At 36.8% G+C, this 72,089-nt stretch overlaps 2 protein-coding genes across 2 annotated transcripts; one reads left to right on the top strand and one right to left on the bottom strand.

Annotated features, from left to right (window-relative positions):
* Positions 1-57,554: 57,554 nt before the first annotated feature.
* On the bottom strand, positions 57,555-59,075 carry LOC131072476 (mitogen-activated protein kinase kinase kinase 20). The gene has a single exon (XM_058008639.2). It carries the CDS (start codon positions 59,073-59,075, stop codon positions 57,555-57,557), a length of 1,521 nt encoding a protein of 506 aa, XP_057864622.2.
* Positions 59,076-70,416: 11,341 nt separating this feature from the next.
* Positions 70,417-70,812, top strand: LOC131858584 (ethylene-responsive transcription factor ERF088-like). Its single transcript, XM_059211874.1, has one exon. It carries the CDS (start codon positions 70,417-70,419, stop codon positions 70,810-70,812), a length of 396 nt encoding a protein of 131 aa, XP_059067857.1.
* The last annotated feature ends 1,277 nt before the right edge of the window (positions 70,813-72,089 follow it).

Here is a 72,089-nt window from a genome sequence, read left to right as displayed (position 1 = left end):
GGGTTGGGAATCTTCTTGAGGAAAGACATTAGTCTTATCTTTCAAAGGAAGAACTTCCTTCTCAAGAACGATAGGAATGTCAAGTTTGGGTGTTCTAGGTTCACTTAGAGAAAGGATCATATCTTTTTTCCACTTTTGATAAGATTTGAAAAGATGATCACTTCGCGGAGGAAGAGATTGGAATTGTTTGGGCCAAAAGTAATCAATAGGAACGCTAGGAGTTCTTTCAGCTGGTTTAAAGAGACTATGATTGGTAGTAACAACTTCACCATTATGGGGAAATTTCAAACACTTGTGAATAGGAGAAGCAATAGACTTCATGGAAGATAGCCAAGGATAGCCTAGCTTCACACGAAATTGTTCAGATGATGGAATAATAGCAAAGTCCACATCAAGGGATTTGTTATGGACCTCAATAGGTAATGTAATAGAACCAATTGCAGGAGAAGAAAATGCATCAAATAATTTCACAACCACATTTTTTTCATCATAGATCACTTGATTCAATTGCAAAGTAAAAAGAAATTCTTCAGTAATGACATTAACCATGCAAGAAGGATCAATAAGCACTCCACGGCAAGGTGTATTTTTGAATTTTGCAACTATATATAAAGGACCATCAGGTGCCCTGATAGTTTCACTGGAATCAAATGTGATGGAAGGTTCTTTAGGGATTTTCTGCTGCTCCACAAAGTTAATCACATTAGGAGTCATAGACACAAGATCATCAGGTGAGACAGAGGAATCAGTAGGATCAATCGCATTAGAGGTATGAGAAGGTAATGGATCAGTAAAAATATGAAGATTTTGGTTAGGAGGAGCTATAGATGTGTTGCCTTTATCATTCACACTAGAAACAGAGATAGTATTATTATCAATCAAATCTTGAATTCTACCCTTTAAAGCAAAACATTTTTCAGTATCATGCCCAGGATGACGATGAAACTGACAAAAAGATTTGTTATCAAAATAGGGTGAATTAATCTTTGCAAGATCTATTTTCCTTATAAGAGGGAGAGTGAGCACATTTTGTTCCAATAACTTATTCATAATACTATGCAATGATTCATTCAAAGGAGTAAACTTTCTTTCTTTCCTAAAAAACTTAGAAATAGGAGGCACACCTGATGCTGCATTCACATTGTTGTTGATGATGTTTTCACTGAATTTAATTGACTCTCTGTTCGGTTTAAACTTCCCAAATGGTTGTTGACAACTATCACCCTTATCACTCGGAGCCATAGGATTTGCTTGTTCCATTTGGCTCACAGTCAGTTGATAATTGTGAAGAGTTGCGCACAACTTTTGGAAAGAAGTAAACTCAGAAAGCAGGAGTTTTTCTCTAATATCTTTTTGTAAATTAGAAATAAAGATTCTTTGAATATCATTGTCAGGCACTGGAAAGGAAATTTGGGCATACAAATGCTTATATCTACCAATGAAATCAGTCACTTTTTCTTTAACACCTTGTTTACAATGCATTAAATCAATCAAAGTAACTTTAGGACTTATATTGTTTTGAAATTGTTGAATGAAAGCATTTGCAAGTTGTTCGAAAGAAGTAATAGAATAGGAAGGCAACGAGCAATACCATTGTAGGGCTTTATCTCTTAATGTTCTAGTAAACAGTTTTGCAAGCAATCTTTGGTCATAAGCAAAATCGGTACATATTGTTTGAAATGTCTTAACATGTGTTAGAGGATCACCCTTACCATTATAAAGCTCCAAATGCGGGATTTCAACATGTTTAGGGGGGATAGCTCAAACAATGTCAAGAGAAAGTGGGCTCGCAACATCAAATGTGGGCACACTAAACTTAGATTGATTCATAGAGGCAATTTGTTGCTGTAAGGAAGAGACAGTTTGTGCAAGATTGTTAATGGTCGCTTTAGTCGAAGAGTTCATATTAGATGTGTTAGATTGTGAGGGAGGTGTTATGTTATTGAAAGAAGGTAGAGAGTAAGGTGGCGGGACACTATGATAGTTAGTCATAGGAGATGATTGGAAAGGAGGAACACTACAAGGAGGAATGGAATGGTTAAATGAATTGCCCCCTTGTGTCATGTTCATTTGTGGAAATATGAGAGGAACACTCACTGAAGGAATGAATGAAGAAGTTGGATTGATTGAAGAAAGAGGGTTGATTGAAGAAGAGGGATTGCCCCCATGATTAGTGATCATAGGAGAAATGTCTTGTATTGAAGTAGTCATTATGTTTGATGTAAAAGTAGGTATACTAGCAATAGGAGTCGTCAAAGGAATAGAATGATTAACTTGAGTAGGAGGTTGTGTGTAACCTAAGGTTTCGGCACAACTCTTCATAGGCATCACATTCGAATCCACAATGTGTGCAATACCACGCAAAATATCAATTCCATTCTTATCACTTTGAACTATACGTTTTAGACCCTCAATTAAGGAAAGAGCTTCACTATCAGGGTATTCTTGAGACATCCATTGTCGAAAATCATCAAATTGGTTATCCAATTTTGAAAGTTGTTCTACAGAAACCTCATGGAGAGCTTCTTCATCATTAAGAGGATTAGAGGAATTACCCATGTCCTCGTTAAAAAGGCCATTCAAATTAGGTTCCATCTCCTCGGTAATTACACCTTGGAAAGACTTAATTCTAAGGCTTCGTCTAACGGGAATAGTGTAAGTAGGGCTTATTGTTGTAAAACTCATGCACTAAAGAGAGAGAGAAGATTTTGAATTTTAGAGGTAGCAAATTTCAATAAAATCAGCCAATCTCCTAGATTTAAGCTGTTAAATGCAATCACGACAATCTCCCGAAATTTCGGAAAAAATATACGGGACCATGGCGCTCGGAGTGCACACGGTCCTCGCAACTTTTTTCGAAATTTTTAGGGATGAAAGTTATGATGATTTTAAAGCTAATCTGAAAAAATTGAGTGATTTTACGATCTGTAGATAGGCCAAATTAAAGTTGCAATCTCAAAATTGAACCCTACCAAGATTGTTGAAAAATGTAAAATTTGAATTTTGAAAAAGAGAGGGAAACTCAAATTTTGAATTTTATGATTTTAGAGGGAATGCTAAAAGCAATGCATGTTTTGAAATTTAAAAGTTGACTCGATTTCATGCAAAATTCAAATTTGAAAGTGGAAATCAAAGTTGTTGCAATTAAACACTTAATTTCAAAAGTCACAAACTGCAAAAAATTGAATAAAACACTGAAATTTCGAATGAATGTTAACACACTTTTCAGATTTAGGACTGTAAGAAACACAATTTTAACACAGATTTCAATTTCAACAATTTTTGAATGATTAGAAGCCTTAATCCAAGCAATCACTAGACCAACTTTGACTTTAATTTTGAAGGTGTTAAAATTGATAAAATCAGCCAAAATTCTGGATTTTAGCAGAAAAATACAGTACGATCTAGCTCCCGAAATTTCAGAAAAAATGTCGGGGACAATGGCGCTCGGGGTGCACACGGTCCTCGCAACTTTTTTCCAAATTTTCAGGGATGAAAGATATTGTGATTTTATTGCGGAATCCAAAGTTACAGCCGATTTGGAGGTGTTTTGATCAGTCAAATTATCAGTCAAAGGTTGAATCAAGAAGGTTTTAAAAATTAGGGTTTTGACACTTAACCACTTAATTTTCAAAATTAAAGCACAAATATGAATTGACAATTTGCAATAGAAGGGTAGATCTGAAACAAGCATTAACAATTAAACATTTCACAAGTTTAATTACTAAAAAGAAAATTTTAGGGTTTTTATGCAATTAGCCTCTAAAATTTGCAAAAGATCAAACATGGAAATGTAATTAGGGAAGCAAAATTTTCAGATCTAACCATGAATAATCAGAATGAGGATGTTCACGTCGGGTTCACCAAAATGTAAAGCGGAAAAATCGAACCCTAGTCATTCTCCCCTCCCCAACTCCAAGGAGAGAGAAGGGAGAGTCACTAGGGTTGATGGTTTTCACTTAGGAGAGACTTTACATTCAAAAGAGGGGTTGAAACCCACAAGATCCAATCCCACGCAATGTAAGATTGGATTCTATATGAGTTTCAAGGGTTAAGATATCAAGGATACCCTCTTTTGTAAAGAAATGTAGATAGAAAGATTAAGCTAGGAATGCATGAAAAGTGAGAAAGATTCACTTATAAACAGAGATAAGAATATAGGATGAAGCTGCGGACCTGGAATTAGCAGTAAAATGTCGAGACAGTGCTGTTCTGCAAATTTGAGCGAAAGTTGACGGGACGATGGCGCCCGGCGTGCACACGGTCCTCCGAAAAATCCGCGAAACGAAGGTGGATCTGTTCGTCTCTGCACAAGGATTCTAGATCCTCAATTACAGCCGCGTACCTGCAACCTACACACAGAAAAGAGAGGACGATTGGGGGGTTAGGGATGAGGGGTTTGCCTTTAGGTCAAACCCCGGTTTTGGAATTAACCAAGAAATGAGAATGCTGTAAATGTAAATGTTTGTAATGTAAACAAGTACTGATACCTTGTTGTAAGAATGTTTGTATTCTTACATGCGAAGGTGTAATGTATATAGTATGTTGTATGTTGTAAGTGATCTCCTCTTCAATGGTTGAATCCTTGTCTTGAATGAAACGCTTAGCCTTGAATGGAGACTTAGAATGCTCAATTGCTTGAAGGAATGCTTGAATGCTTGAATGTTTGAATGCTTGAATATTGCTTTCGCGCCTTGCTCACATCTGTCCTCCTCCCTTTTTGAGAGAGGAAATGTAGTTTATATACTTGTCAATTAGGGTTAAAAGACTGATTTTCCCGACCTTAGGCCGACCAGGAAATGTTATTTTCCAATTTGCAATCATAAAGACCCGAGACCCAAAAGAGACCGGGCCCAAAAATAGGGCCAGGGACCAGGGCGTTGGGCGCCATGGTCCTGGGGGACCAGGGCATTGGGCGCCCTAGTCTTGAAGGACCAGGGTGCTGGGCACCATGGTCCCACCTCCAGGGATAGTGGGGTACAAGGAGGATCGGGCTAGGGTGCTGAGAAATGCAGTTTTTGATGTCATGAACAAGTTTCGGGGTCTCCATTCAGGTTCCGTGTTGCATCGCCATCGTGAAAACCCAGATGCGGTCGAAATTGCAAGTGTCGCAATTTTAGGATGATACAGTATGAAATGCTTATATGTGGTAATGCAGGTGCAACTACATGAGATGCAAATGTTTTTGGTGTGTCATTATACTCAGTCATGTTATAGTAGGCTACACGGACTCAAGAAGGACGATGAAAGTCAATCAAGAAAGGGGGATGGAAGACAGAAGATATGAAAGTGAAAGAGCTTCTTGTGCGTTATCATCATTGAGCTTTATTATTGCAAAATAGGTTATGACAATCGAGGCATATGTTCGACCCAGAAAGTCATTGTACCTGTTTGCATGGAGATAAGACAGTCACAAACAAGGAATGCCCCAATTCACACTAGACTCACAGTGTCCTCATATCCTTGGACAAGTCATAGCATTACTAAGAGACAATCCACAGACAGCAAATACAAATAGCTGACGATACCCCATCCTCGCCTTTCTAGTCAAAGACATCCTGGAGATAGAATCTCTAGTCAAAGACATCCCGGAAAAGCTAAAAGACATGTCACCAAAAAAGATGAAATCAAAAGAAAACCAAGACTCGACACCAACATCCACTGTAGTCCTCAAGTTTAGTGTCTCTTGTCACTTGTATAAGTCTTATTTGATTGTGGTCACAATGTTTACTTTCACAGAAAGGATAGATAGCACTGAACCATATGTTGTCTGAGTCTGTTGAAAGATTTGATTTGTTGAAGCCCATTGTTGTTGCTGTGTCTCATCTGAAACTGACTGAATCCATGAAACTGATACTTTATTGTGGAGAAGATGAAACTTTATTGCGGATCTGTGATGCAAATGTTTCTTTATTGCGAATTGTGCGCGGATAGACTAAAGAAAGCTGGAAGAAACTGTACTCATCAAAACATGTGACGTTCTCAGTTCCACCCCCATTACTAGACGTAGGATTTTCCTTAGCCACAGATAGGATCTGATTTATTATGGATGGAAAGGGATGAAAAGGAATGTTTATTATGAATGGCTAACCAATCTTGGGTAGATCAATAACAAGCCATGTTGGGAATGGGTAAGTTTATTATGAACGAATAGGTTGTGAGTGTGTGCCAAGTGAAAGGATGAAAGTGGATCCTAAAGGAGGGAGGAGCGATGTCTCTACGCATGGCGCTGGTGACCTAGTTTTCACCATGGTACTTTCCCAGGGCGCCACCGAAGTGGTTTTCACCGTTGGACGAAATTATTTCTCTTTACTTTTTTTATTTTTTCAATGTTTTTTGTGTCACAAGGCGCCTGTTTGCCAGGTTTTCACCAAGTAACGATTTTTTATGTTTTATAATTTTTTTGTATTTTTGAATTAGGATATTCTGAAGAGCTATGTGTAGAACCTGCGAAGGTGCATGCTGTTGATAGGATCCTCTAAAGGTTCACCTTCTGTAGTTGAGAGCCGATATGCCCCAGAGCCATATACTGCTGTGATGATGTAAGGACCAAGCCAGTTTGGTTCAAACTTGCCCTTCTTCTCTTTGTCTTGCTGATTCTTGGGGTTTTCTCGAAGAACCAAGTCACCTACCTCAAATGTGCGAGGCTTGACTTTATGATTGTATCTGCATTGTTCCTTGACTGAATGATGTGTAGCTTGAGTGACTGTCTTCCTTGATGAAGGAATTGAGATAGAATTACTAGTGTGTGGACTACACAGGCCCGTATGCATGTCACCTAAAGAAGTTTGGGCATCCCTGATAACAAAGTCCCTTGAGGTAGCTCCATTAAAGGTCCATGATGTATCACCAGAAGGGAAAGGATGCGTGGAACAAGTAGATGAGTGATGAAGGCTTATGATTGTGAAAAGAAGTGAAAGTAGGATAGCATGATGGAGACTTAGGATCAACAAGTAATCTTTTTGACTTGAAATTTTAGAACTTTTGCCCCCAGTTATTTTGATATTAGGGGAGATCAACTCTTTCTCTTTTTGCTTCATAGGATTTTTATCCTTGACTTTGATTTTTGTAGAGTCCAATAGCTTTTGATTTTGATTTAGACTAAAGGACTTTTCTTTATTATTGACTTTTAGATTTTTCTTTTCAAAGCTTGATTTTTGATCCCCAATGAGTAAGGGCTTTTGTAATTCTTGTTGATCCAAGTCTGGAAGTGGAGTGGAAATGGAATGAGTGGATGATATGGTAAGGCTATGTGAGTTATCAAGAGGGTTGGCGATACGCTCAATAGATTCTTCGTTGGAACCACTCTTAGGACTATTGATATCAAGAGATGCTTGTACCACTAGAGGAGATTTACATTCAGACTCAGTAGCCACAACACTAGGTGGTTCACACCCAATTCCTTGTAAATTGTTTATAGATTGTTCTTGTCGACTGAATACCTTAGGAGATAGTGGGAGTTGATCAACATGAAAGATATACTCACCACATCCCATGTCTTTAATCTTGAATTTTTCTTTGAGCTCTGCTTGCTTTGATGTAGAAGGTTTCAATGATTCTGGATCCACATATGCTGAAGATGGAACAACTTCTCGATTGAATGGTATTGTTATTTCTGATCTAGGTTGCAGATTGTTGCAATATATGAATGGATTTGGATCCGCTTTGACGGTCACTTCAACTCCATTGTGTGGAAACTTGATGCATCGATGATATGTAGATGGGACTGCGCTCATTTCATGAATCCAAGGACATCTTAGCAATATGTTGTATGTGAGATCAAGATCAAGTACTTGACAAACCACATCCTTTGTAACTGGCCTAGCTCTGAGAGGTAAAGTGACTGTACCCTTGGATGAATGCTCTTCATCATCATATGCCTTGATAGTAATTTTGTTTGTAGAATTCACAGCTTTGTTGGAATATCCCAATTGTTTAATAGTGCTCAATGTACAAATGTTTAGACCTGCTCCTCCATCTATCAAGACTCGTTTGATTCTATGTTTGTGTATGAAGGCTTCAATGTGTAAAGGTGCATTATGTGGCTGACTTACAGAGGCATCATCGGCTTCTATGAATGTAAGTGAATGTGGAACGGAAAGGTATCCCACCATGGCTTGAAACTGGTCCACGTTCAGATCAGTAGGAACAGCAGTATCTCTCAAGATTTTGTCAAGAATGGCTTTATGTGCAGGAGATATGCGTAATAGCTCAAGGATTGAAATGAGCGCGGGTGTCTTCCCTAACTGTTCTACAAGGTCATACTCAGGTTTGGTTGATGAAGAAGCGGTGTTTTTAGTTGGAGCACCTTGCAAAGTTATTTTACCTCAGCGGGTTGTAACATGACATTCAGAGGTAGGTTCAGAAGAAGATCCAACACCTCTTAGGACAATCTTGGGTCTCTGAGTAGAATTCTCAGATGCTTTGTCCTTGATGATAATAGTAGAGACGTAATTGTCCATCGAGATGTTATTGATAGTTGAATCATAGTTGTAAGGTGCTCTAGTATAGTTGGCTTGGTCATCTGTGGCTTTAGCTTTTCCCTTGTCATGTTTTGGGAATGGTTCCTTAAACATCTCATGTTCTTGATTAGACGAATGTCCCTCAATCTCAATGTCACCTCTATCAATGAGATCTTGTATGATGTTCTTCAGTCTATGACAATTTCCTGTCTTATGACTTTTGCTCTTATGAAATTCACAATATTCATCATCATTCCACCAATTTGGTGTGACCTTTGGTTCATATGGCGGGAAATCTGGAATTGTGATCACCTTGTTTGCCACTAACTTCTTGAAAACTGACTCAAGTGGTTCTCCCAATGGGGTGTACTTCCTTCGTGATCTGGAAGTTGTTTGAGTATTCACTTGATTGTTGGTAGAACTTGATCCAGAAAAAATGAATTTGGGTCGCACTGTGTTGGCATCCACAACACCATCAGTGACTGTGTTCTTGTTTTTATTCCAAAATCTTGGCTTGTCTTTTCCTTTAAAGTCATCTTTGTTTTCCTTGAATATTTTAATGACTCCTTGTTCAATTAGGACCTTTTCTATTGCTAAGCCTTTTTCAATGACGTCCTTGAAGGTGGACAAACAAGCTTTTCTTAGATCATAGCCAATGTCTTTGTTAACATTCTGGGTGAACATTTCTACCATTTGTTTTTGTGGAATTTCACAAGAGCATCTGCTGGCTAGATTTCTCCATCTTTGTAAAAATGATGCAAAAGACTCTCCCTCTTTTTGCTTGGTGTTGCACAAAGTAGTGACTGATATGTCTGTCTCTATATTGTAGGAGAAATGTTGAATAAATGTCTCTCCTAAGTCAACCCATGACTTAATACCAGGTGGAAGTTGGGAGAACCATTCCATAGCTTGATCACCTAAGCTTATCAAATTTAGGATCCCCTTTTCCTCTATACTTATCAAATTTAGGCGTCAGAAAATGTGTAGGAAATGGAGGCATTGGAATGCTCTTGTCAAATGGATAAGGACATATGTCTCTCATTGTGTATGTTGGCTTTGGTGCATTTATGTCCTCCATTTTCTTTTGTAAGTCCCTGATTTGTTGTTCCAAAGTGCTCTTAGGTGGAGATCGACTTCTTGGACCATATCCTATGTTTGAGGTACCCATTGGAGGAGGAACATGTTGCATATATGGATGATATTGATCATACACGTGTTGATATGGAGGAGGTCTGTAATGATGCTGCGTATATGGACCACTTGGTATAGATTCATGTTGAGGAACCCCATATCTATTTTGTGCATGTATACCATACTCTACAGGCATGTCATGTTCTAATGTGTTGCCCCCAAATTTGACATGAGGTTTCCTTGTGTCCAAATTTTGAGCATGCCTTTGAACATCCAATTGTTTTGGTGGTTGATCCTTAGCATTAGTATGTGATTGAGCATATTTGTCTGCATAAGACTTCCATAATGGTCTACGAAGGTAAGTATCATATGTTTGACCATGTGTATGTGGGACCTCTGGTTTTTGAAGCAAAGTTGATGGTGATTCAGGTACCATATGTGGTCCTCTACTTCCTCCACTATTAGGTCTCCTTTGATCCATGTTGGAGTGAGGTTGTTGCAAAGGTCTATGTTCCATTATTTGAGACATGTCAAAATCATGAGGTATCTTGGCTCCACTTTGTGCCATCATGTGTAAGAAGTATTGTCTATCTCTCCTCATTATTTCCTCAACCAAACGATTGAAATGGGGATTCATAATGGATTCCTCCACATCTGCTGAATGTACTAAAAAGTTGTCCACATTGTCATTTTGTGTAGCATTGTTGTTTATAGTGTCCATGTTCTCAACATTTGGATTGTTTCTATAGGTATCCATGTCAGGTAATGTAGTATGATCAGAATTGAAAAAGATCTCATTGTCATACTCATAAGAACTCATGTTTGCAGACTCTTGAGCCTCTTTAGTTTCTCTCCTAGATTTTTGAAGACGGATTTCAACCATGAACTAGGTATTGACCAAGATGTGAGAGACTAGATGAAAAATGGAAAGAGTATGGAAGACCAAGAGTTGGATGAAATGTAAATGAATCTGAAGTGTACTTGCAATGTCCAAAGTGTAAGACCAAGTATGTATGTATGTAGTAGAGTAGGTGTGACTTCCAAAGAGAGGATAGTTTCTCTTGATGAGGTAAGCTGACCTTGACCCTAAGTAAGACCAAATGAGACCCAAAGGTAAGAAACCTTGATGAGGGACCACCTAGCAAAGTGTTGTTGTATGTAGTGTGTTGACAAAGTATGATGAGGACAAGCAAGTGACCTTTTGACTCAAGTTTAGACAAATGTGAATGTAATGAGAGATGTAAAGCAATGATGGACTTTGTGAGACCCAAGGACAGGTTGAATGCTAAATGAAACCTTAGAGAGATGACCTAGGAAGCTCAAGATTTCTGAAACTGACTGTATTTGTTTGCTGGACTGTAACAGTTTTTCAATTCTGGACACAGACGCGCCTGTATACTTCACAGATGCGGTTTCCTGACACAGACGTTACTCTGTTTAACACAGATGTGCTTCTAAAATTTTCTTGTTTATGCTTGCTGGACTGTAACAGTTTTTCAATTCTGGACACAGACGCGACTGTATACTTCATAGACGCGTTTTCCTGACACAGACGTGTTTATATTCCACACAGACACTGTTATAAACACAGACGCTATTCTTCCCTTCACAGACGCGCCTAGACAACACAGACGTGGTTAAAACAGACACAGACGCGTTTCTGTAAAATTTGTGCAATTTTTTTTCCAATCTGTGAAGTCGTTTTGTTGTGACCAAATCTGACTGTTTGACTGTTTTTCGTGACAAGAGGACACAGTGTTGATGAAGACCCAATGTTTGCAAGTGTCTAGACTCAAAATGACTCCAAGAAAAGTGTGTTGTTTGATGTAAAATTGTTTTGCATACACTTGAAGACACAAAAGACACAATGTTTTGCTGTTTGGTCCTGAATGTTTGAATGTTTAAAATAAGTCAAGCACAATTCTTATGGCTTGCCAAGATAATAGTTGTTGATCCCACATAGGGTTTCACCCCCGAGGCTACGCTATTCAGAGTGGATACTTAGATGCTTGACCTCATTGGCTCCACCCTCAGCACTCACTTCTTGGGTCAGCCAAGCATCAGTCCCCATGAAAACTCCCCATGGCAAACTTTGTATCTCTACTAAGAACCGTATGTGTGTGGGCCGCTACCAGAGGTCCGACCTCCTGCCCCAACAACTAGAAGGATTTGAGCTTCTAAAACAAAAAGGTGCTAGTAAGGGCATCCGCTCGTGTGGCCATACATGCGGCACTTTCAGCTCTGTAAATATAGAAGGCTCTCAGCCGGTAGGGGTTACGCCCTACAACTGATCAAATAAATTTGATCAAACGGGTTTATGGGGAGACATAGTGTCGGTATGAACTAATCAACACACGTTATTCATAGTTTTCACCATGAATACATTTGATTATAGTGGTTCGGATGAGGTGGGTTTTCCTTGCTACCACTTGGGTCGTCCTCTTCTCACTAGTAGTCCTAATGACCACACGGGAAGACAGGCCCTCTAAAGATTAAACAAAAAGAGCCTATTGCTCAAGACACAAAAGACAATGATTCAATTTTAGTGCACCAATTGAAGTGTTTGCTAGTCTATGAAAACAAGGCACACAATAAAAATCCAAAAACCCTTGCCAAGGACCTGCAACAAAGATTTATTAGTAGTTTGGATTGTTTCAAATGATCACCCCTTCCTGCAAGCACACAAGTTAGGTAAATTTTAAAACCCAAAAGACTTTGTGAAAATAGGGGCCTTCAACCAAACGATTTTGCTTCCAAGACAAGCTGCACCAATTTTGTTAGCTAGATCTGAAAATGTTAGCTCAAAATAAACCAGATCTGAAACCCTACATGCAAAATCCGAAAACTGAATCAATAAAGTTTTAAAATTTTGAAACAGGCCACACACAGACGCGATTACCCCCGACGCAGACGTGGCTCTGATACGCAAACGCGGTTCTGTGAGACACATACGTGAGTAAAAATCACAGTTTCCAAACACAGACGCGGGTAGAAATGACACAGACGCACTTTTGTAACACAGACGCGCCTCCCTGGAACCTGCAAAATGAAATATTGACAAAACACAGACGCGGATCAAGTTGTCGCAGATGCGTCTGAAAATCAAAAACGCGATCCGAAAGTGCGCAGAAGCGAAAATACCGAAAATGCTTCCGAAAATGTCCGATCTGCAACTTCAAAAACACAAGATCTGCAACAAGGAGGTTAAATGCAAAGGGACAAGAGTCCCACCAGGCGTGCCAAAAGGTGTATGGTGAAAATGAATAACAATAATAACAATATTGAAAGGCTAAATGAATTCAACCACAAAACCCTAGCCTAACAATCAACAAAGATCCACCATAACATATGAAGATTACCTAAGACAAATGCAAATCACATGAAATCACAAAGATTATACCATCACATGTCCAATAGGGTTTTGATCTCCATTCTTCCTATCTCCATTGATCTTGCTTGATATATTTGCTCTCAGATTTTATATGCACAAGAGCTCAACAAAGAACGGAATGTGGTTGCAAGTAGGATCGTAGTGTAGTCAAGGCCTCCAAATTGTCGATTAGGGTTTGATAATGAAGAAGGCATCTCCTTAAATAGAAGACACAGTATGAAATGGAGGGATAAGATTGAGAGGTGTAAAAGGAGGTCGGCTATGATTAGAGGGTAGGTAGAAGAAATAATAAAATAATGAAAGAGGTAGATAGTGTAGGAATTAAGAGATGAGTGACATGTGTCATAGGTAGAAAAGGCTAATGAATTAATTAAATAAATAAAGATTTATTTAATTAACAGAAGAAGTGGGATAATTAAATAAATAAGAATATTTATTTAATTTAGGAAAAGGATAATTTAAATAAATAAATGTATTTATTTAAATGAGAAATAAGGCTAGAAGAGGATAAATGAATTAATTAAATAAATAAAGATTTATTTAATTAATAGAAGAATTAGGCTAAGATAATTAAATAAATAAAATATTTATTTAATTAGACATGACAATTTTGGGTGTCTACAGTGGGCACCAGAGATATGTGTGAAAAGTGGACCTGTATCTGTATCTGCAATACACAACACTTCAATCAAGTCATTACATGCATGGTTAATCAGATATAATCAATGAATAAATAAACCATAACAAATTGACCCATTGCCTTCTAAAAGTTGCGAGTATAAGATTGCTCTCAGATTATTTAGCAATACCAGTGACTAGACAACATCAAGACGAAAGATTTTATCTATATGAACATGATGAATGCTAGATGGATGCAATATTAATCTAACAATATTTTTGCAATATTAAACTAAATGATTTAATCAATATGAAATAATTAATATGCAATATTCAATGAGTCTAGAGCAAAAATAGTATAATAACAATATATTCTCCAGCCTCACTTTGAATGAGAGATGGGCCTGAATTTATAAAAAATTTAGAAAGAAACCAACGGTTGAGATCAAATGATGATGAGCGGTCAAGATTTTCCAAGAGGAAGCACAATCCAGGTGAATTGATGTGATTGGATGTTTTTCTCAGTTTTAAAGGAAATTGAACTAAAATTAAGATTAAGTCAAGAAAAACCTGATTTAAAGGAAATTGAACTAAAATTAAGATAAAATCAGGAAAAAACTGATTTATTATCTATTTCATTCAATTTTAATATTTAATTGTTTTAATTGCTTTCTTTGAGATTATTTATCAATTTTTAATTTGTTTTTTTCAAGATTATCTCCAATTGATTTCTTTTCTCAAATTTTAATTCTTTTTTGTCAATTAATTCCTTTTTTTATTTATTTCCATTTTTGAAGATTTGTGCTCATAATTTCCAATTCCTCTTTCTTGATTTGTTTCCTTTTTTGAAGATTTGTGCTCATAATTTCCAACTCCTCTTTCTTGATTTGTTTCCTTTTTTTTGAAGATTTGATGGCAAATTGATTTATTTAATTAAATTAATTCCTCTTTTTGATGATTTAATGGCAAATTGATTTATTTTATTAAATATGCTAGGATATTTAATAAAATAAATAAGATAATTGTTTTAAATGATTTACTTGGAATGATTTAATTAATTAAATAAATATTTAATTAATATTGATTGATTGATTTGCCATGTGACATTTGATGATTTTAGGAATTAATTGTGTGCTCAAGATTTATTTAATTGCCTTTGGTTAGGACCTTGGTGATGTTGTCGAGATTAGGGGCCCATGGTTTAGATGACCATTTTTAGGGTATTACAAATGGAACCATTCTCTCTCAACCTATTCACTCTAAGAGCTAAGGGTATGTATTGGGCATTATGCCATATTTCTAGAGAGGATGCTGAAAAGAATATGCCAACCCATTATATGTTAATGATTGCACAAATTCTAAACCCCTCCCTATCAATAACATTTGATTATGCCTCATACCTTGCTGATGCAATTCACAAAGGGCTAGTAGGAATCAAAAATGGTAAGGTGGATAGGTCATTTGGATGGTACTCCATGTTAATGCATATGTTTCTGTTCAAAGGGGCTGATTATTTTGGAAAGGAGATGGACTTGATTAAGGTCAAGGATAAAGAGGAGATGCCAGTGCAATTGTGGAGTACTGTTCTATCTTGGGATAGAGAAGATGCAATTTATTTAAAGTTTGATAGATGCTTTGCATCTAAAATTAGGATTCTTCTATGCAGAGAAAACCCTAGAATTCCTAAGGCTCTTTTGGAGTTTCTCATACCAAAGGAGTTTGCAGAGGATATCAAGATCATTCACAATTGGGGAGACATATATTTGTACCCTATGTCTACTATTTTTAGAGTGTTTGGATTTAGAGGCACCCCCTTTTTACTACCCTATCAGGTCCCATTAAAGATAGGGATTGCAGAAGTCCTGAGACAAATTGGGGGAGTACAAGATGCAGAGCTAACCAATAGAGGTAAAGGGACTATTTTCCCAACTATTACCATGACTCACCATTTTGTGATCACTAAGGGTGGATGGAGATTTTTTGAAGAATTCTTTAAGCCATATAGGCTGTCTACTGCAGTGTCAAGATGTGAAGACCTCGAGGATTTTTTCAATGGCATGTTCAGAAAAAGAGCAGTGTGCAGAGGTAGGCCACATAAATTTTAGTTCCCAGAAGATCTGATTAGAAATGAATTCATCTTAGATGAGCAAGAACTGAGGAAGGAGAAGTGGGTGGCATATAAGAAAGCCCTTGATTTTATCCATCAATTTGACACTGGCTATGACCCCCTTTCTAGCTTCAATCCATTTGAGGAGGAAATAAAATTCTTGATTCTTTATTTTGAAGATCTCATGCAGACCTTAAAAGAAAAGAGGGAGGCCATAATGCAAAATGAGCCTGATAAGGCTAAGATGGTATTGGCTAAGCCTGACTTTGCTAGAGATATCCCATGTGGTGACTATGTAATGCACAAAAGGTCAAAGTACACTGTGATAATGCCAGTGACAGGTGAGCCTTCCACTTCAAAAGGGAAGAGGAAAATTGAAGATGTCATTGACATCCAGGATTCCCCTAAGAAGCAGAGAGTGTGAAAGGAAATTGAAACTGATGAGCCTCAATATTCTCCATCTCAGTCTCCTATCCACATTGGAGATAAACAAGCTATGGCTGAACAATTATTGCAGTTAGGGAGTCTCGGTGAGATTGCTTATACCTATGAGGAGACCCAAGAGGGGATGCCCGAAGAGCCACCTAATGCTGAAATGGATTTGACTGATGGTGAGTTAAAGGGCCAAGAAATGGACCTTACTGTTAAGCAAGCTAGTGAAGAATTCCTAGCTGACAGTAATTTTGTCACATCAAGAGCTTTTATACAGTTTCTATGGAAGCAAAATATTGATCAATTCGAGACTAGATGTGAACAAAGGAAAAGTGAACAGCCTCTTAAAAATACAACTTAGGTAGAAGAAGAGGTTAAGCAAGAAATGATGGAGGAGTTCAAAGCAATCACCCCTGAGAAAGGAAGAGAAATGGTAGCAAAGGCTGGTGTGTTGATTCTCCCTGAATGGTATATAGCTGATGCCTTAGTGCTTGATGTAGTGAGGAAAGAAACAAAGCCTATGGAAGGAGTGACATTCAACAAAGATAATGTTGCTCTTGTCATGTGGTCTTTAAAGAAGGAAGGATGCATCAGATTCTAGTCTCTTAGGAGGCATGATAGTTAAAAGAGTCCAAGACACAAGGGTAGTGGAAGCTGCAAGCATACTCCTAGAGACTGCAAAATTCAGTGTTGCGGTGGCAAAGAAAGAGGCACAAGAAAAGGCTAATCTCCAATTGAAGTTGGAGACTATTTTAAAAGCTTATAATGATGCTAAAGAAGGAATAACCAATAGAGACAGCATAACTGCTAGACTCCAGAGTCAACTGGCAGGTCAATATCATCCCGGTGAATCTTCTACACTCATATTAGCCTCCTCTCCAGCAAGACCCCCTCCTACTAGTCCCATCATTGAATATCCCCCTTCTCCTATGCCTTCTAGTTCCCAAATACCTGAAAATGTCCAACATGAGTTGGAAAAATTGAAACAAGCTCAGACATTGTATGCAAACAAATATGAGGAGAAGGTGAAAGCCACCATCTTGAAGTTTGCTGACTCAGTCAAAACCTCCAATGTATACATAAATATGAAGAGGATTCTTGAGATTTTGATCAAATTGAGAGAAGAAGAAGCCACTTTGGAACCAATCCTGAATAAGTGGGTGCCTAGAGGTAAAGAGTTAGAGCTCATCTGTTCTTCCCATGTAGATGCAGAAGAGAATGACAATCTAAGGTCCACATGTGAGTTTATAAAAGAAATGAATATTCTTTCAGTGGAAGGAGCAGGTATAAAAAGAAAAGACCAACTTTATAGAAAAGAATATTCAAATCATAAATTTGAAATGTTTCCAGGAGGTTTCATTGGTCCTGTCCAGCTAAAGGAAGAGAAGACTTGGTTAAAGGAGGTGGACCATAATTTGTCCCTAAGGATCAATCAGATTATTAGTACTGATGACACATCCTTATTTGTCCAAACAATTGAGGAAATTGAAAAAGTGAAATCTCATTATGGTTTCATAGAAACAGAGATTGGACATGTACGAGTCACTTGGAAGCGGCTAGAAGATATGAAATGGAAGATTGCTAGTTTTACTTGGCCTAGTGATGATGTGTATCAGGAGTGGAAAGATAAGTATATGGGACATAAAGAAGATTATCGGGAGCAGTTACAAGAGGTTGCAACAGAACAACAAGCAGAGGAAGCCACAGATGTTGAAAAGGACTTATAATCACTTCTTGAAAATGACTGGTTGTTTGTAACAAACTTTCTTTTGAAGGGTCCAAAGCTTGTATGCATCCATACTATTATAAATGGATACCAGGACTCCTAAAAAAATGATCGCAAGTAATTGTAAGAAAACACTGCAGAAATTTATCTGAGCTTTTTTCTAGTCTTATGGAGAATACTCTGAGTTTTGTAATATTTTCTCAAAATTAATATCAATATACAGACTAGAAATAGTGTATATACATAAATGTGCATAGTAGTCATAGGGAAACTTATGTCAAATGTGCAACTCAATACAATAAATAATCTTAGTTTGTAGCCCTATAGCATCATAATGCAGTCCTTGACCAAGTCTGCATACAAGAAACATCTAGTTCTATTAAGGCACAAGCATCAAAGTCAGAGGTTATGACAACTAGTGAAAAACATCAAGAACAAAAAGTTTAGTCTCAAGAATTAGGAGTTGTAATAAAAAAACTTACAAGGATGAGGCATATTCATAACTTTTGCAGTCCCACCTTGGATATCAACACTAGAAGCAACTCATATTGTTCATGTAAAGACAAGACAATATGGGAGTTCATTATACCCAGCAACTCGTGGTGTTGTTGTTCGTGTTGGCTCTATTGGACCCTACAATTAAGATTCAATATACATTATTCAATAAGATTAACTGTGCAACATAATGAAATATTGAAAAGTGTGTTACCTTGTTGAGCTTCGCTTGGTTTCGAGAATAGTTTAATATTCTTTACTTAATAGGGCCAACCACGTGAAGGTGGAAGCTCATTTGGCCCCTCCCCCGCCCCCCCTAACATCACTCTAAATTCCTCGTTAACATCTTATAACATTCATTCATTAATTCTTTCTACCATTAATAAAATATAGCATTCATTCATTAATATCACATAACGTTCATTAACACATAACATTGATTAACATTAATTAACATGCAACATTCATCAATATTAATTAACACATATCATCCATAACCATTAATTAGCACATAATTACATTCACTAACACATAAAAATCAATCATTATCAAATAGGTTAGATTACAATCATTTCTTTCTTTCTTTTTTCTTTGAAGCTATGAAAAGACTAAGTGGAACATTGGTGTCTTCATCATTTCCCCCCTCTACAGATGTTCCGCCAACTGCTCGTGATCTCAATGTATGCCTAGTCCTATACTGAGGACGAGGACACTGAAGCGAAGGGGGGTCCTCTGCAATAACAAAGAAATGGGTTAAATTCAAAAAAAAAAAAATTATTATTGTTACAAGTATTTCATTAATTTAGAGAACATAATTGTTGTGCTCTTTACCTGATGGGGCCACATCATTTTGTGTAGCCTCAACCTCAACATGCTGAACACCACGATCCTCTTCACCTGAGTGGGGAACATCACGTTCTTGAGGTTGTGTACCCAGATCATGCTCTACTTGCTCACCACCGACTACATGCTCTAAAATATTAACAAGAAAGGTTACATTAATTACTACTCTAATTACAAATTAAGATGTTTAATTGTATTAATAGCTAAATAAATAAATTTGAATAGCAAATGAATACCTCCAGTACTGAGATGCACATTTGGACCTTCATGTGTAGGTGGTTTCACAATTAGCAGGCTGCATTCCAATGACATGCACATTGTTATCATTGCTTGGTTATTTAAAACAAATATAGTCACTTTATGTTGGAACTCAACATCAATTAGATTATTGGTAAAGTATTCAATTTGAAACAACTTCCATTTACCATATTTACCTGTGTGACAGATGCACTCGAATGTTGTGTATGCCCACTCAATTCTCGTAGCCGATCAGCCACGGCTGAATAGCCTTGCTGGTAGGCAATTCTCTTGTCATCTTTTGTGGGCACTCTATTGAATTCAGAGCCCTGCATTTTTGCTTGGTACCATGAATTTTGCTTGCATCATTGTTTGATAAAAAAAAAACGTTTGCAATTTATTAATATTTTGAGACAATATGGGAGTTTACATGAGATACTTACAATTCGTGCAACAAGTTTCATGTAACCACCAGAGCCGAGTTTGTGTTGTCTGTTCTTTTCTTTCCTTGCCTTGGTTGCCTTTGACGTGTCACTCAGTCTATAAAAAGTTTGAAATATGTTAGATTATATAAATATAAAGAGTAATTAATTAGTACATAATTACATTCTTAATAGTATCTCGTACCTTCTTCTAGCATCTACTGGTGTATTTCCTTTTTTCCTTTCAATTCTCTCCTTCGCATCCAAAATCAGGTCCTTCCACTCCCTCTCTGGAATCATGGGGGGATGCTCGTACTTTAGGTTCCTCTCCAAATGGGTCCTGTATTGGTCCCTCACATACTTTAGATATGTGCCAGCTTTTTCAAGGAGCTTGGTTTTGTCAAAGGTGTCATTTCCAAACCACTCAACCATTTGGTTTGTCAATTCATCTTTTAACCTTTTTCCTTGGTCATTCCACCTTTTAAAGCAAAAATAAACCTGTTAGATTCAAAAATGAACTGAAGCTACATTTATTACACTTCAAGAAATGGATCAAAGGAAAAGTATTCTAGCAATGATATGAAATCAAAAGTGGATAAGGGTTAGTTTACATATGATGTACCACCTTTTACGTATGGTGGGCCCAAATATCTGCAATGCAATGTCACTAAGATGTTTATAGAAAATATCATTGCCTGCAAAAAATTTATGGGATCAATATTAGTCCAAAACGAGTGATCATAAAGTAAATTACAATTAGAGTATATATAATAATAATTTTAAAGTACTTGGAACCTTTTGTATCTTTAAGGGAAGCGTTTCTTTGTCGCTCACCATGAATGTGGCCTGCAATGTTCCCATACTAGCAATACGAGAAGATCCAGGAAATGATGCTATGTTATTAGTAGTAGTCGCTTGTGGCACATCCTCATGTGCATCTCCTCCTGCAAAAAATGAATCCACTATGAAATGGCATTAGAATTCAAGAAAGAATGCTTGCAAGGAAATAAACACATGACAGAAGATAGAGAAAAAGAGGGATCTACCAACAGTGGGCGGGCCAATATGACGTGCACTAGAGGATGTCTGCATGCTACGTGTTGTTGACATTGCAGTCGGCAATACAGGTGAGGGTGACCTCTATTGAGGTGGCGTCGGCATTTGCACAGTAACATTGATAGCACCTAAAGAATAATACATTATATTTATCAAACATTAAATATATGAAAAGTGCAAGAATTGTAAACAAGGATGAACCTTTATTTTGAAAATTGACAGTATCAAGTATGATGTGTTTTGGGTACTCAGAGTGATAAGCCAAGCAAGTGATAATACAAGAAAATCGTCATCACCTGATCTTGCAACACCCTGATCGTAGGAACGACTTTCATGAGGGCGGATAAATTGTTGTAAAAACAATACGTACATATTTTAGTTAATGACATAAAAAGAGAATAAAATATAAACCATTATTGAACTTTTCTTATAATTAAAGCTTTCATTACTACTTACTTGCAAGTTTTTTGTTGTCTTATACAATAATTCCACCCTCTATCGTATCTCATCAGTGGTAGGATGCACAAATGCCAAAGCAACAATCTCTTTTCTAATTTTTATAAGAGGCATTTTAAAGAATTTCACAAGGTCCGTGGGATCTTCAGGGTCATCATTACTTAACCCTAATGATTCCACATCTATAGAAAGGTGCTTAGGTACTGCAACTCCCTTTCCCTTTCCCCGAACATCCGTCTGTGTCAAGAATATCATTAACCTTTACAAAATTAGTATAAATCACTAAAAAAAAGAACATAATAATGTAACAATTTGCTTCTACCTAATTTGTACAATTACAATGATGTTTACCTGATCGGTAGAAGTGTCGCAAGGTACATCTCTATCTGTGATATGTGATGGATCCATGTCGGCTTGTGACAAAGAAAAAATATAAAAAATGTTAGCGAAATTACATCATACACAACATGAACAACATGAACTTTGTAGACAAAAGAGTATTAAATAATAAAAAGATGTTGTCATCAAAATTATTATAAATTTTGTAATTCCTTACCTTTACTTTATGTAGACTATGTAGGATCCTCAACTAAATGGTCACATAAATAGTCACATAGCTAATAAACAATCCAATTTCCATAAATAAACACAGTTTAAAAATTGTCACATAAATAGTCACACCCCCTATCTCCATCTCCATATTAAAAGGTGCATCATGAATTAATTATGTAATGGCACTAGAATTCAAAACAGAATGAATTAATTATGTAAAAAAAATTCTATCAAGAAGTCAATATCCAATAGATAATATACTAATCGTATTCCTCATACATTTCATTCCTCATCATCATGAACATCAAGGTCATCATCACCATCATCATCATCATCATCATCATCATCATTAACGTCTTTGCCATCATCATCACCATCATCACCATCATCATCATCATCATCATCATCATCATCATCTTCTTCTTCTTCTTCTTCTTCTTCTTCTTCTTTGTGCTCTTCTTCATCATCATTGTGAAGCTGTCAATCGTGATCATCATCCACTTCATCTTCTACTTCTTTGGTATCTTCTTCTTCCATCACATGATACTTTATTGACCTTCCTCTTGGATCATGTCTAACAACAAATGACCAACCCAGTTTATGTGGAACCTCTGAGTAAAATACTTGCTCACATTGGCTTGGAAGAACATAGGGCTCATCCCCAACTAGTTCAAATGACCTTGCATTTAGCATTATAAAACCATTATCATGTTCAATAACAGTTCTATCAGGATCATTTTTATTCAATCGTAGCCTGTACCATTTGACAACGAACAAAACTAATTTGAAGGAATTAAAGTCATTCTCAAGTATATCATCCAAAATGCCATAGTATCGATTTTGAGACTGTTGAGGATGAATGTCATTTCTCGATGAAATATTTGTCACCTCAAAGACTGTAGTGATGCCAGAATCACAAGTTTTCTTCATGTCATCCAACTTTTTATGCAAAATTTATGACCATCGCAGCACATAGCGTTGTGGTGTTTGACCTGCGATATGTCAAACATGTAAAATTTATTGCATTGTGAGTTGATAAACATATGGGTGATTAATAAATTTATACGAACCTATTTATCTCTTAAACCATATGCTAAATCAATTTCCCTTTGCGTAACATTGGAATCTCCATTACGATGTGCTTCTTTAACCAATGAAGCCACACCTTCCCATGTTAACGTGCATCCAAAATGTTGACAACGTTCAATCCATACCGTCATCCAATCAAGATTGTTTGCAATATACAAATGTAGTGCATCCCACTCTCAACCAACTACAATAACATCTTATAATTACCTCTCACTTTCCTCAATCTACCTTTCCCCGTCAAGTACCCCCCTTCGAATTTGTTAATGGTGTTGGGATCCTAAATGCGATCCACGTGGATCTTTGCTGCAAACTTAGGAAGATATTCAGAGATGTACACCATAGTCTCGTATACCATATATCCCTCCACCATAGAACCCTCAAGATTTTCTCTTTGTCGAACCAAAGCCTTCAAAAATTTCAAGTGCCTCTCAACCATCCACATTGACCTAGTGTGTACAAGTCCACACAATTCAATCTCCTCAACTTGGTGTATGAGGTAGTGTTCTTGTGCATTGAAAAAAGCTGGAGGTAGACACTTTTGCATTTCACACATTAAATGAGGAATTTTTCTCTTCCAATATTTTATATCGTCTTTATGGATTTCTTTACATGACAACCACCTACAAGGTATTCAAGACACAAAAAAATATATTACATAAGAAGTAAAACAAATCGCAAATATAATATCTATACAATGAACTAAACAAATATCACTACTTACCTTATGTATTTTCCAAGATCATATATGACTTGCTTGACGTTATTGTTGAAGTCGTCTCGGAGAGATAGAGGTAGAACGTACTGCAACAATTATAAAATTATCTTTTCATTTTTTTGTAACATAATGAAAAGTACACGTACGCTCAGTACTTAAATACATACTAAAAACACAAGAACATGAATTACCTTAATGAAGGTATGCCAATCATGCGTTTTCATCCTTGGCCCAAATTCACTTTTCTTTGATATGAGATTGTTTATGTTCGCAGCGAATCCTGTGGGAAATCGAATTTTTCATATGACTTCTTTTATAACATTGCTTTGTTGGTCCGTTAATAACCAAGGAAGCTCACTTATATTAATATGGTCTCCATGGCTATTTGATTGAATGACATTTATCATTGCATGATTGGAATCCTGAATGTCACTACATATTTTGACATTTTTTTCTTTGTCATGCCTTCCATCCAATATTTTCCATAATGTCTTTATTATATTCTTTCCAATATGCATACTATCAAACAAATGAACAATTTGTAACTGCTCGTAGAAGGGCAACCTACTAAATTGTCGGGGATAACTTTTTATTCCCTTAGGAAGGTGGTCATTTATGCCTTCATGACCTTCATGATCATCAATCACATCATCAGTAAACAAAATAAAATAGAAAAGATGTTTTATGACAAACCAATAGATGGAATGGCATTACCTTGACGATTAATTCTATTATATTCCAACTTCCACAGGTGAGGTGTCATTCTTCGTGGCTTTGATGTATTCTCTTCTTTCCCATTGAAAAGATGTTTTTCAGTATTTCGATACTTATGATTTTTGTGGAGAAAGTGCATATACTCATCAAACACCTGCTTTCCTAAACTTTTTGAATGACGAGATTTCATCTTTGGACCACAAACAGGACATGCAAATTTTCCCTTTGTTTGAAGACCTACAAGATAATGTATAATTGGATTAAATATGATAATTTTTTGAATTATAATGTTCATGCACAACTTAAACACTATAACATACCACAAAAATGTGTTAGCCCCGGGGCATCGTGTATTGTCCATAGAAGCATCACATGGAATTGAAATTGTCTTTGTCCTATTGGTCTAGAGACGTCATACATAGTGACACCATTCCATAACTCCAGCAACTCGTCAATAAGAGGCTTGATATATACATTCATATCTTTAACTTGGTACTTACCTAATCGAATGAACAAAAACATTACATAATTATTATGACCATTTTACTGTAATATTTATAATTAAATTTAGACAACTATATTTAAATGATAAAATACCTGGAACAATCATTGCCAACATTATGTGCTCCCTCCTTATTGACATCCATGGAGGAATGTTATTGTTGATAACAAAAACAGGCCACACTGAGTAAACAGATCTCATCTCTCCAAATGGATTGACACCATCCGCTACCAATGAAAGTCTGAGATTACGAGGTTCTTCTTTAAAGTGTGGCCACTTTTCCTCTATGTCCATAAATGCTGAACCATCTACAGGCATTCGAATAATGTCATCTCGACTTCTATTGCGTGTGTATATGGTGAAAATGGATAACAACAATAACAATATTGAAAGGCTAAATGAATTCAACCACAAAACCCTAGCCTAACAACAACAAAGATCCACCATAACATATGAAGATTACCTAAGACAATGCAAATCACATGAAATCACAAAGATTATACCATCACATGTCCAATAGGGTTTGGATCTCCATTCTTCCTATCTCCATTGATCTTGCTTGATATATTTGCTCTCAGATTTTATGTGCACAAGAGCTCAACAAAGAACGGAATGTGGTTGCAAGTAGGATCCTAGTGTAGTCAATTGATCAAGTCATTAGCATGAATGATTAGGGTTTGATAATGAAGGAAGCATCTCCTTATATAGAAGACACTATATGAAATGGAGGGATAAGATTGAGAGGTGTAAAAGGAGATCGGCTATGATTAGAGGGTAGGTAAAATAAATAATAAAATAATGAAAGGGGTAGGTAGTGTATGAATTAAGAGATGAATGACATGTGTCATGGGTAGAAAAGGTTAATGAATTAATTAAATTAATAAAGATTTATTTAATTAATAGAAGAAGTGGGATCAATTAAATAAATAAGATATTTATTTAATTTAGGGAAAGGATAATTTAAATAAATAAATGTATTTATTTAAATGAGAAATAAGGCTAGAAGAGGATAAATGAATTAATTAAATAAATAAAGATTTATTTAATTAATAGAAGAATTAAGCTTAGATAATTAAATAAATAAAATATTTATTTAATTAGACATGACAATTTTGGGTGTCTACATTTGGCCCCTCTTTGAGACAATGCAGCTTGTCGCATTGTTTCAAAGAAGATAAGATGAACTGATACAGAGTTGCCCCATGATGGGAATGATATGCCCCCTCGAGAGATTAGATGAAATGTCTGAAAAGATCGTAGACAATCTCTCGATTAAGAAAGAAAGGGATAGAATGGACTGACCGGATAAAGTGACAAAGTCACGGGATAATGAAGACTGACTCAGGAAACGAAGGCGAGGGCTAGGAGTAGTCTATAAGATAAACCACGGGGGAAAAATACATCCTCATTGTCATCTACATGTCCACAAGAGTAGATTGTAGAGCGAAAATAGAGCAGCAGTAGTCAGCAGCGATGGCCTTCATTCATAGATTCGACCACGTTCGCCGATTCCAGAGGCCAGTAGAGGCAGGAGAGCCGGTAAGTACCACCAAACCTCCTCGTACTTTGACGCATTTAATTTTGTCATTAATGCATGCTAGATAGGGTCATAAATGCGCTTAGACTAGGGTCCAAAAAGTGTCAAAAATGTCCAGGCGCGTCTGCGTTGGTGTCAGGCGCGTCTATGTTTGCGAGGCGCGTCTGTGTCTGTGTCAGGCGCGTCTACGTTGGAACCCGCGTCTGTGTCAATTGCGGCCGCGTCTATGATGGTCAGTCGCGTCTATGCCAAGAAGGCACGTCTGTGCAACCCCGGCGCGTCTGTGCAGAGCATAGGCACGCCTGTGTCGATCAGGCGCGTCTGTGTTTTTCAGGCGCGTCTGTGCAGTCTGAAAGCGCGTTTATGTCAGGGAAGCGCGTTTGCATTTGAAAAAGTGTGAATTTGCATCTTCTAGGTCAAATCGGCAGTTCTGTGATGAACATACGCTGTCGATTGGATAAGCTGCTGAGAGGATACACTCAAGCAGGTCCTCTAGGAAGGCTAGGATAGATCAAGGCACTTTGTGATGAACAGTGAGTACTAAGATAGAGTACTTTGTGATGAACAAGGAGTACTAGAGTATGAGCAGCACTTTGTGATGAACAGGGAGTGCAAATGTGAGTAACACTTTGTGATGAACAGTGAGTGTCACACACGTAGTACTTTGTGATGAACAGGGAGTACCACTAGAATAAATAGCAACACTTTGTGATGAACAGTGAGTGTCACTAGGGTAGAAGCAACACTTTGTGATGAACAGTGAGTGTCACTAGGATAGATAGCCATATGCATTTAGATAACAAGTAGCATTTTGTGATAAACAGGGAATGCCACGATGACTGACATGATTGATTTGCTTGACTACAGGAGTATTTGCCGATGCTAGAGTCACGGGAGAGATTCCCGTCTACTCAGAGGTTGCTACCTGAGTTGTCTTTCAAGGACAGAGCTGCCATCGAGGAGATGGGTTTGAGACATGTGATATATGTGCCCGAGTTTCAGGCAAACATGGGTTTGCTGACTGCATTAGCTGAGAGATGGCACTCTGAGACGTGCACGTTCCATTTGTCGATGGGTGAGATGACAGTCACCCTGGAGGATGTATACAGGATACTGAGGATACCAATCGATGGGGAGCTGATCCCATACGATCGAGACGGAGACAGGGAGGCATTGAGACAGGTGTTCCAGGACCTGAGACAGGTGTTCCAGGACTGGAGATGAGGGCAGGACACGTGGCATGGGACACCATGACAGCCATAGGGTTAGCATTGTCGGCAGTGATAGGAGGAACTATCAGTGGGTTCCTGTTTCCAGATAGGGCGACATGGGGGTTGGCTGTGGGTTGGGGAGGAGCACTGGAGACACTGGTGACGCAGCACACCAGATATGCCTGGGGACCATGTGTGCTGGCCCATTTGTATTATGAGCTTCATCAGTTTGTCTACCATGAATCAGTAGGATTGGGTTGCGGAGTGACATTGCTGCAGGTATGGGCCTATGAGCATCTGTCGATTACCCGACCGATACACTTCAGGGGCAGGGGTCATGGACGCAGTTTTGTTCATTTATATGACATGATCACCTCGCAGCCACGGATTGGCAGGCTAGAGCATTGGCAGCGAGTGATAGATGATACTGATGTGGTCATATGGAGACCATACCTGGGCTGTGAGCAGTGGGAGGATGACGCAGTTGAGCTACCTTACACCTTCTGGAGCAGGTACCTGATTGGATGGATGCCCTATGTGCTAGAGAGACAGCTTGTGGACAGGGTTGGCCGACAATTTGGCCGGATTCAGAGGATGTCCTAGGGCTCAGGCATGTATGCCCGTACAGTTAGAGATCAGGCACAGTTTGGGCCCTTGCTGTCATATGATCAGGCAGTGACTCAGCTAGTGGAGATGATGCCCCTACCCTAGGATATGTGGCCAGAGATCGAGGACACCGGCATGGATGCCAAGTACACAGCTTACTGGGCAGAGCATCCCTTCCCACGCTTAACAGATCCGAGAGAGGCATTGGAGGGAGATGGGGGTGGAGACGATGATGATGGTGGAGGTGATGGGGGCCGAGGCTGACGGAGGAGGAGGGGAGTAGTTGGAGAGAGGCGGGTTGCACCTCGGAGGGAGGGTGGCGAGGAGAGGCAGGCTCAGGTGGTGAGGGGTCGCAGTGGATTGCCGCTACAGGTGCCAGCAGCACAGGGTCCCAGGTAGGTACAGATATAGGGATAGGGACAGAGATCGGTACCAGTACAGGCACCAGTACAGGTACAGGTATAGGTACAGGCACAGGGGCAAGCACAGGCACAGGCAGAGGCAGAGGGGGTTGACCCAATGGAGGAGGAGCTGCTAGATCTGAGGGAGATCTGCCAGGGCTAGGCAGATGAGATCCGGGAGCTGGAGAGGGAGAGGGATTGGCTTAGGACGAGGCTCAGAGATACTGAGCGAGAGTGGGATCAAGCTATCCAACGCTATACAGAGGTTGAGACAGCACTGAGGGCAGGGAGATAGGCCACGGAGGATACAGGGGCAGGATATGGTTATGTCCTGCGGGCAGGGGAGGAGATAGCCTACTAGAGAGACCTCTACTATGGTGTAGTGCCAGCAGATCAGCGGGCGAGGAGCTTCCATAGACCGTCGTGTACAGCGACAGCCACGGGAGGGAGCCGGAGGAGACAGGCATCGAGTGGTGGGGTTATGGGTCCTCCACCAGCACCAGATAGAGGGGACAGGCAGGATGATCCTGGGGCGGGTCCTTCAGGGGCTCAGATTCCACCAAGGCCAGGCGACTCCGAGGGAGGGAGTTCATCATAGCCATAGAGGGCTCCCTTTGTATCAGTACTGTACCATTTTTGTATTGTAAACACCTGCGGGTGCTTTTTGTAGCCATATGATTTTGACATCATTGTATCATGACACTTTTATATATATATGAGATGATTCATCTTTGCGGCAGCTATATGCATGTGTACCTATGTGATGAGATGTTTCATGATGTGATGTTTGTTTTATGCTATGGATGCAAATATGTATATGATGCAATGCAATATTTTTGTTCTTTTATGTTTTAACATGTTATGCCAATGCAATTGTAAATGTATGTAATGCAAATGAATATGACAATGCAAATGTAAAATGTTCTAACAGGTGTTGTGTGCAGGATGTGATGTAGTTGTGATATCTATATGTATGTATGAAATGCTTATATGTGGTAATGCAGGTGCAACTACATGAAATGCAAATGTTTTTGGTGTGTCATTATACTCAGTCATGTGATAGCAGGCTACACGGACTCGAGATGGACGATGGAAGTCAATCAAGAAAGGGGGATGGAAGACAGAAGATATGAAAGTGAAAGAGCTTCTTGTGCGTTATCATCATTGAGCTTTATTATGGCAAGATAGGTGTAGCATCCTAAAATTGCGACACTTGCAATTTCGACTGCATTTGGGTCTTCACGATGGCGATGCAACACGGAATCTGAATGGAGACCCCGAGACTTGTTCATGACATCATAAACTACATTTCTCAGCACCCTGGCCTGATCCTCCTTGCACCCTGCTGTCCCAGGAGGTGGGACCATGGCGCCCAGCACCCTGGTCCTTCAGGACTAGGGCACCCAGCGCCCTGGTCCCTGGCCCTATTTTGGGCCCGGTCTCTTATGGGGCTTCGGGTCTTTAAGTTTGCAAATTGGAAAATAATGTTTCCTGGTCGGCCTAAAGTCGGGAAAATCAGTTTATCAGCCCTAATTGACAAGTATATAAACTACTTTTCCTCTCCTAGAAAGAAAAAAAAGAAAGAGGAGGACATATGTGAGCAAGGCGCAAAAGCGATATTCAAACATTCAAGCATTCAAGCATTCCTTCAAGCAATTGAGCATTCTAAGTCTCCATTCAAGGCTAAGTGTTGCATTCAAGACAAGGATTCAACCATTAAAGAGGAGATCACTTACAACACATTACATACAACATACATTACACCTTCGCATGTAAGAATACAAACATTCTTACAACAAGGTATTAGTACTTGTTTACATTACAAACATTTACATTTACAGCATTCTCATTTCTTGGTTAATTCCAAAACCGGGGTTTGACCTAAAGGAAAACCCCTCATCCCTAACCCCCCAATCGTCCTCTTTTTTCTGTGTGTAGGTTGCAGGTACGCGGCTGTAATTGAAGATCTGGAATCCTTGTGCAGAGACGAACAGATCCCCCTTCATTTCGCGGATTTTTCGGAGGACCGTGTGCACGCCGGGCACCATCGTCCCGTCAACTTTCGCTCAAATTTGCAGAACAACACCGTCTCAACATTTTACTGCTAATTCCAGGTCCGCAGCTTCATCCTGTATCCCTATCTCTGTTTATAAGCGAATCTTTCCTATTTTACATGCATTCTTAGTTCAATCATCCTATCTACATTTCTTTACAAAAGAGGGTATCCTTGATGTCTTAACCCTTGAAACTCATTTAGAATCCAATCTTGCCTTGCGTGGGATTGGATCTTGTGGGTTTCAACCCCTCTTTTGAATGTAAAGTCTCCCCTAAGTGAAAACCATCAACCCTAGTGACTCTCCCTTCTCTCTCCTTGGAGTTGGGGAGGGGAGAACGACTAGGGTTCAATTTTTCCGCTTTACATTTTGGTGAACCTGACATGAACATCCTCATTCTGATTATTCATGGTTAGATCTGAAAAATTTGCTTCCTTAATTACATTTCCATGTTTGATCTTTTGCAAAATTTTAGAGGTTAATTGCATAAAAACCCTAAAATTTTCTTTTTAGTAATTAAGCTTGTGAAATATTTAATTGTTAATGCTTGTTTTAGATCTACCCTTCTATTGCAAATTGTCAATTCATATTTGTGCTTTAATTCTGAAAATTAAGTGGTTAAGTGTCAAAACCCTAATTTTTAAAATCTTCTTGATTCAACCTTTGACTGATAATTTGACTGATCAAAACACCTCCAAATCGGCTGTAACTTTGGATTCCGCAATAAAATCACAATATCTTTCATCCCTGAAAATTTGGAAAAAAGTTGCCAGGACCATGTGCACCCCGAGTGCCATCGTCCCCGACATTTTTTTCGAAATTTCGGGAGCTAGATCTTACTGTATTTTTCTGCTAAAATCCAGAATTTTGGTTGATTTTATCAATTTTAACACTTTCAAAATTAAAGTCAAAGTTGGTCTAGCGATTGCTTGGGTTGAGGCTTCTAATCATTCAAAAATTGTTGAAATTAAAATTCATATCAAAATTGTGTTTCTTACAGTCCTAAATCTGAAAAGTGTGTTAGCATTCATTCGAAATTTCAGTGTTTTATTCAAATTTTTGCAGTTTGTGACTTTTGAAATTAAGTGTTTAATTGCAACAACTTTGATTTCCACTTTCAAATTTGAATTTTGCATGAAATCGAGTCAACTTTTAAATTTCAAAACTTGCATTGCTTTCAGTATTCCTTCTAAAATCATAAAATTCAAAATTTCAGTTTCCCTCTCTTTTTCAAAATTCAAAATTTACATTTTTCAACAATCTTGGTAGGGTTCAATTTTGAGATTGCAACTTTAATTTGGCCTATCTACAGATCGTAAAATCACTCAATTTTTTCAGATTAGCTTTACAATCATCATAACTTTCATCCTTGAAAATTTCAAAATAAGTTGCGAGGACTGTGTGCACTCCGTTCGCCACGGTCCCAGACATTTTTTTCTGAAATTTTGGGAGATTGTCCTGATTGCATTTAACAGCTTAAATCTAGGAGATTGGCTGATTTTATTGAAATTTGCTACCTCTAAAATTCAAAATCTTCTCTCTTTCTTTAGTGCATGAGTTTTACAACAATAAGCCCTACTTACACTATTCCCGTTAGACGAAGCCTTAGAATTAAGTCTTTCCAAGGTGTAATTACCAAGGAGATGGAACCTAATTTGAATGGCCTTTTTAACGAGGACATGGGTAATTCCTCTAATCCTCTTAATGATGAAGAAGCTCTCCATGAGGTTTCCGTAGAACAACTTTCAAAATTGGATAACCAATTTGATGATTTTCGACAATGGATGTCTCAAGAATACCCCGATAGTCAAGCTCTTCCCTTAATTGAGGGTCTAAAACGTATGGTTCAAAGTGATAAGAATGGAATCGATATTTTGTGTGGTATTGCACACATTGTGGATTCGAATGTGATGCCTATGAAAAGTTGTGCCGAAACCTTAGGTTATACACAACCTCCTACTCAAGTTAATCATTCTATTCCTTTGACAACTCCTATTGCTAGTATACCTACTTTTACATCAAACATAATGACTACTTCAACACAAGACATTCCTCCTATGATCACTAGTCATGGGGGCAATCCCTCTTCTTCAATCAACCCTCTTTCTTCAATCAATCCAACTTCTTCATTCATTCCTTCAATGAGTGTTCCTATTATATCACCACAAATGAACATGACGCAAGGGGGCAATTCATTTAACCCTTCCATTCCTCCTTGTAGTGTTCCTCCTTTCCAATCATCTCCTATGACTAACTATCATAGTGTCCCACCACCTTACTCTCTACCTTCTTTCAATAACATAACACCTCCATCACAATCTAACACGTCTAATATGAACTCTTCGACTGAAGCGACCATTAACAATCTTGCACACATTGTCTCTTCTTTACAGCAACAAATTGCCTCTATGAATCAATCTAAGTTTAGTGTGCCCACATTTGATGTTGCGAGCCCACTTTCTCTTGACATTGTTCGAGCTATTCCCCCTAAACATGTTGAAATTCCGCATTTGGAGCTTTATAATGGTAAGGGTGATCCTCTAACACATGTTAAGAGCTTTCAAACAATATGTACCGATTTTGCTTATGACCAAAGGTTGCTTGCAAAACTGTTTACTAGAACATTAAGAGATAAAGCCCTACAATGGTATTGCTCGTTGCCTTCTTATTCTATTACTTCTTTCGAACAACTTGCAAATGCTTTTATTCAACAATTTCAAAACAATATAAGTCCTAAAGTTACTTTGATTGATTTAATGCATTGTAAACAAGGTGTTAAAGAAAAAGTAACTGATTTCATTGGTAGATATAAGCATTTGTATGCTCAGATTTCTTTTCCAGTACCTGACAATGATATTCAAAGAATCTTTATTTCTAATTTACAAAAAGATATTAGAGAAAAACTCCTGTTTTCTGAGTTTACTTCTTTCCAACAGTTGTGCGCAACTCTTCACAATTATCAACTGACTGTGAGTCAAATGGAACAAGCAAATCCTATGGCTCCGAGTGATAAGGGTGATAGTAGTCAACAACCATTTGGGAAGTTTAAACCGAACAGAGAGTCAATTAAATTCAATGAAAACATCATCAACAACAATGTGAATGCAGCATCAGGTGTGCCTCCTATTTCTAAGTTTTTCAAGAAAGAAAGAAAGTTTACTCCTTTGAATGAATCATTGCATAGTATTATGAATAAGTTATTGGAACAAAATGTGCTTACTCTTCCTCCTATAAGGCAAATAGATCCTGCAAATATTAATTCACCCTATTTTGATAACAAATCTTTTTGTCAATTTCATCGTCATCCTGGGCATGATACTGAAAAATGTTTTGCTTTAAAGGGTAAAATTCAAGATTTGATTGATAATAATACTATCTCTGTTTCTGGTGTGAATGATAAAGGCAACACATCTATAGCTCCTCCTAACCAAAATCTTCAGATTTTTACTGATCCATTGCCTTCTCATACCTCTAATGCGATCGATACTACTGATTCCTCTGTCTCACCTGATGATCTTGTGTCTATGACTCCTAATGTGATTAACTTTGTGGAGCAGCAGAAAATCCCTAAAGAACCTTCCATCACATTTGATTCCAGTGAAACTATCAGGGCACCTGATGGTCCTTTATATATAGTTGCAAAAGTCAAGAATACACCTTGCCGTGGAGTGCTTATTGATCCTTCTTGTATGATTAATGTCATTACTGAAGAATTTCTTTTTACTTTGCGATTGAATCAAGTGATCTATGACGAAACAAATGTGGTTGTGAAATTATTTGATGCAATTTCTTCTCCTGCAATTGGTTCTATTACATTACCTATTGAGGTCCATAACAAATCCCTTGATGTGGACTTTTCTATTATTCCATCGTCCGAACAATTTCATGTGAAGCTAGGCTATCCTTGGCTGTCTTCCATGAAAGCTATTGCTTCTCCTATTCATAAGTGCTTGAAATTTCCCCATAATGGTGAAGTTGTTACTGTCAATCATAGTCTCTTTAAACCAGCTGAAAGAACTTCTAGCGTTCCGATTGATTACTTTTGGCCTAAACAATTCCAATCTCTTCCTCCGCGAAGTGGTCATCTTTTCAAATCCTATCAAAAGTGGAAAAAAGATATGATCCTATCTCTAAGTGAACCTAGAACACCCAAACTTGACATCCCTATCGTTCTTGAGAAGGAAGTTCTTCCTTTGAAAGATAAAACTAATGTCTTTCCTCAAGAAGATTACCAGCCCATTCCTATGAATGTGATTATGCCTATATCTAATAAACTTCCTAAAAGTAGACCTATCCCTCCTTGTCATGATGGGCTTGGTCTCCTTCCTAAACCAAATATTCCTCCTTTGTATGGAGCAGTTCCTCCTCCTTCCTCTTATGGAGAGAAGAGACCTTCCTCTTCTCCTATTATTCAACCTAAGAGACCACAACCTAAACACCCAAGTGATAAGGATGAGAACATTCCTCATCCTCAATCTTCTCAACTTCCTACTAAGACTAGATGAAATCGTTCTGCACGTGAATGCCGACGAAAGCGTCGTCTTAGAGCTCAGGCAGCTGCTTCTCAAACTTTGCAATTCCCAAAAACACCTTCAGCCAGTATTATTCCATTTTCTCCTCAGCCGACGATTGAGCCAAAATCTCCTAAACATAAGATGCATGATGGTCTTGATCCTGTGTGAGTTAAAGATCCTATTTTTATAAATCTTGATGATGATATAGATGAAAATGTTATTCCTATTCATTCTGATAGTGAATATGAATATGTTGATGTTGATAACCATTTATCTAACAAATTTTCTAAAGTACTTATCCTAGCTCCTAGACAAGAACAACGTGGCTCGGAACATGAACATAGCCCTTGTTTGGATCTTGTGATAGCTCCATCTGCTGTGTTGGATGTTCCTCCTCTAGCATGTTTCCTGCCTTCCCGAAATATTGATCAGCAAGATCGGGGGGTAGATGACGTGCTAGACTAGTTTCATTAGCATAGTAGACTCTCTCCTCCTCTCTTGATCTCTTTTGTTACTTCTTCTATGTGTTATTCTTATTCTTCTATTTGTTGTCCTTAGTGTTGTCTACTTGAGGACGATGCAAAGCATTGAGATCTCTTTTGGTCTCTCTCATGTTGACTCAAAAGACACATGTGTTCCCTTCTTCTAGGTGACCTTCCTTGATTGGGGAATGAAGAACAATTATGCATACATACATATGATATACATGAATTATCATACAGCATACTGACCCCGAGGAATGTGAAGTCACCTTGTGCTTTGTGTTTTGTGTCTATTATCCTTGGGCTTATCTCACACTTGGGGGCTAAATCCTTGTGATAACGTGCTCCTTTCCTTTCTCAGTTCTTATATGTATCACTACCTTAAAGCAATCACCCCCGGTAAGGCGTGTGCAATCACTTTAACGTAGGGGGGCATACATCCCGTCTATATCTTTTCAAGATACTTGAAAATTTCTTGACAAATTTAGCTTTGCCTTGAAAATTTTTGATATCTTTCTTGCATGACTCATAGTGAGGGAACCTTACTACTGACAGTCATGGTTCTCCCTCATGATCTTCCCTTTTACTTTGTCAATCGAAGTCGTAAGATCCTTAGTCCACTGGGGGCTTGGTGTATCTTGCCTCCTTGACGTGGTGAAAGTTTCTCAATGTTGTTTCCTTGTACTTTACCAGAAGTATGAGCGTACGCTTATACTCTCGCTAAAGTGGGGGCTAAATGTAGCATCCTAAAATTGTGACACTTGCAATTTTGACTGCATTTGGGTCTTCACGATGGCGATGCAACATGGAACTTGAATGGAGACCCCGAGACTTGTTCATGACATCATAAACTGCATTTCTCAGCACCCTGGTCTGATCCTCCTTGCACCCTGTTGTCCTGGGAGGTGGGACCATGGCACCCAGCGCCCTGGTCCTTCAGGACTAGGGCGCCCAGCGCCCTGGTCCCCCAGGACCATGGCGCCTAGCGCCCTGGTCCCTGGCCCTATTTTGGGCCCGGTCTCTTATGGGGCTTCGGGTCTTTAAGTTTGCAAATTGGAAAATAATGTTTCCTGGTCGGCCTAAGGTCGGGAAAATTAGTCTATCAGCCCTAATTGACAAGTATATAAACTACTTTTCCTCTCCTAGAAAGAAAAAAAAGAAAGAGGAGGACATATGTGAGCAAGGCGCGAAAGCGATATTCAAACATTCAAGCATTCAAGCATTCCTTCAAGCAATTGAGCATTCTAAGTCTCCATTCAAGGCTAAGTGTTGCATTCAAGACAAGGATTCAACCATTGAAGAGGAGATCACTTACAACACATTACATACAACATACATTACACCTTCGCATGTAAGAATACAAACATTCTTACAACAAGGTATTAATACTTGTTTACATTACAAACATTTACATTTACAGCATTCTCATTTCTTGGTTAATTCCAAAACCGGGGTTTGACCTAAAGGCAAACCCCTCATCCCTAACCCCCCAATCGTCCTCTCTTTTTTGTGTGTAGGTTGTAGGTACGCGACTGTAATTGAAGATCTGGAATCCTTGTGCAGAGATGAACAGATCCCCCTTCATTTCACGGATTTTTCGGAGGACCGTGTGCACGCCCGACGCCATCATCCCGTCAACTTTCGCTCAAATTTGCAGAACAGCACCATCTCGACATTTTACTGCTAATTCTAGGTTCGTAGCTTCATCCTGTATCCCTATCTCTATTTATAAGTGAATCTTTCCTATTTTACATGCCTTCTTAGTTCAATCATCCTATCTACATTTCTTTACAAAAGAGGGTATCCTTGATGTCTTAACCCTTGAAACTCATTTAGAATCCAATCTTGCCTTGCGTGGGATTGGATCTTGTGGGTTTCAACCCCTCTTTTGAATGTAAAGTCTCCCCTAAGTGAAAACCATCAACCCTAGTGACTCTCCCTTCTCTCTCCTTGGAGTTGGGGAGGGGAGAACGACTAGGGTTCATTTTTCCGCTTTACAATAGGTTATGACAATCGAGGCATATGTTCGACCCAGAAAGTCATTGTACCCGTTTGCATGGAGATAAGACAGACACAAACAAGGAATGCCCCAGTTCACACTAGACTCTCAGTGTCTTCATATCCTTGGACAAGTCATAGCATTACTAAAAGACAATCCACAGACAACAAATACAAATAGGTGACGATACCCCATCCTCGCCTTTCTAGTCAAAGACATCCTGGAGATAGAATCTCTAGTCAAAGACATCCTAGAAAAGCTAAAAGACATGTCACCAAAAGATAAAATCAAAAGAAAACCAAGACTCGACACCTACATCCACTGTAGTCCTCAAGTTTAGTGTCTCTTGTCACTTGTATAAGTCTTATTTGGTTGTGGTCACAATGTTTACTTTCACAGAAAGGATAGATAGCACTGAACCATAATGTTGTCTGAGTCTATTGAAAGATTTGATTTGCTAAAGCCCATTGTTGCTGCTATGTCTCTTCTGAAACTGACTGAATCCATCAAACTGATACTTTATTGCAGAGAAGATGAAACTTTATTGTGGATCTGTGAAGCAAATGTTGCTTTATTGCGGATTGTGCGCGGATAGACTGAAGGAAGCTGGAAGAAACTGTACTCCTCGAAACATGTGATGCTCTTAGTTCCACACCCATCACTAGACATAGGATTTGCCTTAGGGCGCCACCGAAGTGGTTTTCACCATTGGACGAAATTATTTCTCTTTACTTTTTTCAATTTTTCAATGTTTTTTGTGTCACAAGGCGCCTGTTTGCCAGGTTTTCACCAAGTAACGATTTTTTATTTTTATGATTTTTTTGTATTTTTGAATTTTTTGATTTTTTTTGTGTTTTTGAATTAGGATACTCTGAAGAGCTATGTGTAGAACCTGCGAAGGTGCATGTTGTTGATAGGATCCTCCAAAGGTTCACCTTCTATAGTTGAGAGCTGATATGCACCAGATCCATATGCTGCTGTAATAATGTAGGGACCAAGCCAGTTTGGTTCGAACTTGCCCTTCTTCTCTCTGTCCTATTGATTTTTAGGATTTTCTCTGAGAACTAAGTCACCTACCTCAAATGTGCAAGGCTTGACTTTGTGATTGTAGCTGCGACTCATTCGTTGTTGGTAAGCCTTGAGATGATTAAAAGCAGTTTGTCTTCTTTCATCTAGTAGTTCCAACTCTTGCAAGCGAGAGACCCTATAGTCTTCGTCACTGATGATGTTTTGCAAAGAGAACCGTAAAGAGGGTAGCTTGAACTCAATAGGAAAGATAGCTTCAGCGCCATAGACAAGTGATTAGGGTGTAGCTCCTGTAGGTGTGCAGACACTTGTGCGATAGGCCCAAAGTGCAGGATTAAGTTGGATATGCCAATTACGACCAGCATCGTCGACTGTATTCTTTAGAATTTTAAGGATTGTTTTGTTAGACGCCTCAGCTTGGCCATTACCTTGGGGGTAATATGGTGTGGAGAAATGATGAGAGATATGGAAGCGATCACAAAGTTCATGAACATCCTGATTTTTGAAGGGACGCCCGTTATCAGTGATAATGGAAATAGGAATACCGTATCGGCAAATGATATAGTTAAGGATGAATGTAGCAATCTGTTTTCTAGTAGCTTGCATGAGAGGCACGGCTTCAATCCATTTTGTAAAATACTCTGTGGCAATGATAATGAATTTGTGACCATTGGAAGAAGGAGGGTGAATCTTGCCTATGAGATCGAGTCCCCACTGACAAAAGGGCCAAGGAGACGCCAGTGGTTGAAGTTCTTGTGCTAGCGCATGTATGAGATCTCCATGAATTTGACATTGCTTACATTTCTTGAAAAATTGATATGAGTCCTTTTCCATATTGGGCCAGTAATATCCAGTCCTGATGAGTTTCTTGGCCAAGGTAGGACCACTAGCATGCGGACCACATATCCCTTCATGCACTTCTCGTAACGCAATCTGAGCTTCGTTGCTTTCTAAACATCTAAGAAGAGTGCCATCTAGACCTTGCCGGTATAGGATATCAGCTAAAATGACATATCGAGAGGATTGGCGAATGAAAGTGCGACGTTGGTTATTTGATAGATCGAGAGGTAAAGTATTGTCACGTAGGTATGTGAAAATGGAACCATATAACTGGGATTCGGGACCAACAACACATAGCGTCTCAGTAGGCATGATCTCATATGAAGGGACCAAAAGATTATCCACCAAGAACTCATAGCGGGTTTTGTTTGGAGGTAGATCGATCAGTAAAGCAATTGTAGCCATGGCATCTGTGGCGCAATTCTGCTCTCTTGGTATCTGCTCAAAGTCTATCTTTGTGAAGTGTTGTTTTAGATCCTCCACCATTTGTTTATAAGGCGTTAACTTTTCATCTTTTGTTTGGCAATCATCAGTTGCTTGATGGATGACAAGTTGGGAGTCCCCAAAAACATGAAGCTCCTGGATCTTCCATTGAACTGCAATTCGTAATCCTGTTGTTAATGCCTCATATTCCGCTATATTGTTAGTGCAAGGAAATGATAAGCGGTATGATTTTGGTATAGAATCTCCTTGAGGAGTTATAAAAAGGATGCCATCTTCTGCCCCATGCTATGTGTATGAGCCGTCGAAGTACAGTTGCCATGGCTTTGCATGTGACATTGTCAAAATGGATTCATCTAGAAATTCTGAATTTAGAGGAACATCATCTATCATGGGAGCATCTGCTAATTGATCTGTGATGGCTTGTCCTTTTATTGCTTTTCTGTCCACATACTCGATGTCGAATTCACTCAGGATCATTACCCATTTGGCTAGTCGCCCAGTAAGTGTGGCTTTATTGAGAAGGTATTTCAATGGGTCTATCCTTGCAACTAACTTAGTCTTATGAGTGAGCATGTAATGTCATAATTTCTGCGAAGCAAACACCACGGCGAGACATGCATGCTCGATTGGTGTGTAGTTTAGCTCATATCCCACCAGTGTGTGACTGATATAGTATACTGCTTTTTCCTTGCCCTCGGCAATTTGTTGTGCTAAGAGTGCCCCCAGTGCTGTTGGAGTAGCTGATATGTATAGTAACAGTGGTTGATCTGGAACTGGTGGCATCAGAACTGGCGAATTTAGAAGATAATCTTTGAGCGTCTGGAAAGCCTATTGGCAGTTATCATCCCATTTGAATTTGATGTTTTTATGTAGCAGGTGCTGAAAAGGATTACACTTGTCTGCCAATTGTGCTATGAATCTTCAGATGGACTGGAGTCTACCTTGTAAGGATCGAAGTTGACTGATATTTCTTGGTGGTTGCATTTCCAAGATGGCCTTGACTTTTGCTGGATCAGCTTCAATTCCTCTTTTGGACACAATGAATCCTAGGAGCTTCCTGGAGGTTACTCCAAAGACACATTTCTTGGGGTTTAATCTTACTTTGTATTTTTCCAACCGATCAGAGACGACTGAATGTATGTCCAAGTGTGTATTTCTGTCTATTGATTTGCCCAAGAGGTCATCAACATAATCTTCCACAGTTACATGCATGAGATCATGAAAGATAGTAGTCATGGATCTTTGATATGTAGCACCTGCATTCTTTAGCCCGAAAGGCATGACATTCCAGCAGAAAGTTCCCCACGGACAAGTAAATGTTGTTTTATGTTGATCCTCGGGTGCGATCCTTATTTGATTATAACCAGAGAACCCATCCATCAGTGATAACATTTCATGACCTGCTGTGAGATCAACAATCAAGTCAATATTTGGTAATGGGAAGTCATCCTTTGGACAAGCTTTGTTGATGTCTCTGAAATCTGTGCAAATTCTGATGCTGCGATCCGGTTTACTAATAGGTACCAAGTTGGAGATCCATTCAGGATAATCAATTGGGCGTATGAATCCGACATCGAGTAATTTCTCAAGTTCTGCTTTGACTAGTAATGCCACTTGTGGATGCATTTTTCTTAGTTTCTGTTTTACTGGTTTTGCCCCCGGTTTGACTGTCAAATGATGCATTACCAAATCCGGATCTAATCCAGGCATATCAACGTATGACTAGGCGAAGTTGATTTGTCGTTCTTTGAAGAAACTTATGAATTTTGACCTTTCAGACTCTGTCAGTGATTGAGCTAGGAATATGTTGTGTGGAACCTTTTCTGTACCAATGTTTGTTTTGATAGTATCCTCTACCAACATGAATGACTTTTCCTCATATGATGTTGGGAGAATGTCGAGCCTTCCATCTTCGGGTGCCTCGGAGAGGTTTTCACCCTCAGATACGTCCTTTCTTTTTACTTTTTTGGGCTCAGATAGCGCCACAATGTGGTTTTCGCCATAAGACCCTTGATTTGTTCTTATTTTCACATTTTTGCGACTAGAAGGTCCGACACCCTCAAAATATGCCATGCTATTGAGTTCTATGGTGTATCCCGCTTTATGGTCTCCAGGGGGAAGATCATCTCTTATGCCCAGATAGTCAATAAAAGCTTCATCGTTTTGGAATGTATCAAACTGTGCAGGTCCTTCATGATCCCAGTCAATGAGTTGGTGGTGAACAAGGGGAAGGTTGTTAATGTCTTCGAAGTTAGCGGGGCTAAGAGTGAAGATGTGGTTATATTCAGGTATGTCAAGGTAATTATCGAGGTCATCGATGGCACTCTCCTCATCAGTCTCGATCGCAAGCGAATCCAAATTATCATCACTAGTAGCGCATTCTGGGACAGGTGTTCTCATCCTATGTGATTTCAACCTAGAACCTTGAGACAAGGACTGTGTGGAATCCTCATGGGTTGTTTCTTGACCAACTCTGAACTTGTTATAAAATTCCTCTTCTTCTGTGGGTTCATCTGGCTCTCTGAATGTCTCGGTGAGCTCGTAGTCACTGGAAGACTTATCGGAACCCCATTCCCATTCGTTGGAATCTGTGGAATAGTGATCCTCTTGTTGCATTTTGGCAGCTTTGATTTGTAAGGCTTCTTCTGTCCTTTTGGTGTGGACCTTGGAATTTAAGAAACCAAGTCCTTTCGAGCATTCCTTCTTGAGAGTCAATTCAAGTTGTAAAGGTTCAATGATACCTTCCTTTCATAACCCCAAAGGGCTTTTTCCATCATACCTGAATTTTTGTAGAATTTTGAAGCCTTTGCCATATTTCTCACATGGTAGATTGATGTGGTCTTGTGTTTCCTCTTCATGGTCCCTGAAAAGCATTTGGTATAAATCTTCCTCCTCTAGTTCACCCCATCTTTGAAAGGTAGTAGGGTCCCATTTGAGCATCATAATGGAGATTTGTTTGTTAGGATGTGGTCTCCCATATTCTTTTGGGGAACTCGTGACTTGTCTTAAGTACATGGTCTGATTGAAAGTATATTCCCCCATGCCTTTGTCCTGAAACTTGCCTTTAAGCTCACCTTGTTTTGATGTCGAAGGTTTTAATGACTCAGGATCAATGTATGCCGAAGAAAGAACAACCTCACGATTACTGGGAATGATGGTCTCAGTCTTTGATTTCAGGTTATTGTAGTATATGAATGGATTAGGATCACCGTTAACTGTAACTTTCATGCCATTATGAGGAAACTTAATGCATTGGTGATATGTAGATGGGACTGCCCTCATTTTATGAATCCAAGGACGTCCTAGCAATATGTTATAAGTGAGATTTAAATCTAGGACTTGACAAACCACATCCTTCGTAACTGGCCCAACTCTGAGAGGTAAGGTGTCTGTGCCCTTGGATGAACGCTCTTCGTCATCGTATGCTTTAATGGTGATTTTGTTTGTAGAATTCACAGCTTTATCAGAATATCCCAATTGTGTGATAGTGCTTAATGTGCAAATGTTTAGACCTGCTCCTCCATCTATCAGGACTCTTTTTATTCGATGTTTGTGTATGAAGGCTTCAATGTGTAATGGTGCATTATGTGGCTGACTTACGGAGGCATCATCGGCTTCTGTGAAAGTAAGGGAGTGTGGAACGGAAAGGTATCCCACCATGGCTTGAAACTGGTCCACGTTCAGATCAGTAGGAATGGCAGTATCTCTCAAGGTTTTGTCAAGAATGGCTTTATGAGCAGGGGATATGCGTAGGAGCTCAAGGATGGAGATGAGCGCGGGTGTCTTCCCTAACTGTTCTACAAGGTCATACTCAGGTTTGGTTGATGAAGAAGCGGTGTTTTTGGTTGGAGCACCTTGCAAAGTGATTTTACCCCAATGGGTTGTAACATGACATTTAGAGGTAGGTTCGGAAGAAGATCCAACACCTTTTAGGACAATCTTGGGTCTCTAAGCAAGATTCTCAGGGGTTTTGTCTTTGATGATAATAGTAGAGACATAATTGTCCATCGAGATGTGATTGATGGTTGAATCATAGTTTTAAGATGCTCTGGTATAATTGGTTTGGTCATCTGTGGCTTTAGCTCTTCCCTTGTCATGTTTTGGGAATGGTTCCTTAAACATTTCATGTTCTTGATTAGATGAATGTCCCTCAATCTCAATGTCACCTCTATCAATGAGATCTTGTATGATGTTCTTTAGTCGATGACAATTTCCTATCTTATGACCTTTGCTCTTATGAAATTCACAATACTCATCATCATTCCACCAATTTGGTTTGACCTTTGGTTCATATGGAGGAAAATTTGGAACTGTGATTACCTTGTTTGCCACTAGCTTCTTGAAGACTGACTCAAGTGGTTCTCCCAATGGAGTGTACTTCCTTCGTGATCTTGAAGTTGTTTGAGTATTCACTTGATTGTTTGTAGAACTTGATCCCAAAAAGATGACTTTGGGTCGCACTGTGTTGGCATCGACAACACCATCATTGACTATGTTATTGTTTTTATTCCAGAATCTTGGCTTGTCTTTTCCTTTATAATCATCTTTGTTTTCCTTAAATATCTTAATGACTCCTTGTTCAAGTAGGACCTTCTTTGTTGCTAAGCTTTTTCAAATAACATCCTTGAAGGTGGACAAACAAGCTTTCCTTAGATCATAGCCAATGTCTTTGTTAACATTCTGGGTGAACATTTCTACCATTTGTTTTTGTGGAATTTCACAAGAGCATCTGCTGGCTAAATTCCTCCATCTTTGTAAAAATGATGCAAAAGATTCTCCCTCTTTTTGCTTGGTGTTGCACAAAGTAGTGACTGATATGTCTACCTCTATGTTGTAGGAGAAATGTTGAATAAATGCCTCTGCTAAGTCACCCCATGACTTAATTCCAGGTGGAAGTTGGGAGAACCATTCCATAGCTTGATCACCTAAGCTTTGTGGGAATAATCTCATCAAATATGTCTCTTCTGCGGCTACCTCAATGCAAGCTGTGAAAATTTGTCTTATGTGTGCCTTAGGATCCCCTTTTCCTCTATACTTATCAAATTTAGGCGTCACAAAATGTGTAGGAAAAGGAGGCATTGGAATGCTTTTGTCAAATGGATAAGGACATATGTCTCTCATTGTGTATGTTGGCTTTGGTGTATTTATGTCCTCCATTTTCTTTTGTAAGTCCCTGATTTGTTGCTCCAAATTACTCTTAGGTGGAAATCGACTTCTTGGACCATATCCTATGTTTGAGGTACCCATTGGAGGAGGAGCATGTTGCATATATGGATGATATTTATCATACACATGTTCATATGGAGGAGGTCTGTAATGATGTTGTGTATATGGACCACTTGGTATAGATTCATGTTGAGGAACACCATATCTATTTTGTGCATGTATACCATACTCTATAGGCATGTCATGTTCTATTGTATTGCCCCCAAATTTGACACGGGGTTTCCTTGTGTCCAAATTTTGAGCATGCCTTTGAATATCCCATTGCTTTGGTGGTTGATCCTTAGCATTGATATGTGATTGAGCATATTTTTCTACATAAGATTTCCATAATGGTCTGCGAAGGTGAGTATCATATGCTTGACCATGTGTATGTGGGACCTCTGGTTTTTGAAGCAAAGCTGATGGTGATTCACGTACCATATATGGTCCTCTATTTCCTCCACTATTAGGTCTCCTTTGATCCATGTTGGAGTGAGGTTGTTGCAAAGGTTGATTTTCCATTATTTGAGACTTGTTAAAATCATAAGGTATCTTGGCTCTACTTTGTGCCATCATTTGTAAAAAGTATTGTCTATCCCTCCTCATTATTTCCTCAACCAATCGATTGAAATGGGGATTCATAATGGATTCTTCCACATCTGCTGAATGTACTGAAAAGTTGTCCATATTGTCATTATCTATAGCATTGTTGTTTATAGTGTCCATGTTCTCAACATTTGGAATATTTCTATAGGCATCCATGTCAGGTAATGTAGTATGATCAAAATTGAAAAAGATATCATTGTCATACTCATAAGAACTCATGTTTGCGGACTCTTGAGCCTCTTTCGTTTCTCTCCTAGATTTTTGAAGACGGGTTTCAACCATGAACTAGGTATTGACCAAGATGTGTGAGACTAGATGAAAAATGGAAAGCGTATGGAAGACCAAGAGTTGGATGAAATGTAAATGAATCTGAGGTGTACTTGCAATGTCCAAAGTGTAAAACCAAGTATGTATGTAGTAGAGTAGGTGTGACTTCCAAAGAGAGGATAGTTTCTCTTGATGAGGTAAGTTGACCTTGACTCTAAGTAAGACCAAATGAGACCCAAAGGTAAGAAACCTTGATGAGGGACCACTTAGCAAAGTGTTGTTGTATGTAGTGTGTTGACAAAGTATGATGAGGACAAGCAAGTGACCTTTTGACTCAAGTTTAGACAAGTGTGACTGTAAAGTGAGATGTGAAGCAATGATGGATTTTGTGAGACCCAAGGACAGGTTGAATGCTAGATGAAACCCTGGAGAAATGACCTAGGAAGCTCAAGAATTCTGAAACTGACTGTGTTTGTTTGCTGGACTGTAACAGTTTTTCAATTCTGGACACAGACACGCCTGTATACTTCACAGACACAGTTTCCCGACACAGATGCTGCTCTGTTTAACACAGACGCGCTTCTGAGATTTTTTTGCAAAGTGTAATGTTGATTTTCGTGGACACAGATGCGGCTAGACAACACAGACGCTATTATGTCCGACACAGACGCATTTCTGTAAAATTTGTGCAATTTTTTCCAATTTGTGAAGTTGTTTTGTTGTGACCAAATCTAACTGTTTGACTGTTTTTCGTGACAAGAGGACACAGTGTTGATGAGGACTCAATGTTTGCAAGTGTCTAGACTCAAAATGACTCCAAGAAAAGTGTGTTGTTTGATGTAAAAATGTTTTGCATACACTTAAAGACACAAAAGACACAATGTTTTGTTGTTTGGTCTTGAATGTTTTGAATGTTTAACATAAGTCAAGCACAATTCTTATGGCTGGCCAAGACAATAGTTGTTGATCCCACATGGGGTTTTACCCCTGAGGCTACGCTATTCAGAGCGGATACTTAGATGCTTGACCTCACTGGCTCCACCCTCGGCACTCACTTCTCGGGTCAGCCAAGCATCAGTCCCCACGAAAACTCCCCGTGGTGAACTTTGTATCTCTACTAAGAACCGTATGTGTGTGGGCCGCTACCAGAAGTCCAACCTCCTGCCCCAACAACTAGAAGGATTTGGGCTTCTAAAACAAAAAGGTGCTAGTAAGGGCATCCGCTCATGTGGCCATACATGCGGCACTTTCAGCTCTATAAATACAGAAGGCTCCCAGCCGGTAGGGGTTACGCCCTACAACTGATCAAATAAATTTGATCAAACGGGTTTATGGGGAGACATAGTGTTGGTATGAACTAATCAGCACACGTTATTCATAGTTTTCACCATGAATACATTTGTTTATAGTGGTTCGGAAGAGGTGGGTTTTCCTCACTACCACTTGGGTCGTTCTCTTCTCACTAGTAGTCCTAATGACCACACAGGAAGACAAGCCCTCTAAAGATTAAACAAAAAAGAGCCTATTGCTCAAGACATAAAAGACAATGATTCAATTTTAGTGCACCAATGGAAGTGTTTGCTAGTCTATGAAAACAAGGCACACAATAAAAATCCAAAAACCCTTGCCAAGGACCTGCAACAAAGAGTTGTTAGTAGTTTGGATTGTTTCAAATAATCATCCCTTCCTGCAAGCACACAAGTTAGGTAAATTTTAGATCCAAAAGACTTTGTGAAATAGGGGCCTTCAACCAAACGATTTTGCTTTCAAGACAAGCTGCACCAATTTTGTTAGCTAGATCTGAAAATGTTAGCTCAAAATAAACCAGATCTGAAACCCTAAATGCAAAATCCGAAAAACTGAAACAATGAAAACCAAAAATTTCGAAATTGATGAACAGAGACGCGGTTACCCTCAACACAGACGCAGTTCTATGAGACACAGACGCGGTTACAAAACACAGACGCGTCTCCTGGACACAGACACAGCTAAAACCAGCGAAGATGCGACTTTACAACACAGACGTGCTTTCCTGAAACTTGCAAAATAAAATATTGCCAATAACACAGATGTGATTCCAGAGGTCGCAGACGCGCCAGAAAATAAAAAACGCAATCCGAAAGTGCGCAGACGCGAAAATATCAAAATGTTGCCGAAAACGTCAGATTTGTAGCTTCAAAATACAAAATCTGCAACAAGATGTTAAATGCAAAAAGGGACAAGAGTCCCACCGGGCGTGCCAAAATGTATATGGTGAAAATGGATAACAACAATAACGATATTGAAAGGCTAAATGAATTCAACCACAAAACCCTAGCCTAACAACAACAAAGATCCACCATAACATATGAAGATTACCTAAGACAATGCAAATCACATGAAATCACAAAGATTATACCATCACATGTCCAATAGGGTTTGGATCTCCATTCTTCCTATCTCCATTGATCTTGCTTGATATATTTGCTCTCAGATTTTATGTGCACAAGAGCTCAACAAAGAATGGAATGTGGTTGCAAGTAGGATCCTAGTGTAGTCAATTGATCAAGTCATTAGCATGAATGATTAGGGTTTGATAATGAAGGAAGCATCTCCTTATATAGAAGACACTATATGAAATGGAGGGATAAGATTGAGAGGTGTAAAAGGAGGTCGGCTATGATTAGAGGGTAGGTAAAAGAAATAATAAAATAATGAAAGGGGTAGGTAGTGTATGAATTAAGAGATGAATGACATGTGTCATGGGTAGAAAAGGTTAATGAATTAATTAAATTAATAAAGATTTATTTAATTAATAGAAGAAGTGGGATCAATTAAATAAATAAGATGTTTATTTAATTTAGGGAAAGGATAATTTAAATAAATAAATGTATTTATTTAAATGAGAAATAAGGCTAGAAGAGGATAAATGAATTAATTAAATAAATAAAGATTTATTTAATTAATAGAAGAATTAAGCTTAGATAATTAAATAAATAAAATATTTATTTAATTAGACATGACAATTTTGGGTGTCTACAGTGTGCATGGTAATCCATAAATTGTGCCAAGCTAGTGCACTTGAATAATCGTTGCATGCGTGGAATAATGGGAATATAGCGAAGAACCTTGCGAGGAACCCTTTTTGTTATTTGATCTGTTCAATATCTACTGATATGACATTCAGGGCATTCAGTTTGAAATTCATGTTGTTTGTGATATATAATATGATCATTGGGACAAGCATCTATTACTTGATACTCCATTCCAATATCTTTCATAACGACAAATAATTCTCGGTATGAGCGAGGTAGAATATTTGATGGTGGTAACAAAAACTCACCTATCAATCCATAGCAACAAAATATAATTTGTTATAATAAAGAATATTAATGGTACAACATGATTCACAGTTTATTATGACATATATGACATGTCTTAACATACGTGACATTGGTATGTTGGATAAACCATTCATAACCTTCAAGTTCACCAACAACAATACAGTGGAGAGAAGAGTTGCCTGCGAGCCTTCATAAAGGGCCTCAGATGCCTTCTCAAGTAGAGGGACATCATGAACAACATCAAGGTCATCTTCATCATCATGATCAGCTGCGCGAGTACTAAATGAGTCATGGATCAATGTATTTGTGCCATCATCTTCAATTGTGTTTTCTGGCTCATGATCGTCATCTTCCATGGGATCATTATCTTCAGCTTCGATATTCACACCTCCATGTTCGTCCACTTCGAAAACCATATTCTCAGGGTTGTGTTGATCCATACCATGTGCTCCGGGGTGCTCGACCTATATAAAATTGATATACATAAATAAACCGTGATCATGATCTCATCATCACGTGATTTATTATGTATATAAATTGTCAAAATGATATAATGAAAAACTTACCAATGGATGATAATCATGTCCACCTTCAATGTGACCATGTAGCCTACAATGTTTCTTCATTGTTTTGATTAGAAGTCTTCTAGTCTTTAACCCCTTACAAATTTTGCACGAACAATAACATTTTCCATCACCTTTTCTTTTCAAGTTAGACCACAATCTGGCAATTGTCTCCTTATTTTGTTGTTCGTTGATATTGTCTAACATGGTCTTTCTTCACAGGCAAGAAAATAGAAATTATTGTCTGACATGGTCTTTCCCTCGGGAGCTGGCAAATCCTGCTTCCATACTTTAATTCTATTTTCTCAAAGGACAATCCTAAAAATCCATGCATTGCAAACAACTTTTTACACCTTTGTTGGTTGTGGTGGCGTCACAAAGAGTTTACATCAATAGATGAAGAACATGCCAATGCTTTTAATGCAGCGGTAGAAGTCTATCTCTTATTCAATATCTCTAGTGAAACCCCCATGATCTTTTGTTGGAGTAGAATTTGTTATATTCTAGAAAGGGTCTTGTCCTTTGTTGATGGGATATTCATCTACCTCAAGAAATAATTGTTCTTATCTCCAACAAGAAGTGGAACTAAATGAAGATCTAGCACCATGAAATTAATCCTTAAAAGGATTACTATAGTTAGTTTTGGTAGATAATGATCTGGGTAAAATACTAATGTGGCTTTACGAAACATTATGTACTAGCTTAGCATACTCTAACAACTTTGGTGCAACATGCTACATCCAATTAAGTCTCCATCAGTATCTCTATTGTGTTTATGGATTGGGATTCAATGTACTCTTTTTATACACAGATTTTACTTTCAACTGAGGAGATTTGTATGTACTTACTTGTCTTTCGATTGTATCCCTATTTCAAGAATTTCTTCTATCAACAAATCATTTGTTGTAAGTTGTACAAGTGGAAGCTTGAACATGCCTTCCATGCTAGCCTTGTTGATACGTTCAACACCATCTTGTGCAACAAATCTTTAGAACTCCATTTTTCCGAATTGAAGAGTGAGTAGTAGGGACAATCTAGGACAGTTACAAAGGTTTTGCAAGAGAGATGAATAGACCTAAATATTATGGCTTCATAATGATCAATAGGTAAATAGATAAGAAACTCTCAATATCAAAATGACTTTCTCAATTGTCTTTATTAGAAATGGATAGATCTGCTAATAATGGCTTTATGACTGTATGTCAACTTTAGACTCAATCCAAGAAGAGCTATAACTAATATGTGATATCTAGATTTATGATCTCTATAATATAACAATCCCATAATTATGTTTCCACGCATCTATACCACAACACAAACATCATGCTAGTGTTCAGCCATAGCAATTGATATCCTAATTATAGAATGTGAAATATGCACATAACTATGAATAAAGATTAAGAAAAACAAAAAAAGATGCTTATTGCAAACATAAATGACTAATGGACAAGAATTGAATTCATTGTAGATAGTTTTGAATATCAAATTCACTTATTTGTGTGCATTTAGTAACTCATGTACTTGTGGCCAACCATTTATCTCTTTCATAAATTAAACACTTATTAATAACATTAAATGGCTAAGTAATTATGTTTTAGTTGAAATTGAAAATAAAATATTTTATTTCAGGACAACTCACACTATTCCCTATCATATTTTTGACTCTCAGTTTTGTTAGTAGTGGTTTGATGTCTTTGGAGCTGATCATTGCATTTCTTTAGTTACATTTGCCAGCCTACTCCCAGCCTATGCCAAAATGGGAGCTTTGGAACAGGGTATGGACATCCATCAAAGCATAAAAGATAGAGGAATTTTGTCAGATGTAGTTGCAACTGCACAAAATGGATTTGTTGAGAAGGCTTTAGAAACTTTCAAGCAAATGCAATCAGCAGGTGTAAAGCCAAATTCCACGACCATTGCTACTATCCTCCTTGCCTATGCCAAAATGGGAGATTTGGAACAGGGTATGGACATTCATCGAAGCATAAAGGATAGAGAAATTTTGTCAGATGTTGTAGTCGTAACTACCTTGGTAGACATGTATGCAAAATGTGGAAGCATAGACAAGGCATGTGAACTATTTGATAGAATGCCTGAAAGAAATGTTGTCTCGTGGACTGCAACGATTGCTGGATATGCACAAAATGGATTTGTCGAAAAGGCTTTAGACACTTTCAAGAAAATGAAATTGGAAGGCATAAAGCCAAATTCCACAACCTTTGCCAGCATCCTCCCTGCCTGTGCAAAAATGGGAGCTTTGGAACAGGGTATGGACATCCATCAAAGCATAATGAATAGAGGAATTTTGTTAGGTTTTGTACTTGCAAATGCCCTACTTGACATGAATGCAAAATGTTGAAACATGGACAAGGCTCGTGAATTATTTGATATGATGCCGCAAAGAGATGTGATCTCATGTGAACAATCAACACTCACGTATACGGGAGGAAGGGATTGCTGATACAAAATTGAATGCTCACTCCTCAATCACAGTTTTATGGTTTTACGAGATTAAACTAGGACAATTAACCACCACATGTATATTTTTTGCAACATGAAATTAAAAACTAGGGCAATTTGAATCTATCTCCTGCGTGGGATTGCCTTCGACGTGGGTTTGATGTTCTTGGGGGTTGAAGTCGCCACGGACGCCTACGCGGGATCACAATTCACAAATGAATTCCCCGCCTCTTTTTTTATTTTGTAATGGTCGTTGTCATAGGAATTACGACGAACTCGAGCACTTTTTTGATAAAAAGAAAATTCTCATTGCTAATGCCTTCTTCGTCGAAACCAAATGGGTAATTTTCGTCGGAATTACGACAAATGCGGGCATTTTTTCAAAAAAAATCAAATTTGGCCACAATATACCTTCTCCGTCGGAAACCTCAATCGAAAATCTAGTTCAAATGTATTAGTGTCGAAGGTCGCATGTTCTCATTTCTAATGAAAAATGAGCATTGTTCCTGCAGTATGATATATATTGAGCGATTATTTTGACTAGTAACAATCTATAGTTGGGATTAAAAATGAAGTAGCTATGGCACCGATGTTGGTTTATGGAATCTTTGAAGAGTTTTATTATTTCATGTTGCTTGCGCATGTGATGGCTGTGTACTAGTTTGCATACATCTGGACTTGGAATTTCCATTGATCAATTGAATGCTAGAAATAAGAGCACTATGGTTACTTGGGGAAATTATCGTTAGGAGTGATCATTTGGCTTTGAATTGAGAGATTGCCACTCTTAGATGAGGCTATTAATTACTACAAAACTGTTGAAAATGTTTGTCAAGGCCTATGTCCTATTTAAGAGACAAAATATTTCTAATTTTGAAGCTTGGAGAACTTGTATTTCTTATTCTTTCATTTCCATATTTTTTTAAGTAACAACAAAACCTTGTGGCCCCAAAATCTTTGTAATCAATCAAGGGTGAATTCTTTACTCTATAGGAGCAAGGTGAATTACTTAAATAATAACTTATAAGCTAATACCTTAATCACTTATGAAACACATATCATGAGCTAGGTTGTTCACATATATCTCTTTGAACAATGGCTTAGTATTGTCACTAAACATTTACCAGATCTACCATGCACCTTCTATTTTGATTGTGGCATATATCTTGAATGACATTTGTTTTTATACACTATCCTATGCATTGCTTTCTCTTGTTTTTTTTGGATTGCATTATGACTTGCCTGGTATTTGACAATCTCTATCTATTTGACAAACATATTCATCATGTATGAAGGGTTTTGTGAGTGTCTATCCCTTTGTGATGCTCTTCACTATCTAGGATGCTATCAAGAAGTGTTTGAGTGGTGTCCTTCGATTTGTTTTGACTTCTCAAGAAGGGTTCAAGAACTCTGACCTTTTCTTGTTGAAGCTCTATATGTTGTTCTTAAGAATCCTATTATAACTGTAGACGTATAAATATGACCACCTTCTTAATTTATGCAAGTTGCATCTATTTTAGTTGGAATAAAATATTTTATTTTAATTAAAATTTTATTTCTCCCACTTTCCCTTTCCTACATTTCCCATTTGCCTCCTAATCATTCTTCTATAACCCGTCTAATCCTAATCAATTAGCCTTAATTCATCCAATCATGTCATTTCCCTAAGTTTGAGGAGGTCACTTCTCAAGTTTGGAAGAAAGTCTTCTAAATGCAATAAAGACTTTATTTATTCAACAAGTTAACTTGTTGAGTTCCCCAAATTTGGAAGGACTCTTACAAATTTATCCCCCAAAGTTCTATTAACCATTAATGGTTAATCCAACCCTCCCTCATGGTTAGAAACTTTCCCTCTAACTTAACCCTCATCTAACTCAAGGGTCTCATCAAGCACTCATGGCCTTGACCCTAGTTGTCCTATTTAACCCTTGCACAAGAGTTTACCCCTTGGGTAAAAGCTTTATCCAATGGATGACCCTAGCCTAACCTTCACCCAGCCTCCTAAGGTGACCTTCATGTCTTCTCAAGCAGTTAATGCCTCTTGCATGTCCTCTCAAGCCACCTCTTGTTGACAATTGTCACCATTTCATTGGTGAAAATTGTAAACATGGATTGAGTAACTTTCAATCCTAGCCATTGTTAAGATTATTGAATCTTAACCATTCATTGCCCTATTTTCTCTATAAATAGAGTTCACATTCTTCATTCTTGATAGATATCCAAGTTTCATGCATCTACATTATAGTCTAATTGTATCAAGCATATTAGCCTATCTTTGTTAGAATAGCATTTAAGCATTTCATATCATAACTTATATCCATGCTAGTATATCATGTTAGGATAGTTTTTCAATATCTTTGTCATGTTATTATCTTCATTTTAGCTTAATATCATGAATTTGAACATATCATATAGATCTTAGAATGCATTCATGCATATAGATCACAATATAACTCGTTCTTGGAGTTGTCATTCCTAAGTCATTTGCTCAATGATCTGAGAGAAAAACATTGGCTTTAGAGATCCTATGAGATAGAGAACAATGAGACACACCTTGGGAAGTTGAACTAGTTTAAATTAGTTCATACTTGCACTCAAAAGTCTTGTTGGTATGTTGGCCATTTTTTATCTCAATCTTGATATTTTGATCACCACAAATCCTGCATACAATAACCTTGGAGGGAAAAGGCTATAACAGCCAACATGGCCTTTCTTCCAATACAGATTAAACTTTGTCAACATTTTGCAAAAGAACACACCTACATATATCATGCTTTGTTACTCTTTACATACAAACCTTTAACCTTTTCTTCTAAAGACTCCACTTCTTGATGTTCCCCTCTTTCTCTTAGATTGGATTTTATTCATCTACCTCTTTCACCAAAAAAAAAAACATTTTGCACTAATACTAATATTATAATGTATATAAAGAAAAAGAAAATAACATTAAAGTACATATATAAAACTATGTTACTCTCCTCAGCCCCCTAGAAAAACCTTGGCTATCGGCTTTTCGTTGCACATTATTAGTTCCTGCCCATGGCAAGTATACTTATGCATCCGCCATGTTCTTAAATGGTTATTAGTTATTGTCCTTGACAACCAATGAGTGTTTCAAAATTTTCAAACTAAATTTTTTTTTTTTTTTTCAAAAGTTGGCATGCACAATTTTTAACAAGATTTATTTAAAAACATAATTTATTTCTCATCTCATTGGTCTACATTAATTTTAGTAAGCATAAAATTTAATTTTTATCAACAAAATATAAGAATTTTCCTATCAAATATCAAATCACATTAAATATATAAATATAATTTATTCTCATGTATTCTATCTGTATTTCTAGATGCTCTTCCCAAGCAAGGCTTGAAATGACAGTCGAGAATACAATACAATATATACAGTGTGTATATGCCTTTTTAAAAACAAAATCAAGAGCCTTCCATTCGCTCCAAAGAACGGCTTAGATTGATGTCAAATCATATATTTAATTACTATGACATTATAGCGACATCATATTAAATGTCCATCATTTCACTATTTTAAACTACAGATTTTTCCCACTGTTTTTCTACTGCGTTTTACTTTTACCAAAAATTTTAGAAAAATAATATTAAATCGCTTTGCATCATTTAAAGCTATTAATAAAGGGTTTTAAAAAATATTCCTTAAACCATGTACTGGGAGTCTTTTTTATTAATTTAATTTTTCTTTTTATTTACTATTCAATACTTGCTGAAGAAAACTTAGGAACTAGAATCATATTATAATTAAGGTTTAATTTTTACATTTTTATTTTATATTTTATATAATTAGAATTAATTAATTAATTATTATTAAAAAATAAAATGAAATAAATTAGAATTACATTTTTTATTGTAATTATTTTTAATTGAAATAATAAATTAAATCATAAGTTTAACATCATATTCCCCTCTTTATTGTGGCAAGTGGGTTATGTCATTGAGTTTGTACGCTCATACATTTAATATTTTTTAAAAATTTAAAATGATTTTAGTTTATTTTAAAAATTTAAGTCTTTTTTTTATTGATGAAATTATAATTTATAATTTGTAATTTTAACTATTATATTGAAAGATACAAATAAAATCAAATTAAAAAAAAAATGAAAAAATAAAATCTATTGAAAAGTAAAAAGTCAATTTGTAATTCACTGACTTATTTGATTTCACCCCCTCTCTCTATAAATTAATAATAATTAGATTTATAAAAAATATTATTATTTATAATTCAAATAATTTTTTTAGTATTTATTGTAATGGTGATAATTTTGTTTGTAAAGTGTCTGGTTCATTTAAAACACATCAGCCTTAAGAAAAATGTTAATAGAAAAATCTCATGGTTTTAGGTTTTGCACCTTCTAACTTTTTTATCCATTAAGGAATAATCTAATATATATAGTGACATCATGACTCAATCCACGTAATATATATATTTTGTAATAATTTTTCAGTTTTCATTGAATTGTGTATTATTATATAAATTTTGTAATAAATTTTAAAATTTCATTGAATGTAATAAATTTTTTATTTTCATTGAATTGTGTATTATATAAATTTTGTAATGAATTTTTAATTTTAGTTGAAATATGGATAAAAATTTAAGACATTCAAAATTATTTGTAATTGCTAATCTTAAACTAATATTCATTAACAACAATATTTATATAATCTAGTAACACTCATTTTAAACAATTAAAATTAAATCTTTTCAACTACAAGAGTATTTTAATTAAAATTTTCTAATATTCATTTTCAAATATTAAAATTCCACTTCTCTCCTCTCCCTTCTTCTCCCTCTTTACCTATCTCTCTTTAGCTCTCCCTCTCTCTCCCTCTCCTTCTATCCCTTTCTCTCTATCCTTTTATCATATTTCCACATATACCTCTATTTCCCCCTCTCCCTCTCCCTCTCCCTTGTACCTATCTATCTCTTCCTCTCTCTCTCCTTATCTATCTCTCTCTTTTTATTTTTATCTTTAAAAAACTTTAACATTGTTTTGATTTTAACTTTTTCCAAACAATCTTAAAAAATGAAACACAAACATTAATTGGACGACCAAAAAAATGCACACGCGCGTAGCCAAATTATATGAATTGATATTAATAGTGGAATAAAATCACTAAGGGTTTCAATGGTAAAACTGATGCACAATTGCCCACTCACAGACTTTTGGGGGCAATGTTTTTTAACGAACAGAAAACAACAGGGATCCCAATGATTGGTACCAGAAACGCACAGATTTTCTCTTCCTATTGCTCTGTCATGAAATTTGGTATTATTTCTATAAAATTCAGGAACCTGATCAACAATCAAAACCTCTGTTATTGCTTTTGAAGGCTGCTCACATTTACAATGAAACCCCCCTGCTTCTGAGTCCTCTACGGCTGACGTTACACAATTCTCCATTCCTGGATTCCTGCTTTCTAACCTGTAATTACATTCCATCTCTGCGGAGCTATCTCTTGGTTTTGACAAGGGATTGGATCTCACCACAATCCAGTGGTCACTTGAGGGGCTTGCACACCAATCAGGCCTCTTACTGCCAGCGGCCAATGTCGCCAATCTGCCCTTGGCTGAAAATGAAGGTCTCTGGACAGATTCCTTTTCCTCCTCTGCTTCAGCTTTCGCACAAGTCATTGCAATGGGCCGAGACAAAATTGGTACACTAGAAGAAGAGGCAGAAGAATCCCAATCAGGGCTCCCAAAATTCAGAGTGCTGGTAGGAGACAGAGGAGCCCCTTTGACCTCTGTCTCAGAACAGCAGTCGATCTGAGAGAGAAAAGGATGTTCCAACAGCTGTGCAGCGCTCCACCTCTGCTTGGGATCTCTACGGAAGCACTTTTCTAGAAAATCCCGACCTTGATGCGAAAGACAGGCGGGCAACTCGGGTAATTCGTCTGAGCAACCGATGAGATAGAGGGCTGCAAGGGGATTCGAAGCGTTGGTCCAAGGGGGTCTCCCAGTGGCCATTTCCACAACAGTGCAGCCGAGGGACCAAATATCTGAAGGCGGCCCCTGCTCTAACTGATTCACCACTTCTGGAGCCATCCACAAGGGGGTGCCCCTTAAAACAGTTATTTGCCCCTTTTCCTCTGTCCTCCTGGCAGATCCAAAGTCACCAAGCTTGACAACGCCACCGCTTCCCACAAGCACATTCTTTCCCTTGATATCACAGTGCACAATCCCCTGCCTGTGGAGGTAATCTAATCCACGGAGGATGCGACGACTGTAGTTCCTGATCACTGATTCGTCCAACTGTCCGCCAAACTTACTCAGCAGATCTCCCAAGCTGCCGCCTGGCATATACTCCATCATCAAATTACACATCTCTACACCATTTTCATTGCTATACTCCATCCCCAGGCAGCGCACGATGTATGGAGAATCCAAAGACTTGAGAATGTTGTATTCACTTTCTAAACAAGAAATGGAATCCGCTGCCATGGATTTTACTGCGAAGAGCTCGCCATTAGAGTTGTTGATGGCGAGGCTAACTGTGCCAAACGCTCCAGCTCCAATAGTGCTGCCCCTTAACCATCTGCATGTGTTGCTTTTGGTTCCCATTGTCGATCTCTTTTGAATTCTGTTATAGAAGAAGAAGACAGTTAGGAGTTGCTTATAAAGGCTTGTTGAATGAATGGGACATAAGGAAGCACGAAACGTACGCCATCTAATTTGCATCGAAATGTCATGAGCAAACGGATGAGATTCACAACGTGCGACTTTGGTAAGATTCATGAACGACTGCGTTATATTAGTCGAAAGAGATGACGTCGGCGGAGATACAGTGAACTGAACGTGCCTTGTTGCTGTACTATCTTTTAATCGTTTCTTTTCGTTCCATTCGCATGAGAAAAGTTGTGCTTCGCCATTGGTCTTTTTGTTTGACACATGGTCGGTAACGGTGAGCAAAAATCAAGAAGAGAGATTGTTGGGGCTGCCCAATTTCTTGACCATTCAATGTATGGTCATATGCTGCTTCTTCTTTTTGGGGCTGCCCAATTTCTTGACCATTCAATGTATTTTGTGACGGATTTGTTTTTGAAGTCTTATTCTAGATGACTACGACTTTTCTTTTGTTAAAAATTTGGCACGAGTCAACTTCCCCCTTTAGAACTTGATGCTTGGCCGTCAAAATTAACAATTATATTATCACAAAATACATGTGGCAACAGCAGACCAACCCAGGCCAGCACTAAATGTAGGCAACGAACGAATTTGGTGTGCATTACAGTCGTCATGTGTTACTCTTCCATGAAAAGTCGATCTTCCACACTTGTCCACAAAATGAGGATTCGAGAGATTTAGCTTCAAGAAGATATTTTTTATTGGAAGACCTAACGAAAAAGATAAAGTCCACGTTACATCAAGGTCGATAACACTATGGATTACCACATTATTAATCAATATATATGTTCCATGCACCCCTTTTAGTCTGCTCTTCTTTTTATACATTTCCCAAACATGTCAAACAAGTTGTGCTCTCTTGTATTTTTACAAAAGTATTTTTTAATGGTGTTCAATTTTATATATGTTTCAATTAAAAATTATTGCATAATCTATAAGAGAGGCAAAATCAAAATGTAATGTCTGTTGTATTTATTATGTAATGCGAAAACACTCACTATTAATAGACAACAATAATAATATGAGATGCAAAGCGTCAAGTTCCTATCAACAAGTGTAAAGAGCATAAGATATTTAAATTTAGTTCATCAATAGAACAATTTTACTTTTTATGTTGAACACAAGAAAATAATGCACAGGTGAATATCAATGTAAATAAAAAACACATAATGGAACTATAAGTAGGTATAGATAATATAGTAGATTATAGTATTGTAAGTTCATTATAAGTTTGCTTCAAAATTGTCATTGTTCAAAATATAATCGTCTAAGTGCTTTTATCATTGTCAATTGTAAATATAAAATAGGTAAACGCCAAACAAATAGGAAATGAGTATCACACTACTCATGGCCAATATTTTAAAATGGGAAGTCTTTTTCACAAGGATGAGTAGTGCAATAAGTATAATCATTTGAAGTATGACTATCGACAATCCCATTTGGATCATTTGCTCATACTCATTGGACATGTCAACACTTTTTTTGCAACGTAATTTGGTCATCTTGATGTATTGATTTGCTCCAAAACGTATACTACAAAATGTCATCAATTTAAGCATGCAATTGTAAATACTTAACTTAACAGGAACTTAGTAATTGTCACACATTGTATTTGTTGTTGGTGTAATTAGAATATAATTACACTTAACATGAACATAGAGGTAGCAAACTTTTAGTAACAATCTTATCGCATGTTATATGGAAGTCAATAAAGAGAAGTCGATTTGGCATGAAGATAATGCCACTATGAATTGGAAACTACTAGCCAAGGAAACGGTATTGTGACTCATAGAAAGTTATGAGTTAACAAGGATTTGATAATAATATCTACAATGCAACAAACAAACTTCAGTGTTTGAAATAATCACAGACTCTCCAAGGAATAAAGCACAACGTGGAGTTTAGTTTAACTTAAACACTCTGCATGTAATACACCGCTATGTGTGAGGAGGTACGTGGAAATTTTGGTTGAAATAATCCCCTCGTGGCTAAGTTGACTGTTAGAGATGTTGCGAGGTGGCGTAAGAAACCTTAACAAAGTAGCTTGTCAGCCAAAAAGATAAGAGACAAAATAGCTCGAGTTTAGCATAAATAAGAGTGTGAATTTTGTAAAACACACACAGCGACAAACTTGGAAACAGAGAAAGAAGAATATTGGGAAATTTAGGAAGAAGGCAAAGGAAAGTAAGACAGTCAAAAGATAGAGAAAGGAGAATTAGCATCGATCATCACAGATTGGGCTTCGAAATTCACAGGTAGGCACTTATTCGAGAAAGCTTTTATGGTATTAATCTGAAAGAATAAAGTTTGAATTGCTTTAAGAATAGTTTGATTTAGAATGATAAGGTAGAAAAGAATTAAAGTTATAGGTTAGATTTCTGCATATAAAAATCATGAATCAGAATGCAATTTTGGGAAATCATATAAACGTAGATGCATTACGAAGATATTTCTATTGTGCAACTCATTGTGGAAAACATAGAAACTAGATAATCAAAAAACGTAAACCATAGAAAATGAAGTGTTAGTTATTGAATAATTATACTATTTAAATTTTATTAGAAATAAATAGAAGAATATGTACTCATATTCTATTCATTTATATGTAAAAATACATACATGTGTTACACCTTCTTATTTTAATACTTGTCTTTGATTTACTTTTCAAAATAGAAGTGAAAGATTGTCTCTTTTCAGATATATATTTGTTTATCCATGAAAGATTGCTTTCATGTTAGATATAATTGGTTGTAACGAAAGATTGATTTCTTCTATTTCTATTCAACGAAAGATTGTCTTCTATATATATATATATATATATATATATATATATATTCTAGATTCATATGAACAAAGATAGATAGGCTTGTGTTTGTGGAAAGTTACCTTCCGAGATGGGTGCCGAATGTGGGTTATAGAGAGAGAGTTTGCTTTTTTTTCCAAACTATATTTTATTGCTATGCATGACATTATACTCAGTCAAGTAACCAATTGACCATTGAAATAGATGGATTTATTTATTTATCCACTCTACTATATCCTTGATTGATCTTGCTTGTTTCTTTATTGAATTAGAAAATTGAAAATGCATGTATCATTCTAAGCATGCACCAAATTCCATCTTGTCTATCGAATTCTTTTTGCTAAGCAATTCGTGCAGGGTCGGGTATTCTTGATTGACCAAGAATTCTGGGGAAGTGTAAACTTCAAGGTTGGGTGGAAAAAGCACCTGAATCTTGTTCTTATCTTCATTATAAAGATTATATTGAAGATAGCTTGGATTGCAGATCCAAGGACGCATCTCATCCTTTTCTTTATGTTGTGTTATTTAAACTTAAGGCATTAGAAAAGCCTAAGGATTGTATGAAGATAGGATTAAGATACTTCTACAATTTTCCTATTGTATGAAAAATCTTTATCTATTTATATAAATCCCGTGTTTATTATGATATCATTGGAATCATCAATTAGAGCTTATGATGGAAAAGTGTAAGATATAGACTTATTAGAGGAATTATAAGTTTATTTAAGAATAAAGAGTACTTTGTTACATAATTGAATTATAATAAACTATGTCTTTATATTTTGGTATCGGAGCTTTAGGTTGTATAATACTAGGGCCTATGAGCCACTTCGCAAATTAAACCTTGAGGGTACCAACCTTTTTGTTGAACCTTACAAAAATGGTGCGGACAAAGCAAACAACTCGTAAATCCGTAGCAGGATATGCACAATATCTGAGAGTAAAAAAGGGTCCCATATCTTTTTCTAAACCTGATAATGGTAACCACTTGAGAGGAGGAGGATGGTTAACTAAAGAAGAAATTTTCCCTTCTATTGAGAAACAAGTTCATGACCTTCCTGATGAAGGGAAAAAGGAATCAACTCTTGAACAAAAGGGGAAATAAATACCTAATCATGTTGAGCTAGGAAAAGGAATTTTACCTACTGAATCTCTTGGAAATAAGACTAGTATGCCTATCCCTATCAAGGAGATGAAAGAAAACAAAGAACGTCAGTTTGAGTATCTTCCTATTGAGTCGATTGTAATTAGTTCTGATGAGTCAGAAGGATATACCCCACTTAGTTTTGATGATTCAAAAGGATATACACCCTTGACTCCATGTGTAGAGTGATCTAGGTATGTAATGTCACTTATTACAATCAATAAATAAAGTTGTTATTTTATAATCAGTTTGGTTGTCATAATAAGTGGAGTTTAGCACTTTTAAGTATGTTTCTTATGATGAATAATTGTAGTTTAGACCTTAGTTTATATAACAATGATAGTTATCATAAGAACCTAGACACAATGGATGTTTGATTTATTTAACTATGTCCTTTACTAGTATTATAATGTCTTGTTCCTTGTGATAAATATAGATATTATTCTATTATACTCTATGACCGTAGTTTATAAGGTAGATTTTATAGGAAATTTTGTTTGGTTAGAGACTATGGATATTGTAGCCCTTGTCGACATATTTCGTTAAAGAAACATTCCTTGGTGCAGGAAACCCTCTCTCTCTCTCTCTCTCTCTCTCTCTCTCTCTCTCTCTCTCTCTCTCTCTCTCTCTCTCTCTCTCTCTCTCTCTCTCTCTCTCTCTCTCTCTCTCTCTCTCTCTCTACACCGACTTTCCTCCCTCTCTCTCTTTCTCACTCTCTCCCTCTCTTCACCTCTCTCTGTTGTCTCTTACTCTCTTTCCATCCCTTCCTCCCTCTCACTCTGTCTTTCTCTCTTTTCCCTCCCCTCTCTCTCTCTCTCTCTCAAATCCTCCCTTCTTCCCTCTCTCAGGTATCTCTCCCTCTCTTTCCCCCTAGGGGTTTGCCTCTCTTTTCCCCCCTCTCAGATATCTCTCCCTTTCTCAAGTATCTCTCTCCCCCACTCTTTCACTCCCTCCCTCTCTCTCTCTCTCTCTCTCTCTCTCTCTCTCTCTCTCTCTCTCTCTCTCTCTCTCTCTCTCTCTCTCTCTCTCTCTCTCTCTCTCTTCACATGCTTCCCCTTAATTGTCTCTCTCCCTCTCTTTGCATACTTTCATTTAACTCTCTTTGGACCTCTCTCTCTTTCCCACCTCCCTCACCTACTCTCTCTCTTTAGTTTATCCCTATTTCCCTCCTCCATATCTCTCTATCTCTCTTCCCTGTACCTCTCTCTCCCTCTCTACCTCTCTCCTTCCCTCAGGTCTCTCTCTCTCTCTCTCTCTCTCTCTCTCTCTCTCTCTCTCTCTCTCTCTCTCTACCCACCTCTCAGGTCTCTCTATATCTCCCGCTCTCCCTCTCTCTCCAATTATTTCTCTCTCAGGTCACTCTCTTACATTCCACTCTTTATCTTCACATTCTTCCCCTTAACTCTATATCTCTCTCTCTTCACATAATTCCATTTAACTCTTTTTGGACCCCTCTCTTTTCCTCCCCCATATCTCTCTCCCTCTCTAAGGTATCTCTCTCTTTCCCCCTAGGTCTCCCATATCTCTTTTCCTCCCCCATATCTCTTTTCCTCCCTCATATCTCTCTTTTCCTCCCCCATATCTCTCTCCCTCTCTAAGGTATCTCCAATCTCTATGTCTCCCATTCTTTCTCTCCATACCTTTGCCCCTCTCTCTCTTAGGTATATCTCTCTTTCCCCCTAGGTGTATACCTCTCTTTTCCTCCCTCTCTCAGGTATCTCTCCCTCTCTCTTGTGTGTCTCTCTCCCCCCTCTCTCATGTCTCTCTCTCTCTCATGTCTCTCCCTCCCTCTCCTCCTCCCTTTCTATTTCTCTCTCAATTATCTCTTTCTTTCCATTTAACTCTCTTTCCCTATCTCCCTCTCGCTCCCTTTCTCTTTCTCTCTCAAGTCTCTCTCAAGTCAAATCTGTGATCTGCATCCAGAGCATTTTTTGGATATGACTCAAATATAATTTTTTGTTGTTTCTAGAGATGTATCCTCAAATTAAAATTTGTCAAAGATTTTTTGAAATGGTAATACATTTTATGTCAAAATAAATCATATCCGCACAATTTCTTTTTGTAGAGTACATATTGAATTTTCTAATCGTTATATGTTTATTGACATATATGTGTAGATTTGCATACTAACAATATTTTGCAGAAATGTAGCATAAAGGCTCCACCTGGATCTTCAAGGGGTTTCATATCTAGACCATTTTATGTGAAAGAGTTGATGCTCAACAATTTTACAATAAAGTATGCTTAGATGGCACATATGTTCATTGTGGTGGCTTGCAAAATTTTCCAATATGTGAATATATGGAGAGTACACATGTTAAATTAGGAATGAACTAGTGGAATTTGGCAAATATAAGTTATGTTAGGGAATCCTTAAAGAAGAGATGATTAGATTTGTTTAGGGTTTATTTCTATCTTTCTATCATTATTACATTAAAAGTTATGTATTATTAACACGACAAATTTTGTGTCTTTAAAGGTTGGTGTTTATAAGCATGTTTTATTTCTAAAAAATGATATAAATAAATATTATTAATTTAATTAGATGAAGAAAATTACAAGTATAGTTCAAACAAGGAACACATATGCATATATTAGATAAAGACCACAAAATAGTATTGATGGTAAGAAAAGATACTACACATCAAGCAAAAACTAGAAAGAGAATATAACATATAAAGAAATTATAATGATCAAAACAATGACTAGAGAGTAGATACATCATATAAAATTAACTAATAAAGAACAAAAATAATCTAGTCACAAACTAGTTACAAAGGAGAATGAAATTCAAAATGAATATTGGAGGAACAACTAAGTATTATTTATATGAGTAGGAATGATACTAGTAGGCCACTCACTAGTATTGAAATTTTCAACCTTAGGAGATTATCCAACACCTTGAATTTGGCATTATACACATCTCTTTTAGCAAGGCTACAACCAACAACACTAGAATAACTAAGAAAATATAGAAGTCTCACATCAATAGAGTTGTCCTTGATTGAAGAAATAGGTAGATACTTAATATAGATCGATAGTAGAAATGGTCCACCCCTCACAATCATAAAGCATATCTAGGTTACACTATCCCCAATGAAAGCTAAGAGGAGCTAGTATGACAAGATATTTTGTCTTGTATTATATAGGAAGCATAAAACATATGATAATGGCTATAAGAATTTGAGCATTGGTACCCCTCATAAAAAATCCTACAATTGGTAAAATTATCTTGAATGATATAGTTAAAATGTATTAAAGACATAAAAGAGCCAAATTTATCTATAAAAAACTCACAAGGGATTGTGAAAATTTCTCTTTTAGAGTTGTACAAGTTAGTTATGAGTGGTATTAATTAGTTCGACATTAACTCTCAACTTGTTTGAAGTGTAGAGGAGATGTTAGACATGTGAAGAGTAAAATTAGAGCATGTCATCTTGATTTAGGGTAGAAAGCATTGGAGAAAAGTGACAAGCAGTGAAAGTTCCACAAAAGATTGAAAATTGCATGCTTGTACATGTGGGTGATAATATTGTCAAAGGTGGAGTCCATCCTAGGAGACAAGATTATTGTGTCCAAATGTGAGAGAAAATAGTACAATAAGGGAAAAGAAGAGGGAGAGCTAGAGATTTCTAGCACACAAGTAATATCAAAAGGCATGTTTAATAGATTCTAGTTTACTACATAATGGACATGCTGGAGAGGGGTGAAAGAAAGAGATGTGAGAACCAATAAGAAGTTTAACACATGTGAAGGAATTTCCAAGCTATTAACCATTAATTTCTAGATTTGGTGGTAATTATTATTGTATGTAAACTAGCTATACTTGTATATCTAGAGTGAATTGAGGTGAGAAAAAACGGTGATAGAAAGGATAATATAAATATATATCCTTTTAACTAAAAATAATTGTATATTATGAGTGCAGTACCATCTACAATATTTGCAAAATTTGATGTGTGGCTATGTATAGATAATAAGTTATAAAGCTTAGGATGAATAAGTTGCTAGATATCAAGAATCATATATTTGTGACATGAAGGCAAATTATACTAATTTTTAAGATGTTGCTAAGGTTTCTATTTAAAGTTGGTAGGATCCCAAATATTCTTGAAGTTTTGAATTCCCTTTTTATAAATGTGCTTATGATCTTGAGCTACTGGATGAGATCTAGAGTTTTACCATATAATTGGAATGATGTATTCTAAGTCAACTAAGAGATGAAGCAAAACTATATGATAAATAAGAGATTGATCATACCAAATAAATGTTTTAGAAGTAATTTTCTAGGCCTTCCAAGTGGAGTTAAAGGGAGTATAGATATGAGTTTGAAAGAAGGGAGCAATATGAAGTTTATCCTTACCAATTAACTAAAGTTGAAGGGTATCATATTGGAGCAAAAAGGAGGTGGTGCATTTTACTAGAGTAGAAAGGAGGTGACATCATAAAAGATGTTTCTAAGGTGACTCTCCCTTAAGATATGTAACTAACCATTCGGTAATGAGGCAAATAACTTGAATGAATATATCAATAATTCCCAAACCATATTTATCCTTTTGGTGGATATAATGAGGCCAAGATCTAGAAGGAAGATATTTTCTTTTGCCCTACTTGGCTCATATAAGGTTCCTAATCAATCAAGGGCTAATTGATTATAATAAATTTTAATAGGAAGCCAACATGATCACATATTTAAGCATGACTAACAAGAAGAGTTCTATTGTCTACTTCAAAGTATCAAGTCATAGAAAGAAATTGATCACATTCTAACTATCAATACATCAATTACATTGTCTACTAGAAATTGATGTAGATGAATTACATCATAACACAAATGATCACATTCTAACTATGAATAATTCATTGTCCTTCAATATATGTTGAAAAAAGAATGCCCAATTGTATCAAAAACCTTTCTCTTACATTTAAGCCATAAGGATTATATGGTCGTCCAAATTCTATTCAAAAAAGGCATTACTCAATTCCAGTCAAGACTATTACATCAAAATTTAAATATTCAACCAGAATCTTTCCTTGCAATCACTATCCAGATGTTTGTAATTTTAAAAACAAAACTAATTAAAAAGATATTTTTACTTTATAAGAATATTACTATTAGTTTTTATTAAAACACCATGCATGATATTAAAGCACATATAATCTTTAGCCTATTAATATCGAAAGCTTCTCCATAGGCTACTTTAAGTTCTTAATAATAATATTACTTCTTTGTTCTTAATAATTATATTACATCTATGTGAAGTTTATAATAGTTTACTAAAAACCCTTTTTTTAAGTCTCTTCTCTTTTTAAATTTACTTTTCTTTCTAATAAATCAAACTAATTAATAATTTGTTTTTATATGAATATTTTCTTACAAGTCTATATATATATATTAAAATTTATAATATTTAATTCAAAATTAAAATATATGAATCTAATCAAAATTTAAATATTTAATATAAATATATAATGTATGTATATAGATTTTTTTTACATTATTATTATTTTTTTAATAAAAATAATTAAATTCCTTCCCTGTCTTCTTCTCATGACATTTTTAATAATAAAAACTACTTTTAAGACAGTAATAAATATTTACCTCTTTGTGCACACCCTTTCCTCTCAAAGATTTATTGTCATCCACATTCTCATTGTCTTTTTTTGTATCCATATTTTCCTACAAATCCATCAAATAAACATTAATATATGTTCATATGAAATTACATAGAGGTCATTTTTAAATTACAAACTAATAGGTTTAAACTTTAAACTAAATTGTATAAAGTCAAACTTAAAAAATTGAAAAAAAGCTTTAAAGGTTTGATTTTGCATTGTATATGGCTAATATCATCCCCTAAAATTATTAAAGCCTCTAATTATTATTTTACCCATTCATATTTGTGCCACTCAAATTGTGTCAATAGTTTGCTATCTTAGTTCCAGAGGTAATTAAATGGTTTGGTGTTCATGATCAAATATAAATAATGTTTAAATGTCCATTATACATATCAACCTAGTTTTTACTATGCACCTTTATTGAGTTCACATTTTCCTAAAATCTTTTGATTTCTTTTTAAATATAAAAATAAATGGTTTTGGTAGATTTTTTTTTTAAATCTATTTTTAAAATAAAAGATAAATTAAATATTAAAATTATTAAAATGTTCTGATTCAATTTTCAAACTTTGTAAACAATTAATGTTTTTTAAAAAGTATATAATTATTTTTCTATTATTCAATATTTTGAATTTCATTAATTAATTATATATGCATGTTTCTTTCTCTTGTAAGAGAAGTTTATCAATATTATGAGTTAGAACCTTGTTCAATTACTTAAGCAATATTAGCTCTTCTGAATTGATTTTTTAATGAAATTATACTTATCTATTTATTTATTCTCAATCTAATATTTCATTAAATTTACTTATATGCATATTATTTATGTAAGATAAAATTTCCTAATAAACTTAAATTATTCAAATATATATTTATATAAATAGGCTTGTTACATGCAATCTTTAAATATTCTACCCTAGAAATTGCAAGTTTTGTTCTTTGTTTCTTATATCTTGTAACATAAGTTAAGCGGTGTTAGTCAATTACAACAATGTCCAATATGACAAACAATTGTGTTTCTTGAAAAAAAAAATATTTTTAAATATTTATTTTATTTATATATTTAGTTTATACACTTCCTTTTGTTTACAGCTAAAAATTTCATATTTTGAAAACTAAGGAAAGAAATATTTGTAGAAACAGAAAAAAGAAAAAGACATGATAATTATAAACATATATTGAACAGAGGAAATGTAGTGTAAAATGAACTTAGCATTGTAGAGATAATGTAGTTCCATAGACATATAAATATAATTATTCACATTACCAAAAGATCTTCACACATTGTGAGTGCAGTTTACAAAATGCTTGATGTTTAAATTTTGTACAAGATAATTTCTTTGTTACATGAGTACAAATAAGTGGCTTTGTGCATACATATGATTGTTTAACATGTTATTTAATGGTATACATGTCTAAAATACTCAACTTGCATTGATTTTACTCAAACAGGTGTTGTGAGTTGACTTGTATCTGACAACAACTACACTAAGCCGTATAATTCAAGTATGTAGCATATTTAATTTTTGGGCACTCATTTTCCTAGACATGGTTAATATTAACTTTTTGAAATACATAACACTAGAATACATTTTTTTTAGCTACATTTCAGAATGTACACGATAAAATCAAATTCTAGCTACACTTGTATTTCAAAAGTTAACTTAGCATACAAACTAAAATTGTACTTAAACTAGGGAATCCAAAAGAAAATGGATAGATTGCTAGTGCAGTTAGGTTCTCAAGAGTTTGGAGAAGAAAAACAACAAACTCAGCTTCCAAAATTGAAATTGAATAAATTTAACTATCGCAGAAAGAAAAATAGATACATGGGTGTTAGGAAACGTCCATGGGATCGATATGCTGCAGAAATTAGAGACCCTAAATCTAAGAGACGCCGATGGCTTGACACATTTGATACAGCTAAAGAAGCAACTAATTCTTATGACATAACAACTACATCAATGAAATCGAGTTCCAAACTAGACAAATTGTTGACTCAAGCTACAAACATAATGCAAGATCCATTCTCTAATTATGACAGGACAAATTCAGGAGATGTATTAGAGGACAGTGACCATGTGGACAAAGGTACGGGCACATATTAACAGGGAGTTATTTTCAAGGCAACAAGCAAAAGCAAAAACAAAAGTGGATATCAAAGCACAAGTACCTATCAGAAACAATATTTAGAAAATTCAAATATGGAGAGTAATTTAACATCTTCATCTGCTTCCAAGTATCTTTATTCTCAAGACTCTTATCAGAATACTAGTTTGAACAATTCCATTTCAAGTTGTCATCCCTCATCTAATATTAATCGTTCTAGTTTTTCTATGTCCACCAAAGTTGATGACATTATTCAATATATGGATCCTTCAAAAAGAACTTTGCCTAATCACAATGTGAGTGATTGGATTGCTCAATTGTTAGATGATCCTTCTTGCATGGTGTCAACTTCTATTTCTGATCTAGTTGCATCGGAGGCATTTATACCCAAGGTGAAAAAAGGTTTTACAGAGGATACTTATCCAGGTACAGGTTTATTGTATTAAATTGTCCAAGAATACTTCCCACTTTCAGATTTTAGTTATCCTAATGAAGAAAGTAAAAAGAACAATGCAACTCATATTAGCTCTCAGTGCATGTTGAATGCATTTACTTCATCGCATGATGCTAATATTAGTGCATCTAAACTTCCAAGTGCAGTTATAGAAAAGTTGGCAGATATACAATCTAATTTCCTTTCAATGAACAAAATCACTAGTACAAACTTTAAAATTATCTCATGTTTGCATATCTTATCTATACCAAGTAACTATAATAAGACTACAAATCAATAGCTTCTGTCATGGAAAATTTAGATTTCATTGGCTTTGTTAGAAAAATGATCAATCCACTAATAAGTTTCTTTGGTAATGTATTGTAGCCAATGGAAAACCTATTGACATGTCTGTTCACCATCCTCTTCTGTGCTCTAAAGATAACATGTTCAACACAGTGGATTTTGATTCAAAGATGAAGCACATGTCTTACAGTGCCCATGTGGACACTAAAGATTCCACTAAAAGTGCCTCTACTGTCTCTAATTTTTTCACTGGGAAAGCAGCTAGTGGGTCTATCATAGAATAACCACATTGTCAAATTTGTTCACATATTGTAGCTGAGGTGCAAAAATTAAAGGCTGGACTTAAAAAATAGAACAAAGTATATAACTTGCAATGAAGTCCAATGGAAAATTATGCACAAGCTTACACCACTCTGTTGAGCCATTAGGTCGTTAAGCTAAAGAGATATGTGAAGAGCACTGGTAATCTATTAAACTTTGTGAACATGTATAAGATGCTCTTTAATAGCTCTATTATTTGCATGATGCTTACGGAGT

The sequence above is a fragment of the Cryptomeria japonica genome, chromosome 1, assembly GCF_030272615.1.
Source record: "Cryptomeria japonica chromosome 1, Sugi_1.0, whole genome shotgun sequence".
NCBI classification, from domain to species: Eukaryota; Viridiplantae; Streptophyta; class Pinopsida; order Cupressales; family Cupressaceae; genus Cryptomeria; species Cryptomeria japonica.
The sequence above is the reverse complement of the archived record's forward strand: the minus strand, read 5'-3'. Positions and strand labels throughout refer to the sequence as shown.

Coding starts and splice junctions, on each gene's coding strand:
- LOC131072476 (XM_058008639.2), bottom strand. CDS start 59,075: ATGGGAACCAAAAGCAACACATGCAGATGGTTAAGGGGCAGCACTATT.
- LOC131858584 (XM_059211874.1), top strand. CDS start 70,417: ATGGATAGATTGCTAGTGCAGTTAGGTTCTCAAGAGTTTGGAGAAGAA.